At 50.8% G+C, this 52500-nt stretch overlaps 1 protein-coding gene and 1 long non-coding RNA gene across 3 annotated transcripts in view; one reads left to right on the top strand and one right to left on the bottom strand.

The window, feature by feature from the left end:
• LOC144488282 (uncharacterized) overlaps nt 1–10193 on the top strand; it is a 15851-nt gene extending 5658 nt beyond the window's left edge. The window contains exons 3-5 of the long non-coding RNA XR_013496551.1: nt 4588–4640; nt 6569–6600; nt 9584–10193. This is a non-coding gene — a long non-coding RNA (uncharacterized LOC144488282). The remainder of the gene's footprint in view (nt 1–4587; nt 4641–6568; nt 6601–9583) is intronic.
• A 2349-nt stretch (nt 10194–12542) lies between these two features.
• Nucleotides 12543–51739, bottom strand: LOC144488281 (cornifelin homolog). 2 transcript variants are annotated; one of them, XR_013496550.1, is made up of 5 exons: nt 51640–51724; nt 38103–38233; nt 25094–25275; nt 14906–15370; nt 12543–14850 (listed from the first exon to the last, which is right to left on the bottom strand). XR_013496550.1 is itself a non-coding variant. In XM_078206327.1 (4 exons), exons 2-4 carry the CDS (start codon nt 38224–38226, stop codon nt 15152–15154), a joined length of 525 nt encoding a protein of 174 aa, XP_078062453.1. In that variant the 5' UTR covers nt 38227–38233; nt 51640–51739; the 3' UTR covers nt 12543–15151. The 2 variants fall into 2 exon arrangements, 1 of the variants encoding a protein (XP_078062453.1); XM_078206327.1 differs by having other exon boundaries at nt 12543–15370; nt 51640–51739.
• Between the last annotated feature and the right edge of the window lie 761 nt (nt 51740–52500).

Below are 52500 nucleotides of genomic sequence, written 5' to 3'. Positions count from 1 at the left end.
TGTTACTGGGTATAACACTGTATATATTAGATAATACACTGTGTTACTGGGTATAACACTGTATATATTAGATAATACACTGTGTTACTGGGTATAACACTGTATATATTAGATAATACACTGTGTTACTGGGTATAACACTGTATATATTAGATAATACACTGTGTTACTGGGTATAACACTGTATATATTAGATAATACACTGTGTTACTGGGTATAACACTGTATATATTATATAATACACTGTGTTACTGGGTATAACACTGTATATATTAGATAATACACTGTGTTACTGGGTATAACACTGTATATATTAGATAATACACTGTGTTACTGGGTATAACACTGTATATATTAGATAATACACTGTGTTACTGGGTATAACACTGTATATATTATATAATACACTGTGTTACTGGGTATAACACTATATATTATATAATACACTGTGTTACTGGGTATAACACTGTATATATTATATAATACACTGTGTTACTGGGTATAACACTGTATATATTATATAATACACTGTGTTACTGGGTATAACACTATATATTATATAATACACTGTGTTACTGGGTATAACACTGTATATATTAGATAATACACTGTGTTACTGGGTATAACACTGTATATATTATATAAAACACTGTGTTATTGGGTGTAACACTATATATTATATAATACACTGTGTTACTGGGTATAACACTGTATATTATATAATACACTGTGTTACTGGGTATAACACTGTATATATTAGATAATACACTGTGTTACTGGGTATAACACTGTATATATTATATAATACACTGTGTTATTGGGTGTAACACTATATATTATATAATACACTGTGTTACTGGGTATAACACTGTATATTATATAATACACTGTGTTACTTGGTATAACACTGTATATATTAGATAATACACTGTGTTACTGGGTATAACACTGTATATATTATATAATACACTGTGTTATTGGGTATAACACTGTATATATTATATAATACACTGTGTTACTGGGTATAACACTGTATATATTAGATAATACACTGTGTTACTGGGTATAACACTGTATATATGAGATAATACACTGTGTTACTGGGTATAACACTGTATATATGAGATAATACACTGTGTTACTGGGTATAACACTGTATATATTAGATAATACACTGTGTTACTGGGTATAACACTGTATATATTAGATAATACACTGTGTTACTGGGTATAACACTGTATATATTATATAATACACTGTGTTACTGGGTATAACACTGTATATATTAGATAATACACTGTGCTACTGGGTATAACACTGTATATATTAGATAATACACTGTGTTACTGGTTATAACACTGTATATATTAGATAATACACTGTGTTACTGGGTATAACACTGTATATATTAGATAATACACTGTGTTACTGGGTATAACACTGTATATATGAGATAATACACTGTGTTACTGGGTATAACACTGTATATATTAGATAATACACTGTGTTACTGGGTATAACACTATATATTATATAATACACTGTGTTACTGGGTATAACACTGTATATATTAGATAATACACTGTGTTACTGGGTATAACACTATATATTATATAATACACTGTGTTACTGGGTATAACACTGTATATATTAGATAATACACTGTGTTACTGGGTATAACACTATATATTATATAATACACTGTGTTACTGGGTATAACACTATATATTATATAATACACTGTGTTACTGGGTATAACACTGTATATATTAGATAATACACTGTGTTACTGGGTATAACACTGTATATATTATATAATACACTGTGTTACTGGGTATAACACTGTATATATTAGATAATACACTGTGTTACTGGGTATAACACTGTATATATTATATAATACACTGTGTTACTGGGTATAACACTGTATATATTAGATAATACACTGTGTTACTGGGTATAACACTATATATTATATAATACACTGTGTTACTGGGTATAACACTATATATTATATAATACACTGTGTTACTGGGTATAACACTGTATATATTAGATAATACACTGTGTTACTGGGTATAACACTGTATATATTATATAATACACTGTGTTACTGGGTATAACACTGTATATATTATATAATACACTGTGTTACTGGGTATAACACTATATATTATATAATACACTGTGTTACTGGGTATAACACTGTATATATTAGATAATACACTGTGTTACTGGGTATAACACTGTATATATTATATAATACACTGTGTTACTGGGTATAACACTGTATATATTATATAATACACTGTGTTACAAAGAACAAAGAACAAAGAACAATACAGCACAGGAACAGGCCCTTCGGCCCTCCAAGCCCGCGCCGCTCCCCGGTCCAGGAATGAATCCTGAATCCAGGATCCCCGCCCAATTTTCCAGCCTATCTACATACCAATATCCTATCCACCGAGCTGTCCCTCACAGCTACGATGCTTTGTTCATCACAACCTATTAACTCACCCCCACCCCCCCATTCCAGACCATGTGATCTCCAGGGAGAGGCGAAAACCCAGAGTGAAAAACCCCAGGGCCAATATGGGGAAAAAAAAAATCTGGGAAATTCCTCTCCGACCCCCTGAGGCGATCGAAACGAGTCCAGGAGATCACAATGGCCCTGATCGGAAAATGCTTCCCAACCCTAGTAATTTCCACTTCCACGATCATCATAGAATTAAGCCTTAAAACGAGAAACAAGGAACAATTAGCCCGCGCCGCTCCCTGGTCCAAACTAGACCACTCTTTTGTATCCCTCCATTCCCACTCCGTTCATATAGCTGTCTAGATAAGTCTTAAACGTTCCCAGTGTGTCCGCCTCCACCACCTTGCCCGGCAACACATTCCAGGCCCCCACGACCCTCTGTGTAAAATATGTCCTTCTGATATCTGTGTTAAACCTCCCCCCCTTCACCTTGAACCTATGACCCCTCGTGAATGTCACCACCGACCCGGGGAAAAGCTTCCCACCGTTCACCCTATCTATGCCTTTCATAATTTTATACACCTCTATTAAGTCTCCCCTCATCCTCCGTCTTTCCAAGGAGAACAAACCCAGTTTCCCCAATCTCTCCTCATAACCAAGCCCCTCCATACCAGGCAACATCCTGGTAAACCTCCTCTGTACTCTCTCCAAAGCCTCCACGTCCTTCTGGTAGTGTGGCGACCAGAACTGGACGCAGTATTCCAAATGCGGCCGAACCAACGTTCTATACATCTGCAACATCAGACCCCAACTTTTATACTCTATGCCCCGTCCTATAAAGGCAAGCATGCCATATGCCTTCTTCACCACCTTCTCCACCTGTGACGTCACCTTCAAAGATCTGTGGACTTGCACACCCAGGTCCCTCTGCGTCTCTACACCCTTTATGGTTCTTCCATTTATCGTGTAGCTCCTCCCTACATTATTCCCACCAAAATGCATCACTTCGCATTTATCAGGATTGAACTCCATCTGCCATTTCCTTGCCCAAATTTCCAGCCTATCTATATCCTTCTGTAGCCTCTGACTATGTTCCTCACTGTCTGCAAGTCCTGCCAGTTTTGTGTCGTCCGCAAACTTACTGATCACCCCAGTTACTCCTTCTTCCAGATCATTTATGTAAATCACAAACAGCAGGGGTCCCAATACAGAGCCCTGCGGAACACCACTAGTCACAGGCCTCCAGCCGGAAAAAGACCCTTCCACTACCACCCTCTGTCTTCTATGACCAAGCCAGTTCTCCACCCATCTAGCCACCTCCCCCTTTATCCCATGGGATCCAACCTTTTTCACTAGCCTACCATGAGGGACTTTGTCAAACGCTTTACTAAAGTCCATATAGACAACATCCACGGCCCTTCCTTCATCAACCATTTTGGTCACTTCTTCAAAAAACACCACCAGGTTAGTGAGGCATGACCTCCCTCTCACAAAACCATGTTGACTATCGTTAATGAGTTTACTGGGTATAACACTATATATATTATATAATACACTGTGTTACTGGGTATAACACTGTATATATTATATAATACACTGTGTTATTGGGTATAACACTGTATATATTATATAATACACTGTGTTACTGGGTATAACACTGTATATATTATATAATACACTGTGTTACTGGGTATAACACTGTATATATTATATAATACACTGTGTTACTGGGTATAACACTGTATATATTAGATAATACACTGTGTTACTGGGTATGACACTGTATATTATATAATACACTGTGTTACTGGGTATAACACTGTATATATTATATAATACACTGTGTTACTGGGTATAACACTGTATATATTATATAATACACTGTGTTACTGGGTATAACACTGTATATATTATATAATACACTGTGTTACTGGGTATAACACTGTATATATTATATAATACACTGTGTTACTGGGTATAACACTGTATATATTATATAATAACACACAGGGCATTGCGGGTATATGGCCTCTGTATATATGACTGAACACGCGGTATATCACAGTGCTTTTGTGTGTACGCACTCACTCTCTAAGTTCTCTCTTTCCTAGTGCTCCAGGTTTGAGTGACAGTCCTTCCAGGAGCAAGGATCAATGGCAAACAGGTACCCTGACTCTGTGCAGAACGTCAGTATAATGGTTCGTGCTGTGGCTAAATGCATTGGGCGGTGACAGTTGCATTGTGTGGGTTCACCAGCCATGGGGATGTGGGCACCAACTGGTATGGCATCGGAATCGCAATAAGCTGGCAAAAGCCCTGGAAACTTCCGGCCTATCGGTGACCCACTCTCCTCCCTCTGTCCGGCTGGTAACCCTTCACCAAGTGTCGCCCGTCCGACCGGGCCCACCGTTCTGTGCAAGGGTCGAGTGGCAGATGGCATCACATGGATATAGGGCACCGGGCAGGATAAGTGAGAGAGCTTTCTCCGAGTACACCCTGCCTTGCATGAATCCTTATATCCTATTATTGTTTGCAATGTTTAAACTGCTCAGCTAACTCAGGTTCACTCAAAAGACCTCAGGCTTTTTCCTGATTTGGAACAAAATCACTAACAGTGACACAAGAACACAAGAATGATAGATTCCCGATAGTGCAGGAAGAGGCCATTCGGCCCATTGAGACTGCATCAACAACAATCCCACCCAGACCCTATTCCCGTAACCTCACATATTTACCCTGTTAATCCCCTGACACTAAGGGACAATTTAGCAAAGCCAATTCATCTAACCTGCACATCTTTGGACACTAAAGGGCAATTTAGCATGGCCAATCCACCTAACCTGCACGTCTTTGGACACTAAAGGGCAATTTAGCATGGCCAATCCACCTAACCTGCACGTCTTTGGACACTAAAGGGCAATTTAGCATGGCCAATCCACCTAACTTGCACATCTTTGGACACTAAGGGGCAATTTAGCATGGCCAATCCACCTAACCTGCACGTCTTTGGACACTAAAGGGCAATTTAGCACGGCCAATCCACCTAACCTACACATCTTTGGACACTAAGGGGCAATTTAGCATGGCCAATCCACCTAACCTGCACATCTTTGGACACTAAGGGGCAATTTAGCATGGCCAATCCACCTAACTTGCACATCTTTGGACACTAAGGGGCAATTTAGCATGGCCAATCCACCTAACCTGCACATCTTTGGACACTAAGGGGCAATTTAGCATGGCCAATCCACCTAACTTGCACATCTTTGGACACTAAGGGGCAATTTAGCATGGCCAATCCACCTAACCTACACATCGTTGGCACTAAAGGCGCAATATAGCATGGCCAATCCACCTAACTTACATATCTTTGGACAATAAGGGGCAATTTAGCATGGCCAATCCACCTAACCTACACATCTTTGGACAATAAGGGGCAATTTAGCATGGCCAATCCACCTAACCTGCACATCTTTGGAGTGTGGGAGGAAACCGGAGCACCCGGAGGAAACCCATGCAGACACGGAGGGAACGTGCAAACTCCACACAGACTGTCACCGAAGGCTGGAATCGAACCCAGGTCCCTGGTGCTGTGAGGCAGCAGTGCCAACCACCGTGCCATCCTAGAAGCAAGAATAGGCCCTTCAGGCCTGAGTTCCCCCCCCCCCCCCAGCAGTGGGGGAGCGGACAGAGTCTATTCTCGCCGGAAGGCTGGCTGCTCACACTAGAGGGCGCTACCGCGCGTGTGCAACAGAACAGAGAGACCCGCGCTCCACCGAGACTGGAAAATTCCGCCCAAGGTCAACGGACCTTTCTATGGTCTGCCCCCTCGCCCGCTCCGATTCCTGTGGTGTGTGGGATGGGAAAATTCGCCCCGATGTGCACCCACAGAGCTGGGAGAACTGTCGCCAACAGCAGAGTGACTGAAATCGGGAGATGCTCGAGAGGTCAGAGTTGGCGGAGAGGTGCATTGTGGGGCAATGGGAGATTGCAGAGATTGGGAGTGGGCGAGACGAGAGGAGGGTACGAATGCGCGGGTGAGAGTTTTAACGCTGCCACGCTGCTTAACATTCTTTTGTTCCTTTCTTACAGTTCCTCCCAATCAATCCCAGTCTTTTGATGAGGTAAGACCTGGTTGGCTCTAGAGGTGGAGATGTGAGTGTCAACAGATAAGCGGGAAGTTTCATTTCATTTGGAGTGCCTCGCACTGCTGTCTCACAGCGCCAGGGACCTGGGTTCGATTCCCGGCTCGGGTCACCATCCATGTGGAGTCTGTACGTTCTCCCCCCGTGTCTGCGTGGTTTTCCTCCGGATGCTCCGGTTTCCTCCCACAGTCCGAAAGACGTGCTGGTTACGTGCTTCAGCCGTGCTAAAATTCTCCCTCAGTGTTACCCAAACAGGCGCCGGAGTGTGGCGACTAGGGGATTCTCACAGTAACTTCACTGCAGTGTTAATGTAAGCAGACTTGTGACACTCCCATAATCCAAAAGTACAAAGAACCAAGAAAATTACAGCACAGGAACAGGCCCTTCGGCCCTCCAAGCCTGCACCGACCATGCTGCCCCGACTGAACTAAAGCCCCCTACCCTTCCGGGGACCATATCCCTCTATTCCCAAACTATTTATGTATTTGTCCAGACGCCCCTTGAAAGTCACTATCATATCCGCTTCCACCACCTCCCCCCGGCAGCGAGTGCCAGGCACCCACCACCCTCTGTGTAAAGAAACTTGCCTCGTACATCTCCTTTAAGCCTTGCCCCTCGCATCTTAAACCTGTGCCCCCGAGTAATTGACTCTTCCACCCTGGGAAAGAGCTTAAAATCTGCAGGTGTGGTCAACTGGACATGATAACTTGCCCTTTAGTGTCAGGGGGATTAGCAGGGTAAATATGTGGGGTTACGGGAACAGGGCCTGGGTGGGATTGTTGTCGATGCAGGCGCAATGGGCTGAATGGCCTCCTTCTGCACTGCGGGGATTCTGTGATTCTATTCTGTGCAGTTTTGGTGTCCTTATCTGAGGAAGGATGTCCTTGCTATAGAGGGAGCGCAGCGAGGGTTTACCAGGCTGATTCCTGGGATGGCAGGTCTGTCATATGAGGAGAGACTAAGTCGGTTTGGATTATATTGACTGGAGTTTAGAAGAGGGAGAGGGGATCTCATAGAAACTTATAAAATTCTAACAGGGTTAGACAGGGTAGATTCAGAAAGAATGTTCCCGATGGTGGGGGGAGTCCAGAACTAGGGGTCATAGTTTGAGGATAAGGTATAAGTTTTAAATTTATTTATTAGTCACAAATAGGCTCACATTAACACTGCAATGAAGTAACTGTGAAAATCCCCTAGTTGCCACATTCCGGTGCCTGTTCGGGTAACACTGAGGGAGAATTTAGCACGGCCAATGCACCCTAACCAGCACGTCTTTGGACACTAAGGGGCAACTTAGCATGGCCAATCCACCTAACCTACATGCCTTTGGACAGTAAGGGGCAATTTAGCATGGCCAATCCACCTAACCTGCATGCCTTTGGACAGTAAGGGGCAATTTAGCATGGCCAATCCACCTAACTTGCAAATCTTTGGACAGGAAGGGGCAATTTAGCATGGCCAATCCACCTAACTTGCAAATCTTTGGACAGTAAGGGGCAATTTAGCATGGCCAATCCACCTAACTTGCAAATCTTTGGACAGTAAGGGGCAATTTAGCATGGCCAATCCACCTTACTTGCAAATCTTTGGACAGTAAGGGGCAATTTAGCATGGCCAATCAACCTAACTTGCAAATCTTTGGACAGTAAGGGGCAATTTAGCATGGCCAATCCACCTAACTTGCAAGTCTTTGGACAGTAAGGGGCAATTTAGCATGGCCAATCCACCTAACTTGCAAGTCTTTGGACAGTAAGGGGCAATTTAGCACGGCCAATCCACCTAACCTGCACGTCTTTGGATTGTGGGAGGAAACCTGATCACCCGGAGGAAAGCCACACAGACACCGGGGGAGAACGTGCAGACTCTGCACAGACAGTGACCCGAAGCTGGAATTGAACACGGGTCCATGGCGCTGTGAGGCAGCAGTGCTAACCACCGTTCCGCCCCTAGGAGCTCTGACTCATCAGTGTCGCAAGTGGTGGATAGGTCCAGGCATCCGGTGGAATGAAGCAATTTTCCTGTCACCTTCCCCCACACATCCACCCCTGCCCTCACCCCTCTGCGCCTCCAGCCTCAGCTTCCCCATGTTATTCTGCTGTTTGCCGAGAAGCGTGCCCTCGAGACCAGTTTTTCCCATTGGCCTGATGGCAAAGCGTTCCGTCAGTGACTCAATTAGAACTCCAATTGCTGGAAACCCGGCAGGTGACCCGAGCACAGCAAGATCCCACAGAGATTAAAGACTGAGGGCGAATCGGTTTCTCAGTAGGATAGCGGCGGAGCTGGTCAAACACTGGAGAACTCTCCCAAACTTACTCTTCGAATGACAACCCTGGGACCTTTTCTCACCCAATTCAATGTCCTGATTCCCTCCTTCCCCCCATATCCCTCGATCCCTTTAGCCCCCAAGAGCGATATCTAATTCCTTCTTGAAATCGCACAACGTTTTGGCCTCAACTACTTTCTGTGGGAGTGAATTCCACACATTCACCACCCTCTGGGTGAAGAAATTTCTCCTCCCCTCGAGGGGTGAAGGTTGTCGGGGGTGAAAGGTTGTCAAGGGTGAAAGGTTATCGGGGGTGAAGGGTTATCAAGGGTGAAAGGTTATCAGGGCTGAAAGGTTATCGGGGGGTCGTAAGGAATGTGGGGTTGAGGTTACAATCAGATCAGCCACGATCTTATTGAGGGGGGTAGCAGGCTTGAGAGGCCAAGTGGCCTACTCCTGCTCCTAATGTGTACGTTCCTATTGCCCTTCCAGACTGTAATGACTTCAACAAGGCCCCGGAGGTTGGCCTCTTGAGTATGAGCTCCCTGATTGAGGTAATGACCCAATCAGGGAGCTCATACTCAGAGAAACCCACCTCCTGGGCCTGGCTGAGGTCATTACTCAGACTTTGCATCGTCGCACGCACCTCGATCAGACCACCCCTTAACCCTTCCTCCCTCCGTTCTGTTTCTCTGGCAGGGTCAAGGGTCGGACGGTATCGTCTACGCCACCTTACACGTCAAAGGATACCCCTCGTCAAGGAACAACATCGCGCCAGTGGACAACGACATTTTGTACGCGGCTGTGAAGTTTCAGGCTGATCCGAAGTAGCCTCCCTCCTTCCGTCCGAATCCACGAATCCGTCCAGGCCCTCACGAGCGGCGAACGGGGGTATTTCCGCACCCACTTACATGTCTTTCTCCACACTGGCCGTTTGGATTCTCTCCTTCTGTCAACTTGCCTGCTGCCCCTCCCCCCCACACCTCCCCTCCGCTGCCCCCCCCACCCCTCCAAAACCTCTCACCCCCTCACCCCTACCCTGCCCTTACAACCCCCACACCTCCCCAAGCCCCTCCCTCCCCTCTCAGACCAGAAAATATAAGTCTAAACTGCTGTCACATTTGAGTATGGATGGTTCTCCACCCACAGTGTCTCCGCTTCCTCACCCACCTCACCCACCGACCCAAAGATTGGCCATCCTAAATTGCCCCTTTAGTGTCCAAAGATGTGCAGATTAGGTGGATTGGCCATGCTAAATTGCCCCTTAGTGTCCAAAGATGTGCAGATTAGGTGGATTGGCCATGCTAAATTGTCCCTTAGTGTCCAAAGATGTGCAGGTTAGGTGGATTGGCCATGTTAAATTGTCCCTTAGTCTCCAAAGATGTGTAGGTTAGGTGGATTGGCTGTGCTAAATTGTCCCTTTGTGTCCAAAGATGTGCAGGTTTGGTGGATTGGCCATGCTAAATTGTCCCTTAGTGTCCAAAGATGTGCAGGTTTGGTGGATTGGCCATGCTAAATTGTCCCTTAGTGTCCAAAGATGTGCAGGTTAGGTGGATTGGCCATGCTAAATTGTCCCTTAGTGTCCAAAGATGTGCAGGTTTGGTGGATTGGCCATGCTAAACTGCCCCTTAGCGTCCAAAGATCATAGAAATCATAGAAACCCTACAGTGCAGAAGGAGGCCATTCGGCCCATCGAGTCTGCACCGACCACAATCCCACCCCACATATTTTACCCACTAATCCCTCTAACCTACGCATCCCAGGACACTAAGGGGCAATTTTTAACCTGGCCAATCAACCTAACCCGCACATCTTTGGACTGTGGGAGGAAACCGGAGCACCCGGAGGAAACCCACGCAGACACGAGGAGAATGTGCAAACTCCACACAGACAGTGACCCGAGCCGGGAATCGAACCTGGGACCCTGGAGCTGTGAAGCAGCAGTGCTAACCACTGTGCTACCGTGCAGGTTAGAGCTATTTGCCATGTGAATTGCACATCTTTGGACACTCAGGGACAATTTAGCATGGCCAATCCACCAAACCTGCACATCTTTGGAGTGTGGGAGGAAACCGGAGCACCCGGAGGAAACCCCCACACACAGACAGTGATCTGAGGCTGGAATCGAACCCGGGTCCCCGGAGCTGTGAGGCAACAACGCTGGCCAATCCACCTAACCTGCACATCTTTGGACACTAAGGGGCAATTTAGCATGGCCAATCCACCTAACCTGCACATCTTTGGACACTAAGGGGCAATTTAGTACGGCCAATCCACCTAACCTGCACATCTTTGGACACTAAGGGGCAATTTAGCATGGCCAATCCACCTAACCTGCACATCTTTGGACACTAAGGGGCAATTTAGCATGGCCAATCCACCTAACCTGCACATCTTTGGACACTAAGGGGCAATTTAGCATGGCCAATCCACCTAACCTGCACATCTTTGGACACTAAGGGGCAATTTAGCATGGCCAATCCACCTAACCTGCACATCTTTGGACACTAAGGGGCAATTTAGCATGGCCAATCCACCTAACCTGCACATCTTTGGACACTAAGGGGCAATTTAGCATGGCCAATCCACCTAACCTGCACATCTTTGGACACTAAGGGACAATTTAGCATGGCTAATCCACCTAACCTGCACATCTTTGGACACTCAGGGACAATTTAGCATGGCCAATCCACCTAACCTACACATCTTTGGACACTAAGGGGCAATTTAGCATGGCCAATCCACCTAACCTACACATCTTTGGACACCAAGGGACAATTTAGCATGGCCAATCCACCTAACCTACACATCTTTGAACACGAAGGGGCAATTTAGCATGGCTAATCCACCAAACCCGCACATCTTTGGATACTGAGGGGCAATTTAGCATGGCCAATCCACCTAACCTACACATCTTTGAACACGAAGGGGCAATTTAGCATGGCTAATCCACCAAACCCGCACATCTTTGGATACTGAGGGGCAATTTAGCATAGCCAATCCAGCTAATCTACACATCTTTGGAGCGTGGGAGGAAACCGGAGCACCGGAAGGAAACCCACCAGACATGGCGGGGTGGTGGTGGGGGGTAGATCATGCAGACTCCGCACCTGACAGTGACCTGAGACCGGAATCGAACCCGGGTCCCTGGCGCTGTGAGGCTGCAGTGCGTTACCATGCTGTCTTTACCCGGTCTGGCCTACACGTGACTCCAGACCCAGGGCCAATGTGGTTGACTCTTAACTGCCCTCTCTGCTGAGCGAGCCACTCAGTTGTGTTCGAGAAAGTAGCCCACCAATACCCTCTCAAGTGCAACTGGGGATGGACAATGAGTGTCGTCTTTACCCTGCGATGCCCGTACCCTGTGAACGAATGTTTCTGGCAAAACATAGCGTCGGAAAATAGTCAGAGGTTGAGTGCTTATCGAAATGGATTTGACCTTGCTCAACACTAGACTGTAAATAAGCGGCAAATCTTTCTGCCACAGTTGTTGAGAATCTCGCCATGGAGAGACATCTCTATCCCTCTCTGTCTGTGAACAGTGAGGGATGAATCAAAGACCCCAGCCATGCACAGACAAGACAGTAAGATGTCCTGTAGAGGTTGTTGAAGGCTCTTCATGATGCAACTCATCGATCCTGGGGTAGTAGGTCGTGTTCATTCATTTTGATTTATTGCACTCAATAAACAAGTTGATTCTCATCTCAAACCGCGGTTCTACAAAAGCATCTGAAAGCACTTTAAAAACATGTACCTGGTCAAAGTTCACGGGGCAATATCTCAGTCCGACATGAATATGGAAGAAACACAAAGACACAAATGAGACACCCACCCACCAGGGTACAGATATCTCCCTGAGAGAGAGAGAGGGGACTGAGGGACACCAGTCAGTGTACAGATATCTCCCTGAGAGGGAGAGAGGGGACTGAGAGACACCAGTCAGTGTACAGATATCTCCCTGAGAGAGAGAGAGAGGGGACTGAGAGACACCAGTCAGTGTACAGATATCTCCCTGAGAGGGAGAGAGGGGATTGAGAGACACCAGTCAGTGTACAGATATCTCCCTGAGAGAGAGAGAGAGAGGACTGAGAGACACCAGTCAGTGTACAGATATCTCCCTGAGAGAGAGAGAGGGGGGATTGAGAGACACCAGTCGGTGTACAGATATCTCCCTGAGAGAGAGAGAGGGGATTGAGAGACACCAGTCAGTGTACAGATATCTCCCTGAGAGAGAGAGGGGGCTGAGAGACACCAGTCAGTGTACAGATATCTCCCTGAGAGAGAGGGGACTGAGAGACACCAGTCAGTGTACAGATATCTTCCTGAGAGAGAGAGGGGGGACTGAGGGACACCAGTCAGTGTACAGATATCTCCCTGAGAGGGAGAGAGGGGACTGAGAGACACCAGTCAGTGTACAGATATCTCCCTGAGAGAGAAAGAGAGGGGACTGAGAGACACCAGTCAGTGTACAGATATCTCCCTGAGAGGGAGAGAGGGGACTGAGAGACACCAGTCAGTGTACAGATATCTCCCTGAGAGAGAGAGAGGACTGAGAGACACCAGTCAGTGTACAGATATCTCCCTGAGAGAGAGAGGGGATTGAGAGACACCAGTCAGTGTACAGATATCTCCCTGAGAGAGAGAGGGGGCTGAGAGACACCAGTCAGTGTACAGATATCTCCCTGAGAGAGAGGGGACTGAGAGACACCAGTCAGTGTACAGATATCTTCCTGAGAGAGAGAGGGGGGACTGAGGGACACCAGTCAGTGTACAGATATCTCCCTGAGAGGGAGAGAGGGGACTGAGAGACACCAGTCATTGTACAGATATCTCCCTGAGAGGGAGAGAGGGGACTGAGAGACACCAGTCATTGTACAGATATCTCCCTGAGAGAGAGAGAGAGGGGACTGAGAGACACCAGTCAGTGTACAGATATCTCCCTGAGAGGGAGAGAGGGGACTGAGAGACACCAGTCAGTGTACAGATATCTCCCTGAGAGGGAGAGAGGGGACTGAGAGACACCAGTCAGTGTACAGATATCTCCCTGAGGGAGAGAGTGGGGACTGAGAGACACCAGTCAGTGTACAGATATCTCCCTGAGAGAAAGAGAGGGAACTGAGAGACACCAGTCAGTGTACAGATATCTCCCTGAGAGGGAGAGAGGGGACTGAGAGACACCAGTCAGTGTACAGATATCTCCCTGAGGGAGAGAGTGGGGACTGAGAGACACCAGTCAGTGTACAGATATCTCCCTGAGAGAAAGAGAGGGAACTGAGAGACACCAGTCAGTGTACAGATATCTCCCTGAGAGAGAGAGAGGGGATTGAGAGACACCAGTTAGTGTACAGATATCTCCCTGAGGGAGAGAGAGGGGACTGAGAGACACCAGTCAGTGTACAGATATCTCCCTGAGAGAGAGAGAGAGAGGACTGAGAGACACCAGTCAGTGTACAGATATCTCCCTGAGAGAGAGAGAGAGAGAGGACTGAGAGACACCAGTCAGTGTACAGATATCTCCCTGAGGGAGAGAGAGGGGACTGAGAGACACCAGTCAGTGTACAGATATCTCCCTGAGAGAGAGAGAGAGGGGACTGAGAGACACCAGTCAGTGTACAGATATCTCCCTGAGAGAGAGAGAGAGGGGACTGAGAGACACCAGTCTGTGTACAGATATCTCCCTGAGAGAGAGAGCGGGGGGAACTGAGAGACACCAGTCAATGTACAGATATCTCCCTGAGAGGGAGAGAGAGGGGACTGAGAGACACCAGTCAGTGTACAGATATCTCCCTGAGAGAGAGAGCGGGGGGAACTGAGAGACACCAGTCAGTGTACAGATATCTCCCTGAGAGAGAGGGGACTGAGAGACACCAGTCAGTGTACAGATATCTCCCTGAGAGAGAGAGAGAGGGGACTGAGAGACACCAGTCAGTGTACAGATATCTCCCTGAGAGAGAGAGCGGGGGGAACTGAGAGACACCAGTCAGTGTACAGATATCTCCCTGAGAGAGAGAGAGAGGGGACTGAGAGACACCAGGCAACACAAGGGAATGGCCAATCACTTGGAAGAAAGAGGATTGGGATTGTGACAGGACGAATTAGATGAAGGGCAGAAGGTGAGCCTGAGAGATAGCAGGCAGGTCTTCCTTGGAAGGGCTCGAGATTTAGCCTTTATTATTAATGCACGCAGAGGTTATCTTTATCATTCTAGAGCGTTCTTGAGGTTCCATCACAGCGTCGCCATCTTTCTCCACTCCGCCCACGCCCACTTTATTTCGTAGGGTAGGGGGCGATCTGGTTAGGAGGGAGGGCGTAGGCCTGTTGTGGAGGGTAGGTGGGTGCTGCCATGTAGGTCGGTTGTGGCAGCACCGTGGTGCTGGCGTTTACCACCGTCACGGTGTTCTTGCGCGCCTTCAGTTCACGCGCCATCTGACACCAGCCGCAACAGTTGCACCAATACATGATGCAGCAGTCATTAAAGATGGAACCCTGGAGCGGGGGGGCAGTGGGGGGGGAGGAGACAAGACACAAGGTGTGGTTAGATTAATCACTGCCGGCCACCGATCATCGATCGCTCGCCCACCCGCTCGCTTCCCCCACCCCTTCCCCGCGGCGCAGTGGGGTTAGCGTCCCAGAGCCAGACATTGCGGGTTCAAGTCCCGACCCAGGGCATGATGGTCATCCAATCACTGCCATGCCGTTCGGCCCGTCAAGTCTGCACCCAAGTCCTTACCCAAGTATCTTACCCAAGTCCTCTCTCCGTAACCCCATAGCTAATCCATCTACCCTACATATTTGGACACTAAGGGGCAATTGAGCATGGCCAATCCACCTAGCCTACACATCTTTGGACACTAAGGGAAAATTTAGCATGGCCAATCCACCTAACCTGCACATCTTTGGACACTAAGGGACAATTTAGCACGGCCAATCCACCTAGCCTACACATCTTTGGACACTCAGGGGCAATTTAGCACGGCCGAAGATGTGCTGGTTAGGTGGATTGGCCAAGCTAAATTGTCCCTTAGTGTCCAAAGATGTGCAGGTTAGGTGGATTGGCCATGCTAAATTGTCCCTTAGTGTCCAAAGATGTGCAGGTTAGGTGGATTGGCCATGCTAAATTGTCCCTTAGTGTCCAAAGATGTGTAGGTTAGGTGGATTGACCAAGCTAAATTGTCCCTTAGTGTCCAAAGATGTGCAGGTTAGGTGGATTGGCCAAGCTAAATTGTCCCTTAGTGTCCAAAGATGTGCAGGTTAGGTGGATTGGCCAAGCTAAATTGTCCCTTAGTGCCCAAAGATGTGCAGGTTAGGTGGATTGGCCATGCTAAATTGCCCCTTAGTGTCCAAAGATGTGCAGGTTAGGTGGATTGGCCATGCTAAATTGCCCCTTAGTGTCCAAAGATGTGCAGGTTAGGTGGATTGGCCATGCTAAATTGCCCCTTAGTGTCCAAAGATGTGCTGGTTAGGTGGATTGGCCATGCTAAATTGCCCCTTAGTGTCCAAAGATGTGCAGGTTAGGTGGATTGGCCATGCTAAATTGCCCCTTAGTGTCCAAAGATGTGCTGGTTAGGTGGATTGGCCATGCTAAATTGCCCCTTAGTGTCCAAAGATGTGCAGGTTAGGTGGATTGGCCATGCTAAATTGTCCCTTAGTGTCCAAAGATGTGCAGGTTAGGTGGATTGGCCAAGCTAAATTGTCCCTTAGTGTCCAAAGATGTGCTGTTTCGGTGAATTGGCCAAGCTAAATTGTCCCTTAGTGTCCAAAGATGTGCAGGTTAGGTGGATTGGCCATGCTAAATTGTCCCTTAGTGTCCAACGATGTGCAGGTTAGGTGGATTGGCCAAGCTAAATTGTCCCTTAGTGTCCAAAGATGTGCAGGTTAGGTGAATTGGCCATGCTAAATTGCCCCTTAGTGTCCAAAGATGTGCGGGTTAGGTGGATTGGCCGTGCAAAATTGCCCCTTAGTATCAGGGGATTAGCAGGGTAAATGTGTGGGGTTATGGGGATAGGGTCTGGGTGGGATTGTGGTCGGTGCAGACTCGATGGGCCGAATGGCCTCCTTCTGCACTGTAGGGATTCTATGATTTCTTACCACAGATACATCCACAGCCAGTGGTGTTGGAACGCACTGGTATGTCCAAGCACCTCCATGATTGGTGGGTACAACTGGAGTTTGGGTTCTTTCTTGACACTTTTCGTCCCATTTTGGTTTAATGTTCAAAGTTTCCTTTCGCGATTTTAAGCGGCTGCCGTTTTAATTTGCCCCTCAGTTTGGTTAATTATTTTTTCCTCTAAAGGGTTAAAAGGGAAACAGCTGGGACACGGCTACAAGAGGGCACGGATTTAGATCTGATTATTGAAGGGCACCGGACATTTCAGAAGGACGGGAAGTGAAACAAAGGTGGAAGAATAGTTCTGTTAATCGGTGATGGCTTTGACACATCAGGGAGGGATGTGGGTAGGTTCAGGAAACCAGGATGGAGAAGCGGTTTGTGTAGACATGGGAAATGACAAAAGGAAGAAGCCAATGTCAACAACACGAAGGAGATTGTCATCGACTTCAGGAAGCGTAGAGGAGGACATGCCCCTGTCTACATCAACGGGGACGAAGTAGAAAGGGTCGAGAGCTTCAGGTTTCTAGGTGTCCAGATCACCAACAACCTGTCCTGGTCCCCCCACGCCGACACTATAGTTAAGAAAGCCCCACCAACGCCTCTACTTTCTCAGGAGGCTAAGGAAATTTGGCATGTCCGCTACGACTCTCACCAACTTTTACAGATGCACCATAGAAAGCATTCTTTCTGGGTGTATCACAGCTTGGTCTGGCTCCTGCTCTGCCCAAGACTGCGAGAAACTACGAAAGGTCGTGAATGTAGCCCAGTCCATCACGCAAACCCTGTCTCCCATCCATTGACTCTGTCTACACTTCCTGCTGCCTCGGGGAAAAGCAGCCGGCATAATTAAGGACCCCACGCACCCCGGACATTCTCTCTTCCACCTTCTTCCATCGGGAAAAAGATGCAAATGTCTGAGGTCACGTACCAACCGGGACTCAAGAACAGCTTCTTCCCTGCTGCCATCAGACTTTTGAATGGACCCACCTTGCATTAAGTTGATCTTTCTCTACACCCTAGCTATGACTGTGACACTACATTCTGCACCCTCTCCTTTCCTTCTCCTCTATGTACTCTATGAATGGTATGCTTTGTCTGTATAGCGCGCAATAAACAATACTTTTCACTGTATCCCAATACACGTGACAATAATAAATCAAATCAAATCCTTCTCCCCTATGTACTCTATGAACGGTATGCTTTGTCTCTATAGTGCTCAAGAAACAATACTTTTCACTGTATCCCAATACGCATGACAAAATCAAATCAAATCAAAATCACTTATGGGAAGGGTGTACAGATCCCTCTAACAGATCCCACATAATCGGACACAGTATAAAGGAAAAGATAATGGATGGGGGGGGAGTACCGTAGTGGTATTGTCACTGGGCTAGTAATCCAGAGACCCAGGGTAAGGCTATGAGGACCCAGGTTCGAATCCCACCATGGCAGATGGTGAACTTTGTATTCAATAAAAATCTGGAATTAAGAATCTATTGATGACCATGAAACCATTGTCGGAAAAACCCACCTGGTTCGCTAATCTGCCATCCTTACCCGGTCTGGCCTATATAATCCCTGCAGTGCAGAAGGAGGCCCTTCAGCCCATCCACATATGACTCCAGAGACACAGCAACATGGTTAACTCTCAACTGCCCTCGGACTACTAGGGATGGGCAATAAATGCTGGCCCAGCCAGCGACGCCCATGTCCCACGAATGGATAAGGAAGAATAATGGGAAACCACAGAGCGAAGGCACCTCTCGGTAATAGCGATCGTATGATTGAATTGAATATTCAGTTTGAGGGAGGGAAGAGTGGGTCAAGACTAGTGTTCTAAACTTAAATAATTATTATTAAGCAAATATGAGGGCATTGACGCAGAGATAGCGAAAGTGAACTGCCAAACGCGGTAAAGGGAATATGACATTGGAGATACAGTGAAAGGTATTTAAGGGGATCATTCAGAACTCACAGAATAGATACAATCCAATCTGATAGAAAGGGGAGGCTCCAATCTTTAACGCCGCGCATTAACCTGGTACCAAGAAAAAAATGAGCGTACAGGTTCATACTTCACCCATTTCGATATAGGAGCAGAATTAGGCCATTCGGCCCATCGAGTCTCCTCCGCCATGGCTGATAAGTTTCTCAATCCCATTCTCCCGCCTTTTCCCCATGACCCTTGATCCTCTTACCAATCAAGAACCGATCTATCTCTGTCTTAAATACTCTCAATGGCCCAGCCTCCTCTGTGGCAATGAATTCCACAGATTCACCCACCCTCTGGCTGAAGAAATTCCTCCTCATCTCGGTTCTAAAGGGTCATCCCTTTACTCTGAGGCTGTGCTCTCGGATCCTAATCTCTCTTATTAATGGAAACACCTTCCCCCACTTCCGCTCTATCCAGGCCTTTCCGTATTCTGCAAGTTTCAATTAGATTCTCCCCTTCATCCTTCCTGACTCCATCGAGTACAGACCCAAAGTCCTCAAACGCTCCCCATACGACAAGCTCTTCATTCCAGGGATCATTCTTGTGAACCTCCCCTGGACCCTTTCCAAGGCCGGCACATCCTTCCTTCGATACGGGGCCCAAAATTGCTCACAATACTCCAAATGGGGTCTGACCAGAGCCTTATACAGCCTCAGAAGTACATCACAGGATCACAAAATTCAGTGCAGAAGAGGCCCTTCGGCCCATCGAGTTTGCACTGACGCATGACCTGCCCACCTAATCCCACTTGACCCATAGCGTTGAATGTTACGCCGTGCCAAGTACCCATCCGGGTACTTTTTCAAGGATGTGAGGCCTCCCGCCTCCACCACCCTCCCAGGCCGCGCATTCCAGACCCTCACCACCCTCTGGGTAAAAAAGCTTTTCCTCAAATCCTCCCCTAAACCTCCCACCCCCCCCTCACTTTTAACTTGTGTCCCCTCGTGACTGACCCTTCAACTCAGGGGAACGGCTGCTCCTTATCCACCCTGTCCATGCCCCTCATAATCTTGAACACCTCGATCAGGTCGCCCCCTCAGTCTTCTCTGCTCCAGAGAAAACAACCCAAGTCTACCCAACCTCTCTTCATAACTTAAATGTTCCACCCCAAGCAGCATCCTGGTGAATCTCCTCTGCATCCCCTCCAGTGCATTCACGTCCTTCCTATAATGTGGTGACCAGAATTGCAGACAGTACTCCAGCTGTGGCCTCATCAAAGTTCTATACAACTCCATCATGACCTCCCTGCTTTTGTAATCTGTACCCCGATTGATAAAGGCGAGTGTGCCTTGTGCCTTTTTCACCACCCTATTAACCTGCCTTTCTGCCTTCAGAGATCTATGGGCAAACACGCCAAGGTCCCTTTTGTTCTTTGGAACTTCCAAGTGTCAGACCTTTCACACTATACTTCCTTATCAAATTACTCCTTCCGAAGCGTATCATCTCACACTTTTTAGGGTTAAGCTAGGCACCTTTGAAGGGTCATTGTGGTGAACCATAGATGGTTACCACTATGGGTACTTGTACAAATGTTACTCTTGTTACTGTTGGGGTTAGGGTTGGGGTGTTCCACCTGTTAGCATTGTTCTGTGGTACACTCCGTTTGGCTCCGCCTTCCTATAGGAGTATAAAGGTCACTGCTACTTCCTAGTGACCCTTTAGACTGGGATTGTATTGTTAAGCAGTATGCTCTATTCTTGTTGCGAATAAAAGCCTTTATTCCCGGGTACGTCCTAGCCTCCCGAGTGGATTAATCGCGCATCAATTTTATTCGCAATAAATTTTGTCCCGAAAAAAAAAATGGAGCAGATGCTGAAACCCGATCGGCTAACCTTGGATCCGCGTGCCGCGGGAGCGTCGAACACTTTCGACCATTGGTTGAAGTGTTTCCAGGATTACATCGACGCCTCAACAGCAGCCTCCAAATTGCCCAGCGCGCTCCACATGCAGTCTCTCGACACTCAAAATTACCCTGCCTTCCTTATTTGAAAATCTCGTGCCAGGCTGCAAGCCCATCGCGACTAAGAGCAGGCATTACAGCGCTGAGGATCGGATCTTTATTCGATCTGAGGTTCAGCGGCTCCTCAGGGAAGGGATCATTCAACCTAGCACTAGCCCATGGAGAGCACAAGTCGTGGTGGTAAAGACTGGAGACAAGCCCCGGATGGTCATAGACTATAGTCAGACCATTAATAGGTACACGCAGCTGGACGCGTACCCTCTCCCGCGCATATCTGACATGGTCAACCAGATTGCGCAGTACCGGGTGTTCTCCACCATCGACTTGAAGTCAGCCTACCACCAGCTCCCCATTCGCCCAGAGGACCGCAAATACACGGCCTTTGAGGCGGATGGCCGTCTCTACCACTTCTTAAGGGTCCCTTTCGGCGTCACTAATGGGGTCTCGGTCTTCCAGCGTGAGATGGACCGAATGGTGGACCAAAACGGGCTACGGGCTACCTTCCCGTACCTGGACAACATCACTATCTGTGGCCATGACCAGCAGGACCACGACGCCAACCTCCTGAAGTTTTTACGCACTGCGTCTCGCCTGAACCTGACCTATAACAGGGAGAAGTGCGTATTCAGCAAGCACCGCCTAGCAATCCTCGGATACGTGGTGGAAAACGGGGTCATCGGCCCCGATCCAGACCGTATGCGTCCCCTCCTTGAACTTCCCCTACCCACTAGCATCAAAGCACTGAGATGATGCTTAGGCTTCTTCTCGTACTATGCACAGTGGGTTCCCAATTACGCGGACAAAGCCCGTCTGCTCATAAAATCTACCTCTTTTCCCCTGACAGCAGAGGCTCGCCTAGCCTTTGAAGGGATAAAAGCCGACATCGCGACAGCCACAATGCACGCTGTCGATGAGTCCATCCCCTTCCAGGTGGAGAGTGGTGCATCTGATTTCGCCCTGGCCGCCACACTTAACCAGGCGGGCAGGCCCGTCGCCTTTTTCTCTCGCACCCTCCAAGGCCCTGAAATTCGGCACTCCGCTGTGGAAAAAGAGGCTCAGGCCATTGTGGAGGCCGTCCAGCATTGGCGCCATTATTTGGCTGGAAAACGATTTACCCTGCTCACGGACCAGCGGTCCGTGGCGTTCATGTTCAACAACACGTTAAGGGGAAAAATTAAGAATGATAAAATCTTGAGGTGGAGAATCGAACTCTCCACCTACAACTATGATATCATGTACCGTCCAGGGAAGCTCAATGAACCCTCAGATGCCCTGTCGCGTGGAACATGTGCCAGTGTGCAGGAGGACCGGCTACAGGCCCTCCACAATGATCTCTGCCATCCGGGGATCACTCGGCTCTTCCATTTCATAAAGGCCCGGAATCTGCCCTACTCCATAGAAGATGTCAGGTCGATAACTCGAAGCTGCCAGGTATGTGCTGAGTGCAAGCCACACTTCTACCGGCCTGACAGGACACACCTCATTGAGGCCACTCGCCCTTTTGAACGACTGAGTGTTGATTTCAAGGGCCCCCTTCCTTCGACAGATCGGAATGTGTATTTCCTCAACGTGGTTGACGAGTACTCCCGATTCCCTTTTGCCACCCCCTGTTCTGACATGTCCGCTGCCACGGTCATGAAAGCCTTGCGGAGTCTTTTTACCCTGTTCGGCTACCCCAGTTATATCCACAGTGATAGGGGCTCGTCGTTTATGAGCGACGACTTGAGGCAATACCTGCTCTCTAAAGGAATTGCCTCAAGTAGGACTACGAGTTACAACCCCAGGGGTAACAGGCAGGTCGAAAGAGAAAACGCTACAGTCTGGAAGGCTGTCTTACTGGCGTTAAGGTCTAGGGGTCTTCCAGTCTCCCGTTGGCAAGAGGTACTTTCTGATGCGCTCCATTCAATCCGGTCCCTCCTGTGTACGGCAACCAACGCTACCCCACATGAGCGGATGTTTACCTTCCCTAGGAAGTCTTCCTCTGGGACCTCACTGCCGTCTTGGTTGACGTACTCAGGACCTGTCCTCCTGCGGCGGCATGTTAGGGCCCGCAAGTCCGACCCTTTGGTTGAACAGGTCCATCTCCTCCACGCCAACCCTCAATATGCCTATGTGGCATACCCTGACGGGCGAGAGGACACGGTCTCTATCAGAGATCTGGCGCCTGCAGGGGACCTGGAAACCCCCGTCGCTCCCGCACCCCTGGTTAGGGTTCCTTTGCCCGTTCTCTCCCCTCCTGACACGGCGCGGGCAGTATCGGGACCTCCACTTAATCCTCTTACTCCCGTGTACAGCTTGCCTGAGTCCAGGAGATTGTCGCCACCTCGAGGTCCACCGATGCGTGAGGAACTGGAGGAGTCACTGGACACCACCTTGGAGAGAGGGTCACCACGGTCACCAGAACCGGCGCTACCGCCAGTGCTGCGGAGGTCGCAGAGACGGTGCGGACCTCCGATACGACTGAACTTGTGAATATATGGACAGCTCGTAGTGTTTTTTTTACCCCACCGGCCTTTGTTTTTAAAGGAGGGGTGAATGTGGTGAACCATAGATGGTTATCACTATGGGTACTTGTACATATGTTACTCTTGTTACTGTTGGGGTTAGGGTTGGGGTGTTCCACCTGTTAGCATTGTTCTGTGGTACACTCCGTTTGGCTCCGCCTTCCTATAGGACTATAAAGGTCACTGCACTTCCTAGTGGCCCTTAGTCTGGGATAGTATTGTTATGATGTGGAGGTGCCGGCGTTGGACTGGGGTAAACACAGTAAGAAGTCTCACAACACCAGGTTAAAGTCCAACAGGTTTATTTGGTAGCAAATACCATAAGCTTTCGGAGCAATGCTCCTTCTTTAACCTGGTGTTGTGAGACTTCTTACTATAGTATTGTTAAGCAGTATGCTCGATTCTTGTTGCGAATAAAAGCCTTTATTCCCGGGTACGATCTAGCCTCCCGAGTGGATTAATCGCGCATCAGTATTCGGAAGCAAAAACAAGGCGGCAGATTACTACCTGAATGGCTGTAAATTGGGAGAGGGGAGTGTGCAGAGGGACCTGGGTGTCCTTGTCCACCAGTCGCTGAAGGTAAGCATGCAGGTGCAGCAGGCGGTAAAGAAGGCAAATGGTATGTTGGCCTTCATTGCGAGAGGTTTCGAGTACAGGAGCAGGGATGTGTTGTTGCAATTATACAGGGCCTTGGTGAGGCCACACCTGGAGTATTGTGTGCAGTTTTGGTCTCCTTTTCCGAGGAAGGATGTTCTTGCTCTGGAGGGAGTGCAGCGAAGGTTTACCCGGCTGATTCCGGGGATGGCGGGACTGATGTGTGAGGAGAGATTGACCAGGTTAGGATTGTTTTCACTGGAGTTCAGACGAATGAGGGGGAGGATCTCATAGAGACTTATAAAATTCTAACAGGACTAGACAGGGTAGATGCAGGGAGGATGTTCCCGATGGTGGGGGGAGTCCAGAACCAGGGGGTCACAGTCTGAGGATTCGGGGTAGACCATTTAGGCCGGGGCTGAGGAGACATTTCTTCACCCAAAGACCCTGTGGAATTCATTACCACAGGAAGTAGTTGGTGCCAAAACATTGAATGTATTCAAGAGGCGGCTGGATATAGCACTTGGGGCGAACGGGATCAAAGGTTATGGGGGGAAAGCAGGATTAGGCTATTGAGTTGGATGATCAGCCATGATGGTGATGAATGGTGGAGCAGGCTCGAAGGGCCGAATGGCCTCCTCCTGCTCCTATCTTCTATGTTTCTTTTCTCTCCCCACAGACGCTGTCAGACCTGCTGAGATTTTCCAGCATTTTCTGCTTTGGTTTCAGGTTCCAGCATCGGCAGTCTTTCAGCACTGAGTCCCTGCTACGGATCGGAGTAAATGCTAATGTTGTAACTAACTTGCTAACACCCAACCGGTTTCGGGTTCGACATCACGAGACGGGAATGAGCTGGCACAGAAATTGATGGGCCGAATGGAAGAGGGCGGATGGAGGGTAGGGGGGGGGGTGGAGAGGGGAGGAGGGTGGTTGTTGGAAAGGGAGCTAGCACAGGAGTGACGGGTCGAACGGACAGCTGACAAAAGGCTCGAGCTGCCTCCAAAGCACACCCCACCCGCTCCCATCCCGTTCCGCCGCTCCCACTCACCGGAATTCCGTGTCGCTCGCGCATGGAGGCCCGCATAGAGAGGGAGATGGGAGGAATGGCTCCCATGCTGATGTAGCCACATCCGTTACAGGTCTGGTCCAGCATTGGAAGGCAGAGGCATTCTCCAAACTGATCGACTGTCTTGCACATAAAACATGGCATGCACCAAAAGGCACAGCAACCTACAGAGTTCCAACAGCAAAAACAACAAGGTCAGAATTCACTTCATAGAATCATAGAATCCTTACACTGCAGGAGGAGGCCATTCAGCCCGTCGAGACTCCACCGGCCACAATCCCACCCAGGCCCTATTCCCCATAACCCCACATATTTACCCCGCTAATCCCCCGACACCCGGGTCAATTTAGCGTGGACAATCCACCCATCCTGCACATCTTTGGAGGAAACCGGAGCACCCATAGGAAACCCGCGCAGACACGGGGAGAACGTGCAGACTCCGCGCAGACAGTCACCCAAGCCGGGAATCGAACCCGGGTCTCAGGCGCTGTGAGGCAGCAGCGCTAACCACTGTGTCACCGTGCCTTTACAAATACATCCTATTCACACTCAAAATCTTCAGCAAAGAGATCTAGGGGTACATCAACGGGGATGAAGTAGAAAGGGTCGAGAGCTTCAAGTTTTTAGGTGTCCAGATCACCAACAACCTGTCCTGGTCCCCCCCATGCCGACACTATAGTTAAGAAAGCCCCACCAACGCCTCTACTTTCTCAAAAGACTAAGGAAATTCGGCATGTCCGCTACGACTCTCACCAACTTTTACAGATGCACCATAGAAAGCATTCTTTCTGGTTGTATCACAGCTTGGTCTGGGCTCCTGCTCTGCCCAAGACTGAAAGGAACTACAAAAGGTCATGAATGTAGCCCAATCCATCACGCAAACCAGCCACCCATCCATTGACTCCATTTACACTTCCCGCTGCCTCGGGAAAAGCAGCCAGCATAATTAATTACCCCACGCACTCCGGACATTCCCTCTTCCACCTTCTTCCATCAGGAAGAAGATACAAAATTCTGAGGTCACGTACCAACCGACTCAAGAACAGCTTCTTCCCTGCTGCCGTCAGACTTTTGAATGGACCTACCTCGCATTAAGCTGATCTTTCTCTACACCCTAGCTATGACTGTAACACTACATTCTGCACCCTCTCCTTTCCTTCTCTATGAACAGGATGTTTTGTCCGTATAGCGCGCAAGAAACAAGACTTTTCACTATATGTAAATACATGTGACAATAATAAATCAAAGGTTCATAGCTCCTTGAAAGTGGAGTCACAGGTGGACAGAGTGGTGAAGAAGGCATTCGGCATGCTTGGTTTCATCGGCCAGAACATTGAATACAGGAGTTGGGACGTCTTGTTGAAGTTGTACAAGACATTGGTAAGGCCACACTTGGAATACTGTGTACAGTTCTGGTCACCCTTTATTTATTTATTCATCACAAGTAAGGCTGACATTAACACTGCAATGAAGTGACTGTGGAATTCCCCTAGTCGCCGCACTCCGGTGCCTGTTGAGTAACACTGAGGGAGAATTTAGCACAGCCAATGCACCCTAACCAGCACGTCTTTCGGACTGTGGGAGGAAACCGGAGCACCCGGAGGAAACCCACGCAGACACGGGGAGAGAACATGCAGACTCCGCACAGACAGTGACCCAAGCCGGGAATCGAACGGAGGTCCCTGCCGCTGTGAGGCAGCAGTGCTAACCCGCTGTGCCACCGTGCCGCCCCAGTGTGTTATCCCAGACATTGGTAAGGCCACACTTGGAATACTGTGTGCAATTCTGATCACCCTATTATAGAAATGAGATTATTAAACTAGAAAGAGTGCAGAAAAGATTTACTAGGATGCTACCGGGATTTGATGGTTTGAGTTATAAGGAGAGGCTGGATAGACTGGGACTTTTTTCTCTGGAGCATAGGAGGCTGAGGGGTGACCTTATAGAGGTCTATAAAATAATGAGGGGCACAGATCAGCTAGATAGTCAATATCTTTTCCCAAAGATAGGGGAGTCTAAAACTAGGGGGCTTAGGCTTAAGGTAAGAGGGGAGAGATACAAAAGTGACCAGAGGGGCAATTCTGTTCACTCAGAGGGTGGTGAGTGTCTGGAACAAGCTGCCAGAGGCAGTAGTAGAGGTGGATACAATTTTGTCTTTTAAGAAGCATTTAAACAGTTACATGGGTAAGATGGGTATCATAAGAACATAAGAACATAAGAAATAGGAGCAGGAGTAGGCCATCTAGCCCCTCGAGCCTGCCGCGCCATTCAATAAGAGCATGGCTGATCTGACGTGGATCAGTACCACTTACCCGCCTGATCCCCATAACCCTTAATTCCCTTACCGCTCAGGAATCCGTCCATCTGCGCTTTAAACATATTCAGCGAGGTAGCCTCCACCACCTCAGTGGGCAGAGAATTCCAGAGATTCACCACCCTCTGGGAGAAGAAGTTCCTCCTCAACTCTGTCTTAAACCGACCCCCCTTTATTTTGAGGCTGTGTCCTCTAGTTTTAACTTCCTTACTAAGTGGAAAGAATCTCTCCGCCTCCACCCTATCCAGCCCCCGCATTATCTTATAAGTCTCCATAAGATCCCCCCTCATCCTTCTAAACTCCAACGAGTACAAACCCAATCTCCTCAGCCTCTCCTCATAATCCAAACCCCTCATCTCCGGTATCAACCTGGTGAAACTTCTCTGCACTCCCTCCAATGCCAATATATCCTTCCTCATATAAGGGGACCAATACTGCACACAGTATTCCAGCTGCGGCCTCACCAATGCCCTGTACAGGTGCATCAAGACATCCCTGCTTTTATATTCTATCCCCCTCGCAATATAGGCCAACATCCCATTTGCCTTCTTGATCACCTGTTGTACCTGCACACTGGGCTTTTGGGCCAAATGCGGGCAATTTGGACTAGCTTAGGGGTTACAAAAAGGGGCGGCATGGACAAGTTGGGCCGAAGGGCCTGTTTCCATTTTGTAAACCTCTATGACTCTATGAGTCTAACTGTGTGACACTGACAGCCAATGAAGGGTCAGCATGAGGAGCTAGGCAACAAGTTAAGAACCAGAAGTCCAGAGATTCCAACCAAAAGCCATGTGCAAAATTGGCGGCACGGTGGCACAGTGGTTAGCACTGCTGCCTCACAGCGCCAGGGACCTGGGTTCAATTCCCAGCTTCGGGTCACTGTCTGTGTGGAGTTTGCACGTTCTCCCCGTGTCTGCGTGGGTTTCCTCCGGGTGCTCCGGTTTCCTCCCACAGTCCAAAGATGCACAGGTTAGGTGGATTGGCCGTGCTAAATTGTCCCTTAGTGTCCAAAGATGTGTAGGTTAGGTGGATTGGCCATGCTAAATTGTCCCTTAGTGTCCAAAGATGTGCAGGTTAGGTGGATTGGCCATGCTAAATTGTCCCCTTAGTGTCCAAAGATGTGCGGGTTAGGTGGATTGGCCATGCTAAATTGTCCCCATTAGTGTCCAAAGATGTGCAGGTTAGGTGGATTGGCCATGCTAAATTGTCCCCTTAGTGTCCAAAGATGTGCAGGTTAGGTGGAATGGCCATGCTAAGTTGCCCCTTAGTGTCCAAAGATGTGCGGGTTAGTGGATTAATGGGGTACATGTGTGGGATTACAGGGAGAGGGCTTGGGTAAAATACTCTGTTGGAGATTGGGTGCAGGCTCAATGTGCCGAATGGCCTCCTGCTGACCCATTGTGATTCTTCGATTGGATAATCTTCCAGTCCCTCCCCGCCCTGACCAACATCGACAAGGGCATGCATGCCGCACACGCTCATTTGCTGCACAACCCTCTGTGGGGGTAGGCGTGGGGGGGGCCGTTGGGGAACGGATGGTTGCCATCGGCAGGACTGGGAGATCCCACCGGTGGGAAGTGTTGGAGGATTCACCCCCCCGAAGTACTCACTTACATTCACGGGCCACGGTTATGGGGTCACCCGTCCCGGACGGAGTTGGGGTACAGGTAGCAAGGGCTGGGGTAAATTTCTGCTCCCCAAGCGTCATGAGTCTTTGGAATTGTCCCTCCTCCTTCCCCAGAGGAAGCTGGGCCACTGACTACACTCAAGGCTTTGGAGTTGGACAGGGTTTTTCCCCTCGGTTGGAGTTGAGAGTTACCTGGGGAGGGGGGGTGGGCGGAAAGGTGGAGTTGGGGGCTCGGCCAGGTCATGCCATGACCTTACTGAATGGCGGAGGGGCCGAATGGCTCCAAGTTCCTCTGTTCTCATTCCTGTGAGTGCCTCCCACAAGGAGGACAAACGAAACTCGATGTTGGGTGCTGGCTCAATGCCCAATTGGACCTTTGCCCAACAGGAAACCAGAGCCCTATCTCACCTTAAATTTAAGATTACCTGAAGACCCGGATACTTGGAAATTCCTTTCGGCCGCACCCAACTGCTGTTGTGCACAGTACCCAGGAGGCCATTCAGCCCCTCGAGCCATTCAGTAAAACCGCCTGTCATCTGCGACCTCATTGGATGTCCACTGAATCATAGAATCCCCACAGTGCAGAAGGAGGCCATTTGGCCCATCGAGTCTGCACCGACCACAATCCCACCCAGGCCCTATCCCCGTCACCCCACATATTTACCCTGCTAATCCCCCAGACACTAGGGGCAATTTAGCACGGCCAATCCATCTAATCTGCACATCCTTGGTCACTAAGGGGCAATTTAGCATGGCCAATCCACCTAACATGCATATCTTTGGACACTAAGGGGCAATTTAGCATGGCCAATCCACCTAAGCTGCACATCTTTGGACACTAAGGGGCAATTTAGCATGGCCAATCCACCTAAGCTGCACATCTTTGGACACTAAGGGGCAATTTAGCATGGCCAATCCACCTAAGCTGCACATCTTTGGACACTAAGGGGCAATTTAGCATGACCAATCCACCTAACCTACACATCTTTGGACACTAAGGGGCAATTTAGCATGGTCAATCCACCTAACATGCATATCTTTGGACACTAAGGGGCAGTTTAGCATGGCCAATCCACCTAAGCTGCACATCTTTGGACACTAAGGGGCAATTTAGCATGGCCAATCCACCTAAGCTGCACATCTTTGGACACTAAGGGGCAATTTAGCATGGCCAATCCACCTAAGCTGCACATCTTTGGACACTAAGGGGCAATATCTTTGGACATTGAGGCAATTTAGCATGGCCAATCCACCTAACCTGTACATCTTTCGAACTGTGGGAGGAAACCCTAGCACCCGGAGGAAACCCACGCAGACACGGGGGGGGAGGAAAGAACATGCAGACTCGGTCACCCAAGGTCGGAATTGAACCCGGGTCCCTGGCGCTGTGAGGCAGCAGTGCTAACCACTGGGTCACTATGCCGCCCTGTTGCCATGGATCTGGTAACAAATGGGACGCCGCAGGGGTGTGAGGGGGGAGAAGGATGGGGGGTGGAAAGCGGCCTGGGAAATATCGCCCTCTATTTGTCCAACCTGGAATCTCTCAAGAACTCTCAGGGGCAGAAGCACAATGGAGTAAACAAGAGGAAGTTAAGCAGAAAAACAACAATTGAAATTTGCTGGAAAAACACCAATCAGGGGGAATAATTTGTTTGCACAGATTTGCTGCGATTCGGAACGCGTTGCCTTCTTTGATGTTCAGAAATGAGCAAAATCCTCGAAAAGGGGCAACTGGTGCCACGGTAACGCAGGACTCATAGAATCCTTACAGCGCAGAAGGAGGCCATTCGGCCCATCGAGTCTGCACCGACCACAATCCCACCCAGGCCCTATTCCCGTAACCCCACATATTTACCCTGCCAATTCCCCCTCACACTAAGGGACAATTTAGCATGGCCAATCCACCTAACCTGCACTTCTTTGGACACTAAGGCCAATTTAGCATGGCCAATCCACCTAACCAACATTTCTTTTGACACTAAGGGACAATTTAGCGTGGCCAATCCACCTAACCTGCACATCTTTGGACACTAAGGGACAATTTAGCACGGCCAATCCATCTAACCTGCACATCTTTGGACACTAAGGGGCAATTTAGCACGGCCAATCCACCTAACCTGCACATCTTTGGACACTAAGGGGCAATTTAGCACGGCCAATCCACCTAACCTGCACATCTTTGGACACTAAGGGGCAATTTAGCACGGCCAATCCACCTAACCTGCACAACTTTGGACACTAAGGGGTATTTTAGCACGGCCAATCCACCTAACCTGCACATCTTTCACACTAAGGGCAATTTAGCATGGCCAATCCACCGAACCTGCACATCTTTGGACACTAAGGGGCAATTTAGCATGGCCAATCTACCAAACCTACACATCTTTGGACACTAAGGGGCATTTTAACATGGCCAATCCATCTAACCTACACATCTTTGGCCATTAATGGGTTTTTTAGCATAGCCAATCCACCTAACCTGCATATCTTTGGACATTGAGGCAATTGAACATGGCCAATCCACCCAATCTGCACATGGTTGGACGCTAAGGGGCAATTTGGCACTGCCAATCCAACTAGCATATGCATGGGAGGAAACCCGAGCACCCGGGGGGAACCCACGCAGACACGGGGGGAAGAACATGCAGACTCGGTCACCCAAGGTCGGAATTGAACCCGGGTCCCTGGCGCTGTGAGGCAGCAGTGCTAACCACTGGATCACTCTGCCGCCCTGTTGCCATGGAGCTGGTCGCCAATGGGACGCCGCAGGGGTGTGAGGGGGGAGAAGGAGGGGGGGGGTGGAAAGCGGCCTGGGAAATATCGCCCTCTATTTGTCCAACCTGGAATCTCTCAGGAACTCTCAGGGGCAGAAGCACAATGGAGTAAACAAGAGGAAGTTAAGCAGAAAAACAATTGAAAAACACCAATCAGGGGGAATAATTTGTTTGCACAGATTTGCTGCGATTCGGAACGCGTTGCCTTCTTTGATGTCCAGAAATGAGCAAAATCCTAGAAAAGGGGCAACTGGTGCCACGGTAACGCAGGACTCATAGAATCCCTACGGCGCAGAAGGAGGCCATTCGGCCCATCGAGTCTGCACCGACCACAATCCCATCCAGGCCCTATTCCCGTAACCCCACATATTTACCCCACCAATTCCCCCTCACACTAAGGGGCAATTTAACATGACCAATCCACCTAACCTGCACATCTTTGGACACTAAGGGGCACTTTAACATGACCAATCCACCTAACCCGCACATCTCTGTACACTAAGGGGCAATTTAGCATGACCAATCCACCTAACCTGCACATCTCTGTACACTAAGGGGCAATTTAACATGACCAATCCCCCTAACCTGCACATCTTTGGACACTAAGGGGCAATTTAGCATGGCAATCCACACCTACCCCTGCACATCTTTCGGACTGTGGGAGGAAAGCGGAGCATCCGGAGGAAACCCACGCAGACACGGGGGGGGGGGGGGGGGGCGCGGGGGTGGTGGGGTGGGGTGGGGGGGGGTGGGGGGGGGATAGTGGTGGAGGGGGAGAAGGTGCAAATTCCACACAGTCACCCAAGGTCGGAATTGAACCCAGGTCCCTGGCACTGTGAGGCAGCAGTGCTAACCCACTGTGCCACTGGGTGAGCAAGTAAGTTCGAGGGGGGAGGGGTGGGGGTTGGGTGGACAATGGGTGAGGTGTCGGACACCGCGTCGGAGAACGGTGACTTGGTTGGCTTTTACCTTCTGCCGTATCAGTCTGCTAACTGCGTAACCCTCCCCCCTCCCTGCGGGTGAGAATCAACCACACACCTGCACACGGGTGTGTGTTTGTGACCTTTCTGCGTGATATTTTTAAACTCAACAATGTTTTCAAACCAGTGCGATCTGAAAGGTTTATTGTTCGACTCAGTTCCCCCTCGGGCAAATTCCTGCTGTGCCTTCTTCCTGCTGTGTTAGTCTGGAGAAGAATGCCTGCCCTGTGATCACAGAGTTAGACACAAACTGAATTCATAGAATCAGAGAATCCCAACAGTGCAGAAGGAGGCCATTCGGCCCATCGAGTCTGCACCGACCACAATCCCACCCAGGTCCTATTCCCTTAACCCTACATATTTACTCTGCTAATCCCCTGACACCAAGGGGCAGTTTAGCATGGCCAATCCACATAACCTACACATCTTTGGACACTAAGGGGCAATTTAGCATGGCCAATCCACCCAACTTGCATATCTTTGGACACTAATGCTAAATGGCCCCTTAGTGTCCAAAGATGTGAGGGTTAGGTGGATTGGCCATGCTAAATTGCCCCTTAGTGTCCAAAGATGTGCGGGTTAGGTGGATTGGCCATGCTAAATTGCCCCTTAGTGTCCAAAGATGTGCAGGTTAGGTGGATTGGCCATGCCAAATTGCCCCTTAGTATCCAGAAATGTGAACGTTAGGTGGATTGGCCATGCTAAATTGCCCCTTAGTGTCCAAAGATGTGTAGGTTAGGTGGATTGGCCGTGCTAAATTGCGCCTTAGTGTCCAAAGATGTGCAGGTTAGGTGGATTGGCTGTGCTAAATTGCCCCTTAGTGTCCAAAGATGTGTAGGTTAGGTGGATTGGCCGTGCTAAATTGCCCCTTAGTGTCCAAAGATGTACAGGTTAGGTGGATTGGCCGTGCTAAATTACTCCTTCGTGTCCAAAGATGTGCAGGTTAGGTGGATTGGCCATGATAAATTACCCATTAGTGTCTAAGGATGTGCAGGTTAGGTGGATTGGCCATGCTAAATTGCCCCTTAGTGTCCAAAGATGTGCAGGTTAGGTGGATTGGCCATGATAAATTACCCCTTAGTGTCGAAAGATGTGCAGGTTAGGTGGATTGGCCATTTTAAAAGCACAGGAGTTATGGTGGGGCCGGGATAATTTGCCCTCTCGGAGAGTCGCTGCAGTCTTGATGGGCCAAATGGCCTCCTCTGTACTGTCAGGATTCTCTGGGATTCCTTGTTTCTCGGGAGCAGTCAACCAGCTCCCTCTGTCCGGAGGGAATTCCGCAGTCTCCCTCCATTTCAACGATGTTCTGTTGTCCTGGTCTTCCGACTGGAGTGGACAACCTGAATGTCCCCCTACAAAAGTCTATGAAAAGCATAATCATATCTATCACGCCCACAGTTTACCAACCTTCCAACCTCATTGGCTGTGCTTGGAGATGTGGTTGAATATCGTTGGAGTAATATATTTCTTTTCTTGGGGGCTAAATATCTCTCAGGAAATCTCAGCAGTCCTGAGAAATGTAACAAAGTGGCCTAGTATGGGTTACATGTTTGTTTCCCGACATCTGAGCCTTGTGTGAAGGATCGGGGTGCGAATCCCTCTCCAGCCTTCAGCTCTTTCCAGATTCCCGATCCATTTCCCCATCCTTCTCCCCTGACCGGTTCTGGGATGGCGGATTCCAGATTCCAGACTGTCTACATCAACGGGACAGCGTAGAAAGGGTCGAGAGCTTCAAGTTTTTAGGTGTCCAGATCACCAACAACCTGATCTGGTCCCCCCCATGCCGATACTATAGTTAAGAAAGCCCCATCAACGTCTCTACTTTCTCAGAAGACAAAGGAAATTTGGCATGTCACCTACGACTCTCACCAACTTTTACAGATGCACCATAGAAAGCATCCTTTCTGGTTGTATCACAGCTTGGTATGGGGCTCCTGCTCTGCCCAAGACCACAACGAACTACAAAAGGTTGTGAATGTAGCCCAATCCAGCACACAAACCAGCCTCCCATCCATTGACTCTGTCTACACTTCCCGCTGCCTCGGGGAAAAGCAGCCAGCATAATTAAGGACGCCCTGGACATTCTCTCTTCCATCGGGAAAAAGATTCAAAAGTCTGAGGTCACGTATCAACCGACTCAAGAACAGCTTCTTCCCTGCTGCTGTCAGGCGTTTGAATGGACCTACCTCGCATTAAGTTGATCTTTCTCTACACCCTAGCTATGACTGTAACACTACATTCTGCACTCTCTCCTTTCCTTCTCTATGAACGGTATGCTTTGTCTGTATAGCGCGCAAGAAACAATGCTTTTCACTGTATCCCAATACATGTGACAATAATAAATCAAATCAAATCCTTCTACCTGGTGATCCCTGGGCAACCTAGTTAGTTTTATTTATTAGTGTCACAAGTAGGCTTACATTAACACTGCAATGAAGTTACTGTGAAAATCCCCTAGTCGCACGGCGGCACGATAGCACAGTGGTTAGCACTACTGCTTCACAGCTCCAGGGTCCCGGGTTCGATTCCCGGCTTGGGTCACTGTCTGTGTGGAGTTTGCACATTCTCCTCGTGTCTGCGTGGGTTTCCTCCGGGTGCTCCGGTTTCCTCCCACAGTCCAAAGATGTGCGGGTTAGGTTGATTGGCCAGGTTAAAAATTGCCCCTTAGAGTCCTGAGATGCGTAGGTTAGAGTGATTAGCAGGTAAATATGTGTGGGTAGGGCCTGGGTGGGATTGTGGTCGGTGCAGACTCGATGGGCCGAATGGCCTCCTTCTGCACTGTAGGGTTTCTTTCTTTCTTTCTAAGCCACACTCCGGCGCCTGTTCGGGTAACACTGAGGGAGAATTTAGCACGGCCAATGCACCCTAACCAGCACGTCTTTCAGACTGTGGGAGGAAACCGGAGCACCCGGAGGAAACCCACGCAGACACGGGGGGGAGAATGTGCAAACTCCGCACAGACACTGACCCGAGCTGGGAATCGAACCCGGGTCCCTGGCGCTGTGAGGCAGCAGTGCTGTGTGTACTCCCAAAATGTGGCTGGAGGCCGTTTGGTCCATCAGGGCTATGCTAGCTCTTTTGAAAGTACAATCCTATTAGTCCCAACTGACATCACGTTCCAATCCCCCGCAATCTTAACCTGTTGCAGCATTTGCCCAATTTTCCTTCAACAGTTTTAACTCAATTAACTTGCAGCACCCTGGGCAAACCAGATCATAACAACTTACGGCACTTGTTTTGTCAATTACCCTGAATCTATCTTCTCCTGTTATTAAACCACCTGCTGCCACAATCACATCCCCTTTATTTTCCGTCTCAATACACTTCATTATTTAGAACAACATGATTCAATCTTCCCTTATTAGATCGCAACAGTGTAGAACTTTACTCTGTATCTAACCCCGTGCTGTACCTGTCCTGGGAGTGTTTGATGGGGGACAGTGTAGAACTTTACTCTGTATCTAACCCCGTGCTGTACCTGTCCTGGGAGTGTTTGATGGGGGACAGTGTAGAAGGAGCTTTACTCTGTATCTAACCCCGTGCTGTACCTGTCCTGGGAGTGTTTGATGGGGGACAGTGTAGAACTTTACTCTGTATCTAACCCTGTGCTGTACCTGTCCTGGGAGTGTTTGATGGGGACAGTGTAGAGGGAGCTTTACTCTGTATCTAACCCCGTGCTGTACCTGTCCTGGGAGTGTTTGATGGGGGACAGTGGAGAGGGAGCTTTACTCTGTATTTAACCCCGTGCTGTACCTGTCCTGGGAGTGTTTGATGGGGACAGTGTAGAGGGAGCTTTACTCTGTATCTAACCCCGTGCTGTACCTGTCCTGGGAGTGTTTGATGGGGGACAGTGTAGAGGGAGCTTTACTCTGTATCTAACCCCGTGCTGTACCTGTCCTGGGTGTGTTTGATGGGGGACAGTGTCGAGGGAGCTTTACTCTGTATCTAACCCCGTGCTGTACCTGTCCTGGGAGTGTTTGATGGGGGACAGTGTCGAGGGAGCTTTTAAATGGGCATAATATGCTGGATAAACTCAGCTGGTCTGTCAGTGTCTGTGGAGAGAGAAACAGAGTGAAATTTCCGAATCTGGATGTGTCATATGAGAAAAATCCAGACTTGGCTCATTGCGTTCCGTCTCTGTCTCCACAGATGCTGACAGGTGCCATGATGTTGTGTGGTCTTGCAGCGAGTCACTTCCTTTATTCCTTACCCAGCTGAGAACCGAGGATTGCAGTATTTCCGTGATGTGATTAAGATACGGATGAAGCGACGCATTGTCTTTAACTCCCCATCATTACCCAGGCAAATGCAAACTAACCGCAGCGTAACTGGTATGGGGGAACTGGGGAAGTGTGTGTGTGTGTGTGTGTGTGTGTGAGAGAGAGAGAGTGTGTGTGTGTTTGAGAGTGTGTGAGTGCGTGAGTGGGTGAATGTGTGTGTGAGAGAGTGTCTGTAAGTGTGAGTGTGTGTGTATGTTTGAGAGTGTGTGTGAGTGTGTGTGAGAGTGTGTGTATGTATGTGTGAGTGTGAGTATGTGCGAGTGTGTGAGTGTGTTTGAGTGTGTGTGTGTGTGTGAGTGTGTGTGTGTGAGTGTGTGTGTGGGTGAGTGTGTGAGTGTGTGTGTGTGCGTGAGTGTGTGTGTGATGTGTGTATATGAGTGTGTGTGTGAGTGTGTGTGTGTGAGTGTGTGTGTGAGTGTGTGAGTGTGTGTGTGAGTGTGTGCGTGAGTGCGTGAGTGTGAGTGTGTGTGTGTGTTTGAGTGTGTGTGTGTTTGAGTGTGTGTGTGTGTGTGTTTGTGTGTGTGTGTGTGTGTGTGTGTGTGTGAGTGTGTGTGAGTGTGTGTGTGAGTGTGTGTGTGTGTGTGTGTGTGTGAGTGTGTGTGTGTGTGTGTGAGTGTGTGTGTGAGTGTGTGTGTGAGTGTGTGTGAGTGTGTGTGTGTGTGTGAGTGTGTGTGTGTGTGTGTGTGAGTGTGTGTGAGTGTGTGTGTGTGTGAGTGTGTGTGAGTGTGTGTGTGAGTGTGTGTGTGAGTGTGTGTGAGTGTGTGTGTGTGTGAGTGTGTGTGAGTGTGTGTGTGTGTGTGTGTGAGTGAGTGATTGTGATTATCTGTGCACCTGTCCTGAGGACAGAGACTCGACTGTGATGCCTCTACAGTCAAATAGCTCCTGCTTCTCTTTGCCTCCTCCCCGCTAAGCTTCGGGCAGCCAATCGGGACAAGGCTGCGGGAGGATTCAGTCAGCACCCCCTATTGGTGCCCAAGGGAACTGGGGGAGGCGGGGAAGGGAGAGTCGATACGTACAGATTCCACAGTCTTCACAACACTCGAAGATGCCACTATTCCAGCCTTTGGGTTGGGTGCTGATGATGGTTGTTGTGGTTGTAGTTTGCTGTGGCTGGGCCATTACTATGACAGGGGCAGCCATGGCTGACCTAGAGGAGAGAGAGATACAGAGAGAGAGACAGAGAGACGTCAGCAAGTTTGCACAGACTTTTTACATATCCTCCACCGAGCTAACTCCACCTCCGTCATCAACTGTTTAAGTTTATTTATTAGTGTCACAAGTAAGGCTTACATTAACACTGCAATGAAGTTACTATCAAATTCCCCTCGTCGCCACACTTCGGCGCCTGTTCGGGTCAATGCACCCTAACCAGCACGTCTTTCGGACTGTGGGAGGAAACCGGAGCACCCGGAGGAAACCCACGCAGACACGGGGAGAATGTGCAAACTCCACACAGACAGTGACCCGAGCCGGGAGTCGAACCCAGGTCCCTGGCGCTGTGAGGCAGCAGAGCTAACCACTGTGCCGCCGTGCCACCCCCTCCATTAGGGGAGGAACCTTCACAAAGGGTGTTGTCGAATTGGCCATGCGTTGACAGTACACCACCTGGCCATTCGGCCCAACTGCTGCTGCTTCTGCCCCCTGCACCAGCCGCCTCCCAATCTCACATTCCCCCCACTCCCACCGTGGGAGCGAGCCCCACATTCTCCCCACTCCCCGTAGGAGCAAGTCCCACATTCTCCCCCACTCCCACCTTGGGAGCGAGTCCCACATTCTCCCCCACTCCCCGTGGGAGTGAGTCCCACATTCTCCCCCACTCCCACCTTGGGAGCGAGTCCCACATTCTCCCCCACTCCCCGTTGAAGCGAGTCCCACATTCTCCCCACTCTCCATGGGAGCGAGTCCCACATTCTCCCCACTCCCCGTGGGAGCAAGTCCCACATTCTCCCCACTCCCCGTGGGAGCAAGTCCCACATTCTCCCCACTCCCACCTTGGGAGCGAGTCCCACATTCTCCCCACTCCCACCTTGGGAGCGAGTCCCACATTCTCCCCCACTCCCCGTGGGAATGAGTTCCACATTCTCCCCACTCTCCATGGGAGCGAGTCCCACATTCCCCGCACTCCCCGTGGGAGCGAGTCCCACATTTCCCCCACTCCCCGTGGGAGCGAGTCCCACATTCCCTCCACTCCCCATGGGAGTGAGTCCCACATTCTCCCCCACTCCCCATGGGAGTGAATCCCATATTCGCCCCACTCCCCGTGGGAACGAGTCCCACATTCTCCCCCACTCCCTGTGGGAGCGAGTCCCACATTCCCCCCACTCCCCGTGGGAGCGAGTCCCACATTCCCTCCACTCCCCGTGGGAGCGAATCCCACATTCCCCCCACTCCCCATGGGAGTGAATCCCATATTCGCCCCACTCCCCGTGGGAACGAGTCCCACATTCCCCCCACTCCCCGTGGGAGTGAGTCCCACATTCTCCCCCACTCCCCATGGGAGTGAATCCCATATTCGCCCCACTCCCCGTGGGAACGAGTCCCACATTCTCCCCCACTCCCTGTGGGAGCGAGTCCCACATTCCCCCCACTCCCCGTGGGAGCGAGTCCCACATTCCCTCCACTCCCCGTGGGAGCGAATCCCACATTCCCCCCACTCCCCATGGGAGTGAATCCCATATTCGCCCCACTCCCCGTGGGAACGAGTCCCACATTCGCCCCACTCCCCGTGGGAGTGAGCCCCACATTCTCCCCACTCCCCGTGGGAGCGAGTCCCACATTCCCCCCACTCCCCGTGGGTGCGAGTCCCACATTCTCCCCCACTCCCCATGGGTGCGAGTCCCACATTCTCCCCCACTCCCCGTGGGTGCGAGTCCCACATTCTCCCCCACTCCCCGTGGGTGCGAGTCCCACATTCTCCCCCACTCCCCGTGGGAGCGAGTCCCACATTCTCCCCCACTCCCCATGGGAGTGAATCCCATATTCGCCCCACTCCCCGTGGGAGTGAATCCCATATTCGCCCCACTCCCCGTGGGTGCGAGTCCCATATTCTCCCCACTCCCTGCATATCTTTGGACACTAAGGGGCAATTTACTAGTGATAGATATAAAACTTGGGGCAAATTGGATTAAAGGTTATGGGGAGAAAGCAGGATTAGTTCTATGGGCAGCACGGTGGCACAGTGGTTAGCCCTGCTGCCTCACAGCGCCAGGGAACTTGGTTCAATTCCCGGCTTGGGTCACTGTCTGTGGGGAGTTTGCACGTTCTCACAGTGTCTGCGTGGGTTTCCTCCCGGTGCTCCGGTTTCTTCCCACAGCCCGAAAGATGTGTAGGTTTGGTGGATTGGCCATGCTAAATGCCCCTTAGTATCCAAAGATGTGCGGGTTAGGTGGATTGGCCATGCTAAATTGCCCCTTAGTGTCCAAAGATGTGTAGGTTAGGTGGATTCACCATGCTAAATTGCCCCTTAGTGTCCAAAGATGTGCAGGTTAGGTGGATTGACCGTGCTAAATTGCCCCTTCGTGTCCAAAGATGTGCAGGTTAGGTGAACTAGCTGGGGTAAATGCATGGGGTTATGAGGATAGGGCCTGGGTGGGATTGTGGTCGGTGCGGACTCGATGGGCTGAATGGCCTCCTTCTGCACTGTAGGGACTCGATGATCTAAGAGTTGGACGATGAGCCATGATTATGATGAATGGCGGAGCAGGTTGGAGGGGCTAAATGGCCTCCTCCTGTCCCCATCTTCTACGATTCCGGATCTGGTGACTCATCAAAGTCTGTCAGACGCAATTCCATCCGGTAACAGGTTTGACCGGGTATTTAAGGGAAGCAGGATTTCCGAGCTGTGGCATTCAAGGAATTTGGCAGGTGCTGAGGTTTCGGAGGGGTGAGTGCCAAGCCACGCCCGCTCCGAAATTGGCACAATCTAGGTCCATGTGTGAGGCAAGGGCTTTGGACAACATCTAGGCTGCTGATCGGGAAGTAACACTCACACCACACACGGGTGGCACTTCATACCATCTCCAACAAGGAAGCCTCCGCGTACTGCCCCTTGGTATGTACTCAGCGAAGGCCCCTGCCTCCCACCATCACCATCACAGGGATCGAGTGCCAAAGGAGGGCTGGCAGCTGCCAACATTTCAATGACCCTCCCCGACCCTCCCCCAGCCTGCCGCACTCCCACCAGTCTTGCCGGCTCCATCCAGCTTTATTTCATCAGATCATAGAATCCCCACAGTGCAGAAGGAGGCCATTTGGCCCATCGAGTCTGCACCGTCCACAATCCCACCCAGGCCCTACCCCCATAACCCCATGTATTTACCCTGCTAATCCCCCTGACACTAAGATGGCCAATCCACCTAACCTGCACATCTTTGAACACTGTGGTGAACCATAGATGGTTACCACTATGGGTACTTGTACATATGTTACTCTTGTTACTGTTGGGGTTAGGGTTGGGGTGTTCCACCTGTTAGCATTGTTCTGTGGTACACTCCGTTTGGCTCCGCCTTCTTACAGGAGTATAAAGGTCACTGCTACTTCCTAGTATAGTCTGCGATAGTATTGTCAAGCAGTGTGCTCTATTCTTGTTGTGAATAAAAGCCTTTATTCCCGGGTACGTCCTAGCCTCCCGTGTGAATTAATCGCGCATCAAACACTAAGGGGAAATGAGCAGTTTTGGGATTAGACTGGGTGCGGAGAGCGAGGGGGAGAGTGGGATTAGACTGGGTGGGATATTAAAGGGTGCGGGGAGTGAGGGGGGGAGTGGGATTAGACTGGGTGGGATATTAAAGGGTGCGGAGAGCGAGGGGGAGAGTGGGATTAGACTGGGTGGGATATTAAAGGGTGCGGGGAGTGAGGGGGGAGTGGGATTAGACTGGGTGGGATATTAAAGGGTGCGGGGAGTGAGGGGGAGAGTGGGATTAGACTGGGTGGGATATTAAAGGGTGCGGAGAGCGAGGGGGAGAGTGGGATTAGACTGGGTGGGATATTAAAGGGTGCGGGGAGTGAGGGGGAGAGTGGGATTAGACTGGGTGGGATATTAAAGGGTGCGGAGAGCGAGGGGGAGAGTGGGATTAGCCTCCCGAGTGAATTAATCGCGCATCAATTTTATTCACAACAAAATACCGAAAATTTTGTTCGAAGAAAAATGGAGCAGATGCTGAAACCCGATCGGCTAACCTTGGATCCGCGTGCCGCTGGGGCGTCGAACACTTTCGACCATTGGTTGAAGTGTTTCGAGGATAACATCGACGCCTCGACAGCAGTCCAGACCGACGCCGACAGATTGCGGGTCCTCCACGCAAGGGTGAGCGACACTGTGTATGCAACAATCCGTGATTCCCAAAATTACAAAGAGGCCATCGAATTACTCAAGAAGCTGTACCATAAACAGCTGAATGAAATTCATGCTCGTCACCTATTAGTCACTCGACGGCGACAGCCCGGCGAAACTACGGGACAGTACCTGCGCAAACTTCAACAGCTAGCCAGAGCCTGCAATTGCAAGGAGGTGTCGGCTACTCAATACACCAACGATCTTATCCGAGATGCGTTCGTGGCGGGAATCGACTCATCCTATATTCGCCTGCGGCTGCTAGAGCAGGGTAACCTGGACCTGGCTAAGACGGTAGAATTGGCCGATGCAATGGAAACGGCCTCCAGAAGTCTTGAAACCTACCCCACCGACCACGTGGGAACATCGTGGCAAGTACAGCCACCGCCTCAACTGTACCCGGCGGCTCCTCGGAACTGTGCGATAATGCTCTCAGCTTCAGACCTGACGGCTGCGGCAGCTCCTGGAGACCCACGGTGGTATTTCTGCGGATTGGCGGAGCATCCTCATCTGAGGTTCCGGCCAGGACGGTGTTTTGCTCCGCCTGTGGAAAGAAAGGGCACTATGCAAAAGTGTGCCGAGCAAAGCCCCCTTCCAAGCCCCGCAGTGCCGCGTGTGACTCCCCAGGATCAATCTCCTCGTCTCCGGCCTCGTCGATGCCTTCCGCCACGTGCGATTCACGGGCGCCGCCATTTCCTATGACGACGATGCAAGCCACGTGCGACCTGCGGGTGCCGCCATTTTCAACATCATCGACCACGTGCGATTCGTGGGCGCAGCCATTTTGGTCGACACCGGCCGCAGAAGACCAGCAGGGGTCCTCGGCGTCGGCTATCTCAGCTGCCTGCAGTTATACTCGGGATCCAACAGTGGCGTCAATCATCCTGGACCAGGCCAAGCCTCACAGACTCGACAAGTCCATGATGGACATAGAGGTAAACGGGCGCCTGGCGCATTGCCTGTTTGACAGCGGGAGCACGGAGAGCTTCATCCATCCGGGTACAGTGAAACGGTGCGCTCTCCGTGTGCAAACTGTCAGGCAGACAGTCTCCATGGCGTCGAGGTCCCGATCTGTTATTGTTCTTGGGAGCTGTGTGGTAACCTGAGCGGTGCGGGGCACAGTTTACGAGAACTTAAGGCTCCTCGTGTTACCGCACCTTTGCGCTCCGGTACTCCTGGGGCTAGACTTCATGGTCCACCTGAAGAGCGTGACCCTGCAGTACGATGGGCCACTCCCTCCACTTTCAGTGGGAGAACAGCAGCCTCCAAATTGTCCAGTGCGCTCCACATGCGGCCTCTCAACACTCAAAATTACCCCGCCTTCCCTATTCGAAAATCTCGTGCCAGGCTGCAAGCCCATCGCGACTAAGAGCAGGCGTTACAGCGCTGAGGATCAGATCTTTATTTGATCTGAGGTTCAGCGGCTCCTCAGGGAAGGGGTCATTCAATTTAGCACTAGCCCATGGAGAGCACAAGTCGTGGTGGTAAAGACTGGAGACAAGCCCCGGATGGTCATAGACTATAGTCAGACCATTAATAGGTACACGCAGCTGGACGCGTACCCTCTCCCGCGCATATCTGACATGGTCAACCAGATTGCGCAGTACCGGGTGTTCTCCACCATCGACTTGAAGTCAGCCTACCACCAGCTCCCCATTCGCCCAGAGGACCGGAAATACACGGCCTTTGAGGCGGATGGCCGTCTCTACCACTTTTTAAGAGTCCCTTTCGGCGTCACTAATGGGGTCTCGGTCTTCTAGCGTGACATGGACCGAATGGTGGACCAAAACGGGCGACGGGCTACCTTCCCGTACCTGGACAACGTCACTATCTGCGGCCATGACCAGCAGGACCACGACGCCAACCTCCAGAAGTTTTTACGCACTGCGACTCTCCTGAACCTGACCTATAACAGGGAGAAGTGCGTATTCAGCAAGCACCGCCTAGCAATCCTCGGATACGTGGTGGAAAACGGGGTCATCGGCCCCGATCCAGACCGTATGCGTCCCCTCCTTGAACTTCCCCTACCCACTAGCATCAAAGCACTGAGAAGATGCTTAGGCTTCTTCTCGTATTATGCACAGTGGGTTCCCAATTACGCGGACAAAGCCCGTCCGCTCATAAAATCTACCTCTTTTCCCGTGACAGCAGAGGCTCGCCTAGCCTTTGAAGGGATAAAAGCCGACATCGCGAAAGCCACGATGCACGCTGTCGATGAGTCCATCCCCTTTCAGGTGGAGAGTGATGCATCGGATTTCGCCCTGGCCGCCACACTTAACCAGGCGGGCAGGCCCGTCGCCTTTTTCTCTCGCACCCTCCAAGGCCCTGAAATTCGGCACTCCTCTGTGGAGAAAGAGGCTCAGGCCATTGTGGAGGCCGTCCGGCATTGGCGCCATTATTTGGCTGGCAAACGGTTTACCCTGCTCACGGACCAGCGGTCCGTGGCCTTCATGTTCAACAACACGTTAAGGGGAAAAATTAAGAATGATAAAATCTTGAGGTGGAGAATCGAACTCTCCACCTACAATTATGATATCACGTACCGTCCAGGGAAGTTCAATGAGCCCTCAGATGCCCTGTCGTGTGGAACATGTGCCAGTGTGCAGGAGGACCGGCTACAGGCCCTCCACAATGATCTCTGCCATCCGGGGATCACTCGGCTCTTCCATTTTGTAAAGGCTCGGAATCTGTCCTACTCCATAGAGGATGTCAGGTCGATAACTCGAAGCTGCCAGGTATGTGCTGAGTGCAAGCCGCACTTATATCGGCCTGACAGGGCACACCTCATTAAGGCCACTCGCCCTTTTGAACAACTGAGCGTCGACTTCAAGGGCCCCCTTCCTTCGACAGATCGGAATGTGTATTTCCTCAACGTGGTTGACGAATACTCCCGATTCCCCTTTGCCATCCCCTGTTCTGACATGTCCTCTGCCACGGTCATCAAAGCCTTGCGGGATCTCTTTACCCTGTTTGGATACCCCAGTTATATCCACAGTGATAGGGGTTCGTCGTTTATGAGCGAAGACTGGAGGCAATACCTGCTCTCTCAAGGAATTGCCTCAAGTAGGACTATGAGTTACAACCCCAGGGGTAACGGACAGGTCGAGAGAGAAAACACTACAGTCTGGAAGGCTGTTTTACTGGCGTTAAGGTCTAGGGGTCTTCCAGTCTCCCGTTGGCAAGAGGTACTTTCTGATGCGCTCCATTCAATCCGGTCCCTCCTGTGTACGGCAACCAACACTACCCCACATGAGCGAATGTTTACCTTCCCTAGGAAGTCTTCCTCTGGGACCTCACTGCTGTCTTGGTTGACGTACTCAGGACCTGTCCTCCTGCGGCGGCATGTTAGGGCCCGCAAGTCCGACCCTTTGGTTGAACAGGTCCACCTCCTCCACGCCAACCCTCAATATGCCTATGTGGCATATCCTGACGGGCGAGAGGACACGGTCTCTATCAGAGATCTGGCGCCTGCAGGGGACCTGGAAACCCCCGTCGCTCCCGCACCCCTGGTTAGGATTCCTTTGCCCGTTCTCTCCCCTCCTGACGGGCAGCATCGGGACCTCCACTTAATCCTCTTACTCCCGTGTACAGCTTGCCTGAGTCCAGGAGATTGTCGCCACCTCGAGGTCCACCGGTGCGTGAGGAACTGGAGGAGTCACTGGACACCACCTTGGAGAGAGGGACACCACGGTCACCAGAACCGGCGCTACCGCCAGTGCTGCGGAGGTCGCAGAGACGGTGCGGACCTCCGATACGACTGAACTTGTGAATATATGGACAGCTCGTGTTGTCTCTTTACCCCACCGGCCTTTGTTTTTAAAGGAGGGGTGAATGTGGTGAACCATAGATGGTTACCACTATGGGTACTTGTACATATGTTACTCTTGTTACTGTTGGGGTTAGGGTTGGGGTGTTCCACCTGTTAGCATTGTTCTGTGGTACACTCCGTTTGGCTCCGCCTTCTTACAGGAGTATAAAGGTCACTGCTACTTCCTAGTAGCCCTTAGTCTGGGATAGTATTGTTAAGCAGTATGCTCTATTCTTGTTGTGAATAAAAGCCTTTATTCCCGGGTACGTCCTAGCCTCCCGAGTGAATTAATCGCGCATCAAACACTAAGGGGAAATGAGCAGTTTTGGGATTAGACTGGGTGCGGAGAGCGAGGGGGAGAGTGGGATTAGACTGGGTGGGATATTAAAGGGTGTGGGAAGTGAGGGGGGAGAGGGGGATTAGACTGGGTGGGATATTAAAGGGAGCGGGAAGTGAGGGGGGAGAGGGGGATTAGACTGGGTGGGATATTAAAGGGTGCGGGAAGTGAGGGGGGAGAGTGGGATTAGACTGGGTGGGATATTAAAGGGAGCGGGAAGTGAGGGGAGAGAGGGGGGTTAGACTGGGTGGGATATTAAAGGGTGCGGGAAGTGAGGGGGGAGAGTGGGATGAGACTGGGTGGCATATTAAAGGGTGCGGAGAGCGAGGGGGAGAGTGGGATTAGACTGGGTGGGATATTAAAGGGTGCGGGGAGTGAGGGGGAGAGTGGGATGAGACTGGGTTGGATATTAAAGGGTGCGGGGAGTGAGGGGGGAGAGTGGGATTAGACTGGGTGGGATATTAAAGGGTGCGGGGAGTGAGGGGGAGAGTGGGATTAGACTGGGTTGGATATTAAAGGGTGGGGAGACTGAGAGAGAGAGTGGGATTAGACTGGGAGGGATATTAAAGGGAGCGGGGAGTGAGGGGGGTAGTGGGATTAGACTGGGTGGGATATTAAAGGGAGCGGGAAGTGAGGGGGGAGAGGGGGATTAGACTGGGTGGGATATTAAAGGGAGCGGGGAGTGAGGGGGGGAGTGGGATTAGACTGGGTGGGATATTAAAGGGAGCGGGAAGTGAGGGGGGAGAGGGGGATTAGACTGGGTGGGATATTAAAGGGTGGGGAGACTGAGAGAGAGAGTGGGATTAGACTGGGAGGGATATTAAAGGGAGCGGGGAGTGAGGGGGGGAGTGGGAGTAGACTGGGTGGGATATTAAAGGGAGCGGGGAGTGAGGGGGGGAGTGGGATTAGACTGGGTGGGATATTAAAGGGAGCGGGGAGTGAGGGGGGGAGTGGGATTAGACTGGGTGGGATATTAAAGGGAGCGGGGAGTGAGGGGGGGAGTGGGATTAGACTGGGTGGGATATTAAAGGGTGCGGGGAGTGAGGGGGAGAGTGGGATTAGACTGGGTGGGATATTAAAGGGAGCGGGAAGTGAGGGGGGAGAGGGGGATTAGACTGGGTGTGATATTAAAGGGTGCAGGGAGTGAGGGGGAGAGGGGGATTAGACTGGGTGGGATATTAAAGGGTGCGGGAAGAGAGGGGGGAGAGTGGGATGAGCATGGGTGGATTGTACTGCAGTAACCGGCTCAGAATTCCTACAAGGAAGGGATAGGTTCTGGCGTGGCTGCATTCCGTGGGAGTTGGTTACAGTTGAGGATTAGTGCCTGAACTCGAGAGCAAGCCGCTTCACAAAGGGCGAAACACGGAACTGGCAATTAATCACGAAATGTCAAGGGTAGCAAGCAACAGGAGTGCAAACATTAACCCACCCGTGACGAGCTTCACCGCCTGGTGAACCAAGCCCTGCCGTGATTAACCTCCTCGCTGCCAACGCAGGGAGGGCGCGATTCGAAACTAAAGCCTTCTTTTTCCCCCAAGCTGAGTTCCATCCAATTTTCAGCGCACAAAACAGGCCATTCAGCCCCTCCGCAGGCGTCCCCTGCTCCACCCACACGAGCCTCCTCCCACCACCCCACCCGCACCCCCCCCACCCTCTACATCCCAACACATCAACACGTATCTTCCCATCCCTTTCCCTCTCCCACCATCATCCAGCTTTCTTTCCGAATAACTCCTACGCCATCCAACCACCGCCCCCCCCCCTCCTCCCCACCCACCCCCGGCCATTCTCCACTGGCTGCGGAGAGGCTTCTGGAATTTTCTCTCTCTCTCTCTCTCGGACACTCGCTTGCCTGGCTTCCAGGTGTAGAGCCAACGTGGCGGCCATTTTGTGATGGTCGCACTCATCAAAATGGCTGCCCAATTGACCGATCAGCATTGGCTGAGGTGGAGTGTGGGGGCCGGGGGGAGGGAATACTTGGCCATGGTAGGGGAGTGTGGGACACCAGGAGAATGTTCCCCCCTCCCCCACCAACAAGAATTAAGTCCTCAACGCTAAGGTTTCGGCTCCCATTGGGCGGCGTGAGGGCACCTTGCCAAGCCTCATGACGTGCCCAGGCCAATGGCGATCTCCTCCAAGGCGCCCGTAACCATGGGTGACGAACTCTTAGCACCACAAAAGCAAACCCCACCCCACCCTCTGTCACCTGGCCTCACTTTATCCCGCTGGCAGGTTTGCACTCGGCTTGGGTTGAGGCCTGGTAAGGCCCAGAGCCTCGTTAGGCCCGGATTCTCGACAGAGCTGTCCGGGAGCGAGGGAGGTTTCAGGATACGCTCCGAACCTTTTATATTTGTCGGGTTTTGTCCTTTTTTGCAATCGGAGACAAGAAAGTTGGGATGAGAATCGGGATAGAGGGTGAGGGGGAGCAGGCAGGAAGGCGGATTGGAGACCCGGGATCAGATTAGCCGCGATGGCGTCAAGTGGCGGAGCGGGATGGAAGGGCTGAATGGCCCACTCCTGTTCCGAATTCCCGTGTTGGAAGGAACGGGAGCGATGAGGAGAGGGATGGAAAATCCCTGAAACTCCCTCCCTCACGGTTCCTCCACCACGCGGGACCGGGAATGCGGGAGGGTTCGGTGACCCCCAAGCCTTTTTATTTTAATGGCAATCGTCAACCGGGATCGGACTGTGCCCCCACCCCCTCCCCCCACGGCCTTCCCAGCCTCAGAACTGCCCTCTGGGCCTGACCCTTACAGCGCCCTCCCCTGGGTGGGGATTCAATCTTTCAAATCCTATGGGATTCGTCACGGGCGGGACGGAAAATCTGGCCGGACCGCTCAGAGATCCGTGGACCTGGGGCCCAAATTTCCGGTCTCGGGGCGGACGTGACTGGAAAATCCCTTAACGGAAGTTGGGGGGGGGGGGGGGGTCTCCACCCTCTACACAACCTTCCAGATGTCCGCTAACCACCGCCCCCCCCCGCCAACCGCTCGAATCCAACCCCGTGCCCACTTCACACCCCCTCTCTCTCGCCGACTGCCTTCACACGATGCCTCGGATTTCACAATCCTCCGGCTTGCCTTTCGAATGCCGCCCCCACCAATGGCCTCACTTCCCCCCGCCCCCCCCACTCCGCCAAAACCTAACGCACCCCCCCTCACTCCCCTCCCGATTCCCCCAACCTCTTCCAGCCCCTCCGAGATCTCTCTGTTCCTCCAACTCCGACCTCCTACACTTCGATGTTGGGCGGTCGTGCCTTCAGCTGCCCTGGGGGTGGGGTGTACAAACCCAGGAATTCCTTCCCTAAACCCTCTCCACCCCTCTCTCTCGGTCTTTCTCTCTCCCCCTTTTAGAGGCCTCCCTGACGTCTGTCATACGAGGAGAGACTAAGTCGGTTAGGGTTATATTCACTGGAGTTTAGAAGAGTGAGAGGGGATCTGATAGAAACTTATCAAATTCTAACAGGGTTAGACAGGGTAGATTCAGTATTGTGCGTAGTTTTGGTGTCCTTATCCGAGGAAGGTATGTTGGACTTCACAGCGAGAGGATTTGAGAATAGCGATAGGGATGTTTTGCTGCAATTGTTGGTGAGGCCACACCTGGAGTATTGTGTGTGGTTTTGCTCTCCGTATCTGAGGAAGGATGTCCTTGCTCTCGAGGGAGCGCAGCGAAGGTTTACCAGGCTGATTCCTGGGATGGCAGGTCTGCCATATGAGGAGAGACTAAGTCGGTTAGGATTATATTCACTGGAGTTGAGAAGAGTGAAAGGGAATCTCATAGAAACTTATAAAATTCTAACAGGGTTAGACAGGGTAGATTCAGAAAGAATGTTCCCGATGGTGAGGGGAGTCCAGAACTAGGGGGTCACAGTTTGAGGATAAGGGGTAAACCTTTTAGGACTGAGGTGAGGAGAGATTTCTTCACCCAGAGGGTGGTGAATGTGTGGAATTCACTCCCACAGAAAGTAGTTGAGGCCAAAACATTGTGAGATTTCAAGAAGGAATTAGATATAACTTTGATTTGATTTATTATTGTCACAGTCCAAAGATGTGCGGGTAAGGTTGATTGGCCATGCTAAAAATTGCCCCTTAGTGTCCTGAGATGCGTAGGTTAGAGGGATTAGTGGGTAAAATATGTAGGGATATGGGGGTAGGGCCTGGTTGGGATTGTGGTCGGTGCAGACTCGATGGGCCGAATGGCCTCTTTCTGTACTGTAGGGTTTCTATGATGTATTGGGATACAGTGAAAAGTATTGTTTCTTGCGCGCTATACAGACAAAGCATACCATTCATAGAGAAGGAAAGGAGAGAGTGCAGAATGTAGTGTTACAGTCATAGCTAGGGTGTAGAGAAAGATCAACTTAATGCGAGGTAGGTCCATTCAAAAGTCTGACAGCAGCAGGGAAGAAGCTGTTCTTGAGTCGGTTGGTGCGTGACCTCAGACTTCTGTATCTTTTCCCCGATGGGAGAAGGTGGAAGAGAGAATGTCCGGGGTGCGTGGGGTCCTTGATTATTCTGGCTGCTTTTCCCGAGGCAGCGGGAAGTGTAGACAGAGTCAATGGATGGGAGGCTGGTTTGCGTGATGGATTGGGCTACATTCACGACCCTTTGTATCTTTCTGCGGTCTTGGTCAGAGCGGGAGCCCAAACCAAGCTGGAAAGGAGTTGGTTTGCACGTGGATGAGCGAGCCAAAATGTTGTGTGATTTCAAGAAGGAATTAGATATAGCTCTTGGGGCTAAAGGGATCGAGGGATATGGGGGGAAGGGGGGAATCAGGATATTGAATTGGATGATCAGCCATGATCGTAATGAACGGCGGAGCAGGCTCGATGGGCCGAATGGCCTCTTCCTGCTTCTAGTTTCTGTGACTCTACATAAGACGCGCCTCAAAACCGACCCGGGATTTGATCGTCCCATCCCCGGCGACCCGGGTATCGCGATTCCGCGTGGGATACTCAGTTACGTTAACCCGAGCGCTGTATAGACACGAGATTGCACCCCACCCGCACCTCGCCTCAATGGGATCGTGCTGTGCATCCCCCCACCTCCCCCGTCAGCCAGCTATTTGCCTCAGTACCTCGTCAGGTGCCAGTCCTCGCCGGCCTAGGGTTCCTCTGAGTGAGCGCCGCTCGACTTTCCAGCTCCCTCTCGCCCCAGGTGCACAAACAAGTGTGGGAGACAGAAGGTGCCGGAAAAACCTTTTTATAAGCCGGCGAGTGAGGTGAGAGTGGTTTCGATTTCAAGCACCGTCTTGCCAACATCTGCCTTAACCCTTGCCCGTCTGAAACACACAGCTCAGTCGATCGACCGAGCTCGCGACGGACTCCCTCCCCTCTCGATGGGAGGGTCCGAATTTGCGGGGGGGGAGATGACGGGGAGTGTATGTCTGTGTAGGACCTTCCCCCGCCTCTGCTTCCCCCCCCCGCCCCCGACCCATAGAATCCCAACAGTACAGAAGGAGGCCATTTGGCCCATCGAGTCTGCACCGACCACAATCCCCCCCAGGCCCTATCTCTGCAACCACACACATTTACCCTAACTAATCCCCCTGACACTGAGGGGCAATTTTAGCACGGCCAATCCACCCAACCCGCACATCTTTGGACTGTGGGAGGAAACCGGAGCACCCGGAGGAAACCCACGCAGACACGGGGGGAGAACGTGCAGACTCCGCACAGACAGTGACCCAAGCCGGGAATCGAACCCGGGTCCCCGGCGCTGTGAGGCAGCAGCGCTAACCACTGTGCCAGCGTGCTGCCCTACTGCCCAGAAGGTGCCAACTTTTGCTGGATCACGCCACACGCCAATGGGGAAATGATGGCCTCATTTGGCCGTGCCTGCCACAGATTGGACGGGTCGAATGGCCACCCCGTTGCTCCGTGATGGGTTTGGGGGGGGTGCACAGTGGGAGTTCTGCGGGGTTTAGCGGAGGGGGGGA

Source organism: Mustelus asterias, unplaced genomic scaffold (assembly GCF_964213995.1).
Source record: "Mustelus asterias unplaced genomic scaffold, sMusAst1.hap1.1 HAP1_SCAFFOLD_1435, whole genome shotgun sequence".
Taxonomy (NCBI): domain Eukaryota; kingdom Metazoa; phylum Chordata; class Chondrichthyes; order Carcharhiniformes; family Triakidae; genus Mustelus; species Mustelus asterias.
Note: the sequence above shows the minus strand (reverse complement) of the source record. Positions and strands in the feature narration are given on the sequence as shown.

Excerpts from the sequence above, each read along its gene's own strand:
- LOC144488281 (XM_078206327.1), bottom strand. The coding sequence starts at position 38,226 with ATGGCTGCCCCTGTCATAGTAATGGCCCAGCCACAGCAAACTACAACC. Across the intron at positions 25,276-38,102 it reads TTGTGAAGACTGTGGAATCT|GTTGCTGTGCCTTTTGGTGC; the intron begins GTACGTATCGAC and ends GGAACTCTGTAG. Across the intron at positions 15,371-25,093 it reads GCGAGCGACACGGAATTCCG|GGTTCCATCTTTAATGACTG; the intron begins GTGAGTGGGAGC and ends CCCCCGCTCCAG.